This window comes from Crotalus tigris, unplaced genomic scaffold (assembly GCF_016545835.1).
Source record: "Crotalus tigris isolate CLP2741 ecotype Arizona unplaced genomic scaffold, ASM1654583v1 scf7180000020635.523822, whole genome shotgun sequence".
NCBI classification, from domain to species: Eukaryota; Metazoa; Chordata; class Lepidosauria; order Squamata; family Viperidae; genus Crotalus; species Crotalus tigris.
In genome coordinates, this window is record NW_024098114.1 from 230006 (window position 1) to 302094 (window position 72089).

Below are 72089 nucleotides of genomic sequence, written 5' to 3' on the forward strand. Positions count from 1 at the left end.
TTCTCCTGAAAAAAAAAGAAACAAGAATAAGGCCACTCCTATTACCATAGGCAAAAAAATGCTCTGTGGACAGTGAAATTATTTCCCTGACTTTCGTTCTTAGAATACAGCATGTTTCCTTGAACTTCATAATATTGATATAAACTAAATGAAAAGAAGACAACTTTGACATTGTTGAGAAAAAAGTGTACTGACTAAATATTTGAATAAAAACTGTCTCTTTTTACTCAACACTGATCTTCAGATGTACGAAATGTGATCCTCCAGATGTTGCTCCATTTACTCACTGAAACCTTAGTGAGTATGGGGAATAGGATGAGATGCTGGAAACTATGGTTCACAATACTGGAAGTCCATTTCTGTACTATACCATAGGTTCACAACATATAAACATATGTATCCATCAAGCCACTGAATCTTGGAAAAAATCAATAAATGTCAACTTTAACTTACAGCTTTACTATCTCTTGGGATCCCTTCCCTTTTTTCTTTTTTTACCATAATACAAAATGGTAAAGAACTGTTAGCTTAAAAGAGAATGGATTATTTTCCTTTATCTTCCATGATCTCTAGCCAATAATCACTACTTTAGCATTTGTCCTTTTCTTAAAATATTAAAGATTACTGCCTATATTTAGGCTAATTTTATGTTTGTTATCTATTAATATTCCACATGTTCCTATATAAAACAAAAAAGCATACAATTTCCACTTTCTTCAATGATATTCCATTGCTCAAAGAAATCTTCCATGGATCTATGTTATCATCATGCTAACATAATGCTTTAACAGCTGGGAAGCATGCCCAAGATTTGCAACCTGGTTTGGAAGACACTATACATAGCAGCTTAATTAGAAATGTATAAATTACAAAAATGGCATATTACCAAGTTCTATATAGCACATATAATATGTATGAAATTGAGATTCATGAATAATCCACTTTCCTCTAGGAGTTCCAGTTCTTACTCAACCATTGAGTGTTCTCACAAATTCAGTTCTTTACAACATATGACAAAAAATTTTAAAAATGAAATGCTCAGAGGATACCAAAACCCAAGTCTACCCTTATAAATCATTTGGGAAACCCAGAAGATTTGTACAAAGCTTCAGTTATGCAGTGTAATATAGATGAGGAACATGCAACAGTTTGAGCCAAATCTGAAACCATGACCTAAAATTGAGTGGACATATTCCATGGTTCCATTGGGTGAAGCGGGATCCTCTAAAGAAGGCAGAAGATTGTCTAGACTAGAGCATTGCAAAAGTGCTAGTGGAGAAACTCCCAGCTGCTTGATAGACAAAATTGGTCTGTGGCACTATCCCTGCTCTCATTTGTCATTCACCTTATTTGTTGAATAAAAGATAAAGGACTTAAGGTTATTTTGAACCCAGAAGCAAGGAAATTCTAAATAACTCTCCAGGGTGCCTCTAAGCAAGTTCCATCTGCCTTCTCTAAGGGTGAGCAAATGAAACCACTATGGCTTCTCTCAAACATTTCAGGCAAAACCCAACATTTGCCTAAACAGAAATAGAATTGTGGAAGGGAGGGATGTGCCCCCACAGTTTCATGCATTTAGCACAAAGGTTTCTATAGGCTCATTCAGAAAACACAAGTTCCTGAAATCAAGAAGGTTATCTTATCTGTTAAATGAATAAAGCTCTGTACACATTTCTCATCTGTTAATGGTCTTAACTTAGAATAAAAGATTAAACTCTGTACATATGGCAGGATCTCCCATGAAATTCAGCTGTTATCAAGAAGATTATGAATGAATGACAAATTTCCTAAGGATTAAATTCTCCCCCCTTTTCCCGACTTTCAATCCCTGCAGAATGATTGGATAGAAAATAGTGAATTCTCCAGTCAGTACGTTTGATCAGCTTTCTCTTTACCAGCAGAAGGAAATGGTCCATTAACACTTTTCAACAACCCAGGAAGAATGAAGTAAGAGGTGTGAACTGTGTGAGATTTCCTATTTACTCCTGGTAGACTGGCCCTATTAGGGGGGATCTTCGTGCCTAGTTACTTGGTAAATGTCTGAGAAATGACAGGATATTATGTGATGGGAAAGCACAGATACTGTGCCAGAAAACTTGATTTTTAATGACCCTAGAAAAACTCAGAGTGAAAGATCCTTAACCTAACTGCAGGGAGAGATAGAGAGATAAAAATAGAAATAGATAGAAAGATAGAAATAGAGATGGAATTGGAGATGGAGATGGAGATGGAGATGGAGATAGAGATGGAGATGGAGATGGAGATAGAGAGATAGCAATAGACAGAGAGATAGCGATAGACAGAGAAATAGATAAATAGGCAAAGAGACAGAGAGACGGCAGGGACAGAGATACTGCTTTTCAGTTTGGGCAGGGAGTATACTATGAAATCGCCAACTTGAATTTGAACCAATGTGTGAAAAGAACGTGGAAGCTACTAATGCTTTGTTATTCTTTGAAGTGAACATTATAAAATCCCTCAGTTTGTTTTAGTCAGTCTTCCAAGTAAACCAGACAGAAACACAACTAGATGAACTAAATCTATTTTATTGTAAGTTATCAGAATCTTGCAATTCTGAAGGTACATATTTTTCACCATTATTTTGAACTATTGGATCAATTAGGGTGGTTTTTCCTGAGTTTCTTTCACTGACCATTTAGCTACTGGGACTCTTGCTTCTCTTGTCTGATTGTCCCTAGGCGGCATTTCTTTCCTTTATCCCCCATGGTCCTCCACACATTCTTTTATAGTTTCCAGATTTCCAGTGGCATACTGGCATATTTGCCACTAGAGTGTATCAGGGGGATGGGCAGCAGCTGCAGCAGCTGGGCTGGCCCAACCCTACCATCAGCCTGCCTTGGTCAATCTTTGTCACTGTACCATACCAACAACCATCAAATCAGTGCACTGGCAGCAATGACTTGAATTCATAAAGTTCCAGACAGACTCCTAATCATCTTTGGCAGATAAGAGGTTCTGTCCTTTGTCCCCAAGTCACCAAAATGTAAACAAAAGTCAGTTTTAGTCAGTTGGATTTTTAAAATCTCTACAGACAATGTACCTGTAATGGTTTGTGGGAGTGATATAAGGAAGGACTGAAGACTAAACAGCCAACATGGAAAAGGTATCTCAGCCCACAGAAGCAAAACGCTTCAGAATGAACCATCCCTAGTTTTCTGGAAAGTGGAAATAAAAGGGGTGAAATGCTTACAGATTTGCCAGGTCTGTTATTATAACTTTACAATGAAGGTAGTGATGGTGCTCATGGTGTGTAGACTTTTGTCTGGACTACCTTGATGGGTTGTACTTTTTCTTGTCTATATCCAAAGGTGAGTTTCTCCCTCCCCCCCCCCCACACAGACACCCTTCCTTGATATACTACTGGGTGAATGTACAGAACCAGTTAAACCATTTTGAATGAATGGAAAAAGGAAGATGCTAAAAAAAAACTTTTCCCATTAGCCATCCTAACTGCCTTGAAGCATGCCTTCTTTCTCTCTCTTTTCCCCTTAGTACATTTTGATGTAATAATTTTTCACATAGGAAACACCACTATAGTTTTTATCCAAAATATTTTCTCTATAATCACTCCGAGGCAGATGACGATCATACTTCTAAGTCTAAAATACAGAACTGTGAGCTTATGCATGAAAGACAGGCTATGCAAAGTAAAATTAAAAAAAAATCCTGAAGTTTAAAACAAGGTTTTGCCAAACATAGAGCTTATTGCATTTATTAATATTAATTCTGTTTCTATTAATATCAATAGTAAGTGCCTACTAAGGAAAAAAAAAGATGTGTTTTAAAGTAATGAAATGCCAGAATGGAAGAGAGTGCAGACAATTTAGGCATTATAATATCTGCTTTAGAATGAACATTCTATATTTTCTAATGCCTGCATGAAGGAAATCTCTTGGTGGCCTATTTCACAGGTTCATCTTTTCTTGTAATGAAACCTACATGTTTAGAAAAAAATAAGTTATTGCCTTTGAAATGGAAAAAAAATGGAGGAAATCTGCTCAATCTATTGGAGGATAAGGATGTTTTTGCTTTCTCTGACATCAGGTTAGGACAAATATAAGATTATTTCCTAGCACTAGTAAATTAACTAATTAATTGCTGAATGAATGACTCTGTGGAAAATTACAGCTTGTGTTACAGTATACATGACTCATTTTCAGAGACAGCATCAGTAGCTAGCATATGGACATGTTTCTCAACTGCTGCCAAACTCCTGTGTAGAAATTGTAAGTGTTGTGCAAAATACTCTCACTAATGCTTATGCTTTTGCTATTCCCCTGTAGTTATAGCAATCTGCCATGCTGGGAAGGCTGGTGTTTTGGAATAGATCATACTGATTTGCAACTGTATTTGAGCAACATGGTCCAGGAATAAATATACTGCCATTTTCTGATTTTTTTTCCTATCATTTCATGAAAATGGCAGTTCAGTTTTTATCATAGAAGAAGGATGACTTCTGGCTCACAAAGGGAAGCTAATTTGCAAGTACTACTATACTAAACATTGCAGGGGTAAAAACCTATGGTGCACAAGTCACATATGCCATCAGCTCAATTTTTACAACCCTCAGAATACCCTCATGGTACTACTTCTGAATTTCAATAGCAAAACAACAGTTCCCAGAGGCATGGATTTTGCCCAGGTTTTTTTTCCCTCATATTAAATCCTATACTAGATACACATTGTGCTCTAGGAGATTTAATTGCCTCTATTTCCTGTAAATCTACTCCAAAGAACCCAAAATTAGAAATTGTTTTAAAATGTCAGAAATGGCTACTCAGATGTTCTCATGTTTCTTAAAACATGGCACCTATTCTTCCCAAAATGGCAAAAAAACATATTCCTCCATGGCCACACAGTTTAGTGGAGAAGAACACATACCAATTTGCAGATGGTATGTGTTGAGTCCTTCGCGAAAGGCAAGACACGAGAAACAGTTGTAGTTCTCAGGTTTTCTTTTATTCTGTGTTCAGGTTACAGATGAAGGCTTCAGCAACGCCCAAAAGCTCCCAGCCTCTTATATAGGCATCTCCCGGGTCAATGTGTTACTTTTCCCGCACCAGCACCCGCGCATGCGCACAGGCGCTGGCGACAGTCTGTCTGGTCCCGGGCAGCTTGCACCTGCCTGGGACTGCCTGCAAATGCCCCGAGCCCGTTTGCAAGGCTCGGGACATAACACCCCTTTCCCCCGGGCTAAAACTACTACCAACATACAATCATTCCTTAATGCAATGTTCTACTCCCCAGTGCTCCTACTGTTTACTGGCTTTTGTTTAGCCAGCAATGTTATGTAATCTTCTAAATACTTAGGCGATTTCCTTGCTCTCTGTGACCTTCTCAGCTCTGGGTTTCTGACAGGTGTTCCCCGACTGAGGGGTGACATGAGCCTGTTCTCCTTATCATGCCTTGGTGTCTTCCAAGGACTGTGCCCCAATGCCTGGCCTGCTTGCTTGCCCACCGGGCTCATCAGGCCAGGGCTTCTGTCACTTTGTGACCTGGTTGACCCGCCTAGCTGTAGGCCCTTGGGCCCCTTGAAGTGATAGCCACTGCTGGGCGTCTCTGTAGAACCTCCTAGGTCCATCCAAGACCTGTCAGGAGGCTGTCCATCCCCTAAACCCCGTTCTGTGTCCGTGCTCGTGTGGGTTTCTGTACCTTCCCAAAACTCAGTTACTCCCTGATTTGGGCTAGAGGTGTTGTGGTCGGGACTTGGTTCCTCGACCACCTCCCTGTATGTTTGACCCCCTGTAGGGCTTGGGGTAAGGTCAGGCCAACTCTGGGGATTATGTGCCAGCTCTCTTGCGGGGTATGATTTATTGGGATGCTCCCAGGTATCCTCCCTGACTGGAGTACTGTGCCGTGCAGGTGAATAGTGATTGTACCCCCGGGGTGACTCCCTGGCTGGAGTAGGCATGAATGCCTGGTGGTTGGATAGGCTCTTAGAATTCCTGTTTGGGGCACTCGCGGAATCTTGGAATGTGCCGTTTGTGGCTCCATCATTGGTGATGGGCAGCAGCTCGTGCCCTTCCCTTTGCTCAAGGGGGTCCCCCTCCCCCCCTGGAAAAGACCCAGGAGTCTCAGTAAGAAGGTCCCGCCTAGGGCGGAGTTGGTCAATGTGCCGACGCAGGACACGACCGTTGTCCAGGGAGATCTCGTAGGACAGAGGACCTGTGACCCTGGAAAGAGAAGCGGGGACCCATGTATGACCAGGCCCGTAATTGAGAGTCCAAACCGGGGCACCCACAAGTAGTTGTCTAGGTGCCCTAGGGTGTGAGGTAGATAAAGGTAGTCTGTCCGAATGCAACCGGTCAAGCTTTGTAGTCAGTTTGCGCCCCCAGCGAAGTTCAGCTGGGCTTCTCCCTGTAGAAGTGGACGGTGTGGTGCGATAAGAAAGGAGAAAGTCAGCCAACCTGTGATGTCAGTCCCCATAGGTGAGTTTCTTCAAGGCGTCCTTGGTGATGCGAACCATGCGTTCAGCCATACCGTTGATGGACGGGTGGAAGAGTGCAGAAGTGGCATGACGAATCATGTTGGCCTGCAAGAAAGCTTGGAATTCGGAGGAAGTAAATTGAGGGCTGTTGTCAGACACAATGACATCTGGGAACCCGTGTGCAGCAAAAATCCCCCTCAGTACCTGAATAGTCTTTGCAGTGGTGGTGGATGAGACAGGTACAACCTCAAGCCATTTTGAATGGCTGTCAATGAGGACCAAGAAGAATTGGCCCTGAAAGGGCCCAGCATAGTCAATGTGCACCCTAGACCATGGGGACTGTGTTTCCTCCCATCTATGCACAGGAGCTTGGGGCATCTTTGGGCGAGAGCATTGGCACAGGTGGCATGCATGCACCTTAGCCTCAATGTCCTTGTCTAGACCTGGCCACCACAAGTGGCTGCGCGCAAGGGCCTTCATTCGAACAATGCCAGGATGACCCTTGTGGAGGGAATCTAAGATCCTAGTCCTCATTGAGGTGGGAATGACAACTCTGTTTCCCCAAAGCAGACAACCCTGAGAGGTGGACAACTCGTTCCTTTTAGACCAGAAACTCTGAAACTCAGGACTAGGACAGTGCTCAGGCCAACCAGACAAAACCCAAGAAAGGACACGTGAAAGTGTGTGATCTGTGCCCGATTCAGCGGCTACATCCTTGGCGTTCAGAGGGGACTCTGGCAAGGCTTGGATGGATAGAATGTTAACAGCTGGCGCAGGGTCAGCTTCTATTACTGGCAGGGGTAATCTACTGAGGCCATCAGCATGGCCCATCTCTTTCCCAGGCTTGTGAAGTAAGGAAAAATTATATGCAGACAAAAAAATAGACCACCTGAGCATTCTAGGTGAAATGATTTGGGGAGTTTGCTTACATGTGGTAAACAGTCCCAGCAGAGGCTTATGGTCAGTGAAGACCGTGAAATGCCTGCCATATAAAAAATCATGGAATTTTTTAATTCCAGCAACAACAGCTAAAGTCTCCCTGTCTATCTGAGTGTAGTTGCGCTCAGCAGAAGACAATGTTCTGGAGTAATATGCAACAGGAACCTAGTTCCATCAGACCTGAGGTGGCTCAGGACAGCTCCGCCCCCGTAAGGGGAAGCATCACAAGCGATGCACACAGGAAGGGACTCATTGAAGTGTGCAAGTACACTGTTAGAAGTGAGCAAGGCCTTGACCTCATTGAAACTATTCTCATGTGTTTGTGACCACTGCCACACTGCTTGTTTGTCTAATAGCCTGTGAAGAGGCTCAGCTACACTAGCTTTATGTGGAAGAAAAGAATTGTAAAAATTCAGGAGGCCCAGGAAGGCCTGAAGTTCGGCCTTAGACTTTGGCCTAGGTGCTTCTAAAATGGCAGTTAGTTTGGATTCAGCAGGGTGAATCCCAGCAGCATCAATTTTGAATCCCAAAAATTCAGTAGAAGGCACCCCTATTTTGCATTTGTCCTTCTTAAGCTTGAGGCCTGTCTTCCTGAATCTTAATAAAACAGCCCTTAGCCTTTCAGCTAGAATGTGTGTGGAGTCTCCTGCAATTAAGACATCATCAAAGTAGGGGCAAACCCCCGGTATACCCCATAGTGTGTTTTCCATTACGCTTTGGAAAATCCCAGGAGCGACATTCACTCCAAACTGTAGCCTTTTTACCTTAAAGTCTCCTCTGTGGGTCACAATAGTCTGAGCTATAGCAGCATCATCATCAACATGCAGCTGTTGATACGCTTGAGCTAGGTCAAGCTTTGCAAAAACACACCCCCCCTTGAGAGAGGCCAGTATATGACTGACCACAGGAACAGGATAGGCATGTTGCTGTAATGCCGTAATCGGCACAAATGCGAATGTCCCCATTTGCCTTTAGAGGCGTGACAATGGGGGTCTCCCAAGGACTGGAGTCAACAGGTTCTAGAATTCCTTGTTGGATCAGTTTGTCCAACTCAGTGTCAATTTTACTCTTTAAAGCAAAAGGGATCCTTCTTGCTTTAATTCTAATGGGAGTGACAGTGGGGTCTAGTTTTAAGGACACGGGGGGTCCTTTGAATGTTCCCAGCTGGGGGCTGAAGACATCTGCAAATTCTTTGCAGACTTCCTGCAGGTCGAGTGTTTGTAAGCTGTTGAGCGCCGTGACGTATATCCCCAAGGCCTCAAACCAATCGAGTCCTATGAGACTCGTTCGTTCACCCCCTACTACTAATAGGTCTAGTGGACCTTCAAATTCTTGTACTGAACGTTAAGGGTGGCCTCCCCCTTAACACACACTCTCGAATTCTGAAAGTCTGTTAGCACAATGTCAGAAGACCTTAACTTGGCCTGAGTTCCACTGCCAGAACAAATCTTCCTAAATGTATGTAAGGAGATGATTGAAAGTGCAGACCCTGTGTCTAGTTCCATAGTTAATGGAACCCCTTGTAGCTTCACCTTGAGTGACAGCTTTTTCTTAATTGGCTTGTGTGTGCCTGTCCTAAAGATGCTCCTTCGCGAAGCGCAAAACCCCACCCTATTCTGGCTGGGGACCCTGGTACCTTTCAGGCGCAATTCTTCCTGAGGTTGTACCTTTCGTCGGCCCAGACACACAGCTGCAATATGTCCTTGTTTTCCGCACGCCCAGCAGATAGCGGAGCGGAACTTGCAGTCGGTTCTCCTGTGGCGACCTCCACAGCCGATGCACTTGAGGGGAGCTGAAGAGCTTCCTTTCTGGTTTCCTTCCTTCGTGGGGTGGAGTCGGTCAACTTCCTCATCCGGATCCTCCTCGGAGTTCCCTTGGACTTCTTCTTGGTGCACGGATGCAACATCTGGACTGTTCCTGATCGGCTGCATGTTCTTGATGGCGCCGCCTGCTGCTTCTTCTGCGGTGACTTCTCTCAAGGCATCTTGGAAGGACAAGTCCTCTTTGGCGAAAAGCCTCTGTTGTAACTCTCGATGCCATAGCCCGCACACGAATCAGTCCCTCAGTCGTTCTTCGAGGTCCTTGAACTCGCAGTGCTTGGCGGCCTTTCTTAATGTGGCGATGTATTCTTTGGCCGATTCTCCGGATCGTTGATCCCTCTGCTCGAAGGTGTGGCGCCATGCGATGACGGACATCTTAGGCTGGAAGTGCTCCTTCAGTAGCTTCTTTAGATCTGTGTAGCTGACAGACTCTAATGGGACAGGTGCTGCGAGGTTCTCCACGATTTCGAAGGCGTCTTGACCGCAGACACACAGCAGGGTGGCAGCCTTCAAGCTATCTTCCCTCACTTGGTTCACCTTGAGGTAGTTTTCCACCCTGGCTACGTAGGACTCCCACCTCTCTGGATGTGAGACGTCGAACTCCGAAAGCCTTCCAATTTTTGCCATCTTCAGGAGACGGGTCTATCAGCCAGCCTACCCCCGAATGCGCACTGGATTGGCGGGGAGCTGCAGAGTCAACGCCGTTCTGCCGCTCAGGACTCACTTGGGTAAGCTTACACCTTTTTCTTTTCCGTCGGTGCAAGGCATCCCACCCTCGTCGCCAGTGTTCAGTCCTTCGCGAAAGGCAAGACACGAGAAACAGTTGTAGTTCTCAGGTTTTCTTTTATTCTGTGTTCAGGTTACAGATGAAGGCTTCAGCAACGCCCAAAAGCTCCCAGCCTCTTATATAGGCATCTCCCGGGTCAATGTGTTACTTTTCCCGCACCAGCACCCGCGCATGCGCACAGGCGCTGGCGACAGCCTGTCTGGTCCCGGGCAGCTTGCACCTGCCCGGGACTGCCTGCAAACACCCCGAGCCCGTTTGCAAGGCTTGGGACATAACAGTATGTGATAAACCTGGGAGCTGAGAGTAGTTTCAACTAAAATGGGAAGGTAATAGGTTTTTTTTATTCTATAAAAATTATATTTGTCAAATTATTGATTATAAACATTCAATTATGCTTGTTGAATTAATTATTCATTTGAAAAAATTCATATCTCTTGTAGTCTTTGAAGAGATAAATAATAATAAAAAGTGTAGCCCTTCCCCCCAAAAAGGAAAAATGTGACATTTGGTCATCATTCTTATTTTATTTTTTTTCATATAAGAAGTAAGATTGTCTCTGTAGCATTCCTTACAGTGCCTGTCCTTTCCCCCTAACTGGTTCTGCTGCATAAGTACTTAAATGGTCAGGTATGTTTGGATTATCTTCTTCCAGCAGTCCAGCAAAATCTTATTGCTGGAATCAGTCTACGGAAGGAGTTATTAGCTATATTTCAAGAGTACAATTAATAAGTAAATCAGGCACAACTCATCTTTTAAGTGCTTTGATTCAAGGATCTTATGTATTTATTTATTTATGGCATTTGAATGTAACCCAATTAACTATGTCTTTTGGATGATTAACAACAAAGGTTTTACAAAAGTCAATCAGCAAAGCTCAAAAATTGTCATTCCCTCCTTATAAGGGATGGAAAAATCAGTCGGCTATGTTAGGTTCACATGTAATACATTAAGTTACAAAATCTCCTCCATTTAATATATACAAAAGTATGAAAGTTTACAATTGTTTTCATATGTATTTCTCCCTAATATTTTATAACATATACATTTTAGCAACTTTTCCTAAGCAATACATATATTTTGAATGCATCTTTCTTAAATACATACCTCTTTATTTTATCATCAAATTATTCATAGCATTCAAAGAAAAATAGAGTCTGAAAGATTACTGTGCTCCAGAGTACTTATTAATTTGGAAAGTCTGGATTAAATTAAATTGCTTAAAGAAGCTTAACTATATTAAATTAATTAAAAAGTAATGGAATTGTTCCCTTTTTCTAATTATGTCCATCAGTATTAGAGTGCAGATATGTATTTGACTAGAAATTAATGGCATATTGGGGGTTTTGCCTTAACGAAATAGGGCATATGCACAGTGTGCTGGATTGAATCCTGTTGTTCCTACTAGGGTTCTCTAAAACCCCAGAGGTAATTCAACTGCACTCTTAGTCAATGGGAGGAATCCCTTCAGTAATGCTGCCACCAGCCACTTTTAAGACCCAGATCACAATCTTCAATAAACATTAAATACCATCCTTCATCTAGCTTTCCACATTTCCTAGTTTGCTGTTTTGGTTTCTGATCTACATCCCATATTTCTCTGGGTTGGGACATACTTTGTGAACTGGCTTTCAGCAAGATCCAGAAAAAGGATTCTGTTAGAAAAAGAAAAGGTAGAAACAAAAATGAGGTCTTTCCTTCTCTTTTTAAAAGGCCACCTCAGACATGAACCTTCCTGCTGCTATTGGCGGCTCAAAATTTGATTTTACAGCCTTCAGGTGTTCCCTACTCATCTACCAGGTTTTTCTTTAACACCTTCTATATATGAAACTCTTGGAATAATAATCCCTCCTCCCCACATCACGGCATATTGAGTTGCAGAGGGACACTCACTAAAGTCTTATGATCTCCCTTCGATTAATAGTCACAATTGTAACCTAGTTCTGTGAAATGATTGGAAAAGGGAAGTGTCAGCTGACACTGAGGGATTTAGGAGTTCTAGCAGATTACACATCATATTTTCAAGATTTACCCATTATACATTTTGAATGTTACTGAAGTCAGTTCCCCCAGCTGTGCAGTTTGTAACAAGTTAGTCTCAGCTGCAACAGCCCATAGAAAGATCCTGTTACTTTATTACTAACTCACAACTAGATTAGTATGGACTATGCAGTCCTAATAGAGGATCCCTAACACTTCTCCAGGAGCAACTTCTGTGCTTCCATTTGTGTACTGTAGCTTTACTCTCTGACAAACAGTAAGTTGTCATCTGGTTTTGCTCCTAAGGTTCTCGGTAAAAAGAAAGAGAAATAATTGGTCAATTAAAAAGTTTTAACCAATGTGTACTTTGTACTGGATTTGCACTATTGGTCTCAAAGGTCTTATTGTAGGAAACAGCCCTTCACTAATTGAAGGGGATAGTGGGAAAGCCACACATTCTGCTTTATTGAGGAGAAACATGGGATTGAATCTGTTTTACAGCTACTGAATCTAAGAATGCAACTGCAATCACCTTTGGCATCTTTATTAGGACATTAATTTTAAATGGATATTCCACAACCTTAGATGTTAATTCTGTCATATCCATTTGAGAGTTGCTATTATTAAATTTGTTTGCTTTGGAATGCCTCTAGACTGTCATGGTTTACAACAACAAGATACAGTATACTGTACAACCGAATAATGTGTTTGTGATAGTAATTAACCCCAAATAATATCACAGTATTTATAAAAGTAAAATAAAATCCTATTAAATGCCACCTACAGCATACATATACCAGAAAATACTATGGTGAGCTGCCAATCTCCAAAATTCTCCTGGGAGTTAGCCTCTTCAAACAGGCTGATACCTAGGGCACAATCTAGCTTCCAGTGGGAGGCTGTTCTATAGTATTGTACCTTGATAGAAAATTAGTGCTTTCTGGCTTTGAAATGGAGCACCACCAACAACTTTTCCCAATGTAATATCCTTAAACATATTGAATCAGGTTGGAGCACACAATCCTGCAATTTCCTGGCTGCTAGGTTGTATAAGGTTTTATAAATCAAAAGTTGGCACTTTCAAGGCAGAATCCATTGAAAATGTATAATATGAACATGGAGATGAGTTCTAGATAACGGTCTACTGCATTTTGAACTAATTGTAATTTCTGAGTTTAAAAACAACCCCAAAACTCCAGAAGTCCAGCCCAGAGTTGAAAGTTCAATATAATGAGGAAGGACTATAGCTGATATTACCAGCTATAACAGGATAAAGACTTTTCTGACTAAGTCCCCTTCCTGTCCATCCTGAAATAGCTGTGAGCCCAGGAGAATCCCAAGCTTCAGACCTATTTAGAAATCTACAGCCACTTATCATATGATAATACTTTGCTGTCACCTCCAGCTGGGTATAAGATCAAAATATAGAGCTCAGTCTTGCCCAAAACTGTTGAATGATTTCTCCCAGTGGTTTAACATTGGTATTAAAGTCCACATGTGGAATGGGGTTAGGGGAAGACAAGTGAAGACTACTTCTTGTGGGTTAGGAAGAGGTCTCCCTCACCTACACTGATTGGAACCACCCACTGGGATGGAAATGACAGCACCTACCATTCTCAATCCCCATAAGCTATCCAAGAGGACACCACCATTGATAATATCAAAACCTGCTGAGATGTATTGCTAGATTAAAAAGATTCTAAATCCCATATCAAGATACCAATACTATGATAACTTTCCTCAAAAACAATGAGAGCTGTTAAGCAATCCTGGATCCAAGGAAGGCTTCTTAAGCAGGGGATACAACACATACTCTTTCAAGGCTGCTAGTAATCTCTTCCTAAATAGAAGGATCATCTCCCTGATCCAGGTCATCCTGACTTCCTCACTCTTCACGGGACAGGCATGGATCAAGACACAAGTGGCAAAATTTATAGTAGACAGAGTTCTAATCACTTCTTCAAAGTCTTCAAGTCAAAAAGAGTCCCAGACATAGTCACACATTGGTCCCTACCGATAAACTGATACCTTGACAAGTCTGAATGACTTTATTGACAAAATGCTGGGCAAAATGATAGAGTGACCAGGTAGGACAGTGTTTCCCAAACTTGACAATTTTAAGGCATGTGGACTTCAACTCCCAGAATTCCACAGCCAGCAATGCTGGCTGTGGAATTCTGGGAGTTGAAGTCCTCATGCCTTAAAATTGTCAAGTTTGGGAAACACTGAGGTAGGAAATGACCTACAAATACAGTACTTCATCTTATCACCATGTTTTATGTTTAACTTGAGACTGTACTCATTTTTCTCTACTATGACATACTACTACTATGTCATCTCTGATTCACCTCATCTTCAGTGAACCTAGGAGAACTTTGAGTCAGAACTTTGAATTAGCACACAGAAAGAAGGCCTCAGTGACAATCTTTTTGAGACCCTGGATTTCCTTCTGCTACCAGAGGCTAACAGGCAATCAATGGAACTGCCTTTCTGATCACTTAGAATCTCTTTAAGTGCACCTCTAGATCCATTAAGTGGCTGGGGTAGACACTCCTATTGGGTACAACACTCCTGCAGGAAGTTTCAAGTTGCAGTAAATCTTAGTTAGACCAGAAAGTTGTCTAATGATGGTAGTGGGTTAGATGTAAAGCCCTGAATATTCTGCTCACAGCTCAATTATAAGGTAAAAAGGAATCAAACATACAGTATATCAGAATTGGGGAAGACAGCTATTACTAGGACAAATCTATAGTATCCATGGAAGTCCGAAAATGGCATCCAGGAAAAGGGGGTTTAACTTATTCAATTTCTGAAGATGAGAACTAGTCCAGTTCAAGGAGCATGAAGAGAGATCTAACTGGGGAGCAGGACAACTAATATACCAAGGAACCAGCTTGTCCTTAAAACCTAACTTAACAAGCAGACAAAATTGTAAAGTTCATTGTGTTCCAAAATGTTATGTGTAAATATCTCAATATTATTTTTAATGATAAGGTGAAATGAAAAATTGAAAATAGATTGAACAATCCCAGAGATATGTGGGCATACAGTTCCTTGGGTGGAAGGGCATTGTCAGATTTTTCCATTGTTAGCAACAAATAAAATTTAAATAAATAAATATCTGAAACTGCATCAACAAAAGTACCAAAATCAATCACCAAAATGAAATACTTCAGTGTTCATCTCTAATCCTCTTTGTTCACATCATACATAGAATATGATGCCTAGTTCTGGACACTACATTTGAGGAAGGACATTAATAAACTGGAGCTTATCCAGACAAAAGTAACCAACCTAATAAGGAACCTGGAAAGAAAACCCATGATGAACAATTAGAGGCTTTGCAGAAAAGCAAATTGCAGAGAGACCTCTCATCTGTTTTTAAGTACCTGAATGCTGTCATGGAAAAGATGGTGTAGTATTGTCCAGAGTTGTCTGAGAAGATAAGAAAAGAAACAGTTGTTTAAATTACAAGGAAGCAGATTTTAAGTGGGCTTTGGAGACAAAATTCCAACAGTAAAAGCTGTTAAGTAATGAACTGCTCTAGGGGGTAGTGGGATTTCCTTCACTTTAGGATTTTAACAAGAGGCTTAATAACTTTCAGAGACATTGTAGTGATGGATTCCTAGCCTGAATAGAAGATGAACTAGATGTTCTTCAAGGTCCCTTCTAAATCTTAAGGTTTTATGACTCTGTTAAAATATAAATGTTATTTTCAAATTCAGATTGATAGTTGTATTCAAACTATGTTTAATTTTTTTGTTCCTTTTTGGGATGTATATTCACATTTATGTTGGGGTTTCTTGGCAGACAAGAGGAGGAGCTATTTCAGTAGCCTACACTTCTCTCTTTATATAACCATTTCCTGATTCAGTAAGAAAATAATTTGCTTTGAGACCCTATCCAGAACCTTTCTTGGTCCTCAACATGACTATACTGTTTCACTCTGCCTAATTATAGGACTATCTGTCTCCTACTGTGAAAAGTGAAGTTCAAGATTTCAGAAAGAGAAAGAAGAGAGAAAGAGTAAAGATAAAAGTAGTACTGTGGCTGGAGATGCTATCTAATGTTAATGTCTATTTCCAAACTAATTACAGGCTAAACTTCAGAAATAACTCTACTTTATCTGTTAAAGATAAAGTTATCTGTCATATTAGAAGCTTCATCTAATGAATTATTTATATAAACATGTCCAGAAAAAACAGTTCAGAATACAGAAGAAAATGGCAGGCCTCTTTAACATCTGATAATAGGAAACAATGGTCTTAAATGAAAATGTGAAAGAAAGAAGTGCTAAACAAGAAACCAAATTCCATGTGATTTCTTGGTTCATAGAACTTGTTAAGAAAGTGGCTGGCTTCCCATTGCTCACTGGACTACAAAATAGTCCAATTACAATTACAATTCCATTTAGTTAGTTTAGAATGCTATGACAACCCACACAGCTAGCTTTAAAGAATACATGTAGTACTGGTTGCTTTGCGAAAATAAGATCACATGGAGTATTCTGCATAGATGTAAAAGCTGTGATGATCCATGTTTTTCAACTCAGCCACAACTTAAGATGTCTTTCTTAAGTTGAGTTTTTTACTTTGAAATATGGCCATCATGAAACTGAACCCATCAATATAGTTGATTATTCAGTGCTATGCTATTTGTGGCTCTGTCTTTGCACTGAGGTAATATTCAGTACCATCCTAAGAATTTCCATGGCTTATATCTTCCATTGCCTCTCAAATCTGTGTCCATCTCCTGCTTTTAGGATCTACATATTTTTGGTGAGGCTAATCTATTGTTGGGCACCCCAATTGTTAATATTAGGAAAGACTCCTAACAAGGTTCATGATGCATAAAAAAATATTTAGTAATATTTACTGTTTAAACATAGCACATTTTAAGGGACTTGACAATTTATATACTAGGTGTTACCTATATTTATATGTATAAATAAACTATTCACTGGAACTATGAGGAAAAACAAGCTAAATATAAAGGCTAGCTGGGCAATAGCCAGATCCCTTGGTGTTTCTTCAAACATTTCACCCAAAGATTTATCAAAATCATTGCAGAGTTAAGTAAACTATAGCACCATTGACCAGCAATGAAAGAAGTAAATACAGAATGAGCTGCAGTGCACTTTAGTGCTGCTTGGTTAACTTTAATGATTTTGAATGATGCCGTGTAGAGTATAGTCAATGAAGTAGCAAGGTATTAATGGCACTGATAATAGCCTTGATGACTGCACAGTGGGCAATATACTTTATAGCAATAAAATAAGAAACAGTGGTGACATTTTATTATGGACTTGGAATCCTCAACAGCCAACCTGTCAGAGATATACAAAAGAAACAAAAAATTCTCATAAAGTGGCCATGTGTTTCCATGTTTAGCCACAATAATATTAGAATGATGACTGGCATGCCTGATATTTTTACACAAATGATGCAATTATGAGCTTGACACATGTTATCTGAAGAAAGTACATAAACGGTGCCATTTACAACATGACAACATGGCTCATAGATCATAATTCCCTCCCATCTTCCCTGTAGACACCCATGTTTGTGATCTACCAGGATGCTAGGTGCCATCATTTTGCATTGACCCTGACTTCTATCTGCATGCATTGTTTTATCATGCACCTGGGCTAAGCTAGCAAGATATGTAGCTCTAAAACAGTTCTTTCCTTCAGGTATTCAAAATTATCATCCAGGTTGGCAAACAGAAAAAACAAGATGTTTTTGCTGCTTATCAGTATAGAAATTTCATTTTCCATTAGAAGTGGAAAAGCTGATAGATGAGCTAATAAATACCAGTCTTTGTTTGCCTGGTAGGAATGGAGAAGCAGCTGTATTTGCATATCATTTTCACTAAGGCAGAAGTTCAAACTGGCAGCCATATACCAGATAGTAATTGGCTATATGAGACCTAAAATATTGCAACATTTCATAACTTGTAAAAGTGAGCTCAGGTTCATTCTGTGATATCTTGTTTTTAATGAACAATTGTTGACTCATTGGACAAGAAAGTAAGAGACACAAATTAATTATAGGTATAATGTAGGTGGCCTTTGCAATTTACAGCACTTTCATAGTCTTTACCTCTAACATCTCATTTCTCTTCTCCTGTGTTTTGCCTTCTTGCACACTCAAAAATTCTCATAGTGCAACCTTAATAATGTTTTAATCTGTAATAATTGTAGTTGTCTTTAATAAGATTTACCACTTGATAAAGTACTTGGGAATTATAGATAAGCAGCTTTAGTGGGGAGTTCTGCATTTAAATAGGAAAACAAATGAAAATGTGAATCTTGTGGACGTTTCTTAAAGCTCTTGTGTTCCAAAAAAAATCTTCCTTCAAGAATCAGGTAAGGTTGAAGTTGAATTGGAAGTAGATTGCTAGTTAATCTCAATCTTTATTTGTTTGCTTAATTGAAATTTATCCTGTTTACCCATAGTTATTGTCCTGCTAAGATGTCACAGAATTAAAACCTCAGAAATAAATGCATGGCTAATTATATCCGTACTTCATCTTCTGTTCCTTCTTGGGAAAGGGTGTGCTGTTATCTGCCATGATACAAAAGTTTGGGATTTGCCAGGGTACTCATGCCAAAACAACAACAAATATAAAAAATTGATTCCCAGTGACAGTTGCAGTATAAAAAAAAATAAAATGACCAGCTGCATTTGCTCTACTTATCCATCTTTGGACATCAGTTATAATGTATCTAAAAGAGAGATAGCCTGAATTTAAGATATTACCTTTCAAATTCAGCAAAATATATAGAGAATATGCATACATCAAACACCTGCATCTTATCAACTTAATTGAAGCCAAACCATGAAAATTTATTTTCCCAACAAATATAGGAGCATACAAGTAACACCTTTATATGACTCTTAAAGTAGTTTCTAGGATTGTGTTGCTCAGTGGAAACTTCTGGATGACAGCTGCATCCTTGAAAATGATAGATTTACTTTAATCAATTGTACCCAGGTGCTACATTCATGTTTGTGCATGGTTCACGTCATGTTTTCTGAATAAAATCTTAAGCACTGTTCAGCCCTAGTATAGGTATCTACCATAAGCCACACTCAGAAAAGAAGAAGGCCGGTGCCAGACACCTTTCTTCATTAACTGAATTAGTAACAACTACCGTAATAAAAAGTAATTGCCTATTAAGTAAAGTGTCCAATTTACAAAACTGATTGATTCTTATCTGCATACAATTGTCTCCCTGACATCTCTCTCTCTCTCTCTCTCTCTCTCTCTCTCTCTCTCTCTCTCTCTCTCTCTCTCTCTCTCTCTCTCACACACACACACACACACACACACATACACACACAGAAACACAAATGCACCATGAGTTCTCTTCTGTAAAAAACACAACAATAAAGAAAAAGAAAAATGGTGGGTATTATCTGAAGGAAAGGGAGAGTAATTACATTAGGAAGGGAAGAAATGGGATATTCAAACTTGCATGAGACAAGTGACTGGTCAAGAAAAGAGACAGAAGATTTATTTAAGCATTATAAAAAGAGTATTCATTAGGAAAACAACTATTCTTCAGAGATATCCTTGCTTTTCAGCAGGTTTATCTACTATCATCTTTATCTAATGGTAATGATTTTGCTTACTTCTTCTTATATTCTGATCAGCTGAAGGTAAAAGGATTCCACCAATTTAGAGCTAATTATTTCTGGGTAAAATCTTTTTTCCTTGTCAGTAAATATATACTATACAGTATATAGTAGCATTGTATATACAATGGCCCAATTGGAAGATTATAAAAAAGAAGTTTGTTATGTTCCAAGATCAGACTAAAAAAAAAAAAAAAAATGCAAGAATTCATTCTTAACATAGTGGTGAACATTGATCTAGAAATCGATAAAATTCATGTTCAGAAAATATTCTAAAGATGAAGAATTCTTTATTATTGTTAATTACTGGGAATTAATTAAATTTCTGGAAATCTTGGTTATGGCATTTTAAGGCCTTTGTGGAATGAGAATAAGGGAATAAGCATTTTTTTTTGCACCTCCAGAGTTGGAGCAAAGATTAAAATAAAAACCCAAAACTTGGAAATATCATGAAAAAATAAATAAAAGTTGTACATTGCTATCACAGGATGCTTTGTCCATAGCTCAGAATGTTATTTTGGTCATGAGGTACAAGACAACATTTATTTAATGAAACTAAAACATCAGAAAATAATAGATATAAATCATAATGGTTGGTATATGATTTATTTATTTGAGAATATAAGTTTAGAGAGAATAAACATGGTATTATCCATAAGAAGATAAAATTGCCTCTACTTGTTCAGTCCCTTCACCCTCAACTCATTATATATGAATTAATTCTCAGGTTTTTGTGTTTCAAGCATTGTAATCCATCTAAACACATTAAAAAGAAGACAATAAAGATGGAGTTTATATATACATACCAGCTTCAGTTCAATATAATGAAGGTGCAGGATACTTCATTGCAGTTCAATCAAATCCATTTAGAAATTGCTATATGATCCACCAGTCATTCTATCCAAATTTAATTGTGAAGTGTTTGGAATCTAATTGATTGTTTTCAGTCTTTGCTATTGATTGTAATGAACTTGCTTTATTCAACAATCTTTGCCTATACATAGAGACCTAGTGCAAAAGATCTGTTCATCTAAAAACCTTAGAACAGAAGTTGCCAAGGAGGTGAGAAAGTACCTTTTAAATGCAGGCAATTTTCTTTTCTTTTCTTTTTTTCTTTTTTCTTTTCTTTTCTTTTCCTTTTTGCTCTGTGTGCCAAGCAATTGTTTATTCTAAGTATTATATAAAAAGAACAAGATTCCCTAGGATGGCATATTACAAAATGTTTGAATACAATTTACTCAGTTCTTCATGATTCTGCAACTTTGGTGTAAAATGACAAAAACTTTGGCTAAACTTCTTTCTCTCAGTTTTGTCTTTGAAGCTGTTTTAGACAATAGACATGAATTCACTGTGGAATATATTCTTAATTTATTCCTGCTCCAGGTCATTGACAAATGAAATCTTGCTTAGAATAGGCATACGAATGGAAATCAGATTCATCCTTACGCCAGGCACCTCATTTCTGGCTTTTGGATAAATAGGCAGATCAGGTCTACTCAGTTCAAAGGAACAACAAATGGAGAGAACATTCTCCTTAACAGAGAGGTTTTTTTTCTCAGCATGATGGCTTATAGATAAGCTTGCTATATGGACACAATTTTTTGGATTCTAAATTTAATAGTCCTGTTGATATAATAAGTAATACTTCCCAATGTTAAATGAATATTTTTCCAATAAAATTTACTAACACTTAAGTTAGCTGAGCTAAAATTCAAGTTTCTTTCAAAATACAGTTTTATGTAGGAATTATACATTCTGTCTTGGAAAAAGATCAAATGTGAAGCTAAGCATTCTGCCAAGAAATTGATGTTTACTTTTAAAATTATAACATAGCAACATACATTTAGGCAATAAAAACCAAATGCACAGGTATAATATAGGTGGTACCTTGCTCAATAGTAGCAACTGTGAGAGGGATCTTGGAGTCCTAGTGAACAATCACTTAAATATGAGCCAGCAGTATGCTGCAGCTGCCAAAGAAGCCAACACAGTGCTAGGCTGCATTAACAGAGGGACAGAATCAAGATCATATGAAGTGTTAATACCACTTTAGAATGCCTTGTTAAGGCCATACTTGGAATACTGCATCCAGTTTTGGTCACCACAATGTAAAAAAGATGTTGAGACTGCAACAAAGATGATCAGGGGACTGGAGGCTAAAACATATAAGGAACGGTTGCTGGAATTGGGTATGTCTAGTCTAATGAAGAGAAGGATGAGGGGGGATATGATAACAGTGTTCCAATATCTCAAGGGCTACCACAAAGAAGAGGGAGTCAAGCTATTTTCCAAAGCACCTGAAGAAGCAATGTATGGAAACTTATCAAGAAGAGAAGCAACCTAGAACTAAGGAGAAATTTTCTGACAATTAGAACAATTAAACAGTGAAACAGCCTGCCTCCAGAAGCAGTGAATGCTCCAACACTGGAAGTTTTTAAGAAGAGACTGGACAGCCATTTGTCTGAAATAGTATAGAGTTTCCTGCCTAACCCTAACCCTAACCCAGAAATGTCAAACTCATGATGTCATGTGATGTATTGGGACTGTTTTGCCATTGTCAGCAATGGGTTGGCGTGGCTTCCTTGTGATGTATCCAGCCTGCAGTTTGACACTCCTGCCCTAACCCTCCAAGGTCTCTTCCAAAATTATTATTATTATTATTATTATTATTGTTGTTGTTGTTGTTGCTGCTGCTGTTGTTATGTCTCTATTTTCACCTCTTTCCACTAACACTCAGTAAGTACAAGATATGATATGACACACTCATCAAACACAGATACCTGCATAATGAATTCAATGAATGCATGCTTTCAGCAGAATATCTCTCAAACAGTCCTTACTGTATGTTGTGTGCACCTCATATAAGATAACTAGTGTGACATAGTGCTACTTGGACCCTTTATATATAACAATTATTTTTCTCTTCACATGCCTTCTGTTGTTTTTGTACAATAGGCAGACAATAATAGATTTGTCAGCAAAATGGCATTGCTCTCAAATAATAAAAGCCAACTTGCAAGTGACATTTAGGTGGAATTCAATTCAATTCCTGCTGTTTTCTACTCTTTTTGTTTTATGTACGATATCTTTCTCTCTTTGATTCTCATTCTAAGGTCAGCAGAGCAGAGGCAGTTGAGTCATTATTAAAAGAGAAAGTCTTATTTGGTTTGGAACAGACTCTTGGGCAATGGTGAGGATTTCTCATTCAGCAGCAAGGGCGCCAATCTCTTTTAAGATAAACTGGAAAAACTGTCCATCTTGCAGAGATTCAGTCAAGTTAAACTTAGGATTTATTTGACACTATGATGAAATATATCGTCAGGTTTCTATGAGATTTTCACACATTAGTCCCAACTGGCATTCTATCTTGTTCTTTGTCCCCTTAGTAATGAATATAATAATGTAGGAATTGTATTGTTAGTTCCATATAATCTATTATTCTTTCTGAAGTTGGCCATCTCATATAAAATGTGAGATGCAGATAATCTGCTCAGAATCAAACAATTCCATTCATAGGGTTCAACTTGACATCAATTTTAGCCATTTCAATCTAATGTCACAAATTCCCAAAGCACCCCACCAAATGTGTGTTATAGTAAAATTGCAACCTGTTATGTGATGGGATTTAGGATTAAGAAGATGGAATTGACAAATGAAAAACCTCTTCTATAATACAAATTTAAAATGATGTTTATATTCATTTGTTCAAAATTTTTGAAGATTCATATATTAACCTTCTCAACTATATGTTTTTCTGCTGTTCAAGTGTCCATTTAAAACAAATTGGGTTGAATTTTTAATATTCTGCATCTTCAGAATAATTGATCTTCAAGTTTAAATAGTGGACAATGATAGATGGTGGTGATGCTATACAGAAGTTTCTGGAGGAAACAAACTATTCTGATTCCTTGGGATTCCAATCTGGCCTGGGGACAGATTCAGCCAACATTGCTATAATAACCTGTTTGGTTTTTCTGCAATTTTTGATACTGTTAACCCTGATATCCATTTGAAGCATAACTGTAAATGGAGGTTTAGGAAGCTTTCTTACAGCAGTTTATTCCTACTACTGAGGGCATCTCAGACAACAGTATTGGGTGACTGTGTCTCAACACTTCAGCTGGTATGCTGTAAATCCCCAATGCTACCCATTTGAAGCCACTGAGGAGATGAAATCAGTAGTTTTAAAGCTATCATGTATGGATACACAGTAATGATGGGAAATATACAGAAACTAAGGTTAAATCCTCACAAGACAAATGTTTGTAATAAATGTTCTTGGGTATGGAAATCAAGGACTTGCCTGTCAAATGGGATTACACTTCCAGAACATGCATGTATTTTGGTAGTTGAAGTTGTCATTGGATTGCTCAGGAACAAGAAGAGACTTTGCCAGTTTTGATAGGTATACCAGTGACATATTTTCTTAGAAAGGGACGTACACCAATAACTTCTCCTTTTGATTCCTATAAGATACATTAGTGTCAAATTGTCTCACAACAGGACAGAATTTGGTGATCAAGTCATGCATAGAGAAGTTGTCTGTCAATTAACTTTCAAACTGGGTTCAAAGTTTTGTTGTTGCCATATACAGTAGAACCTTAAATAACTTGTGATATGATTCCTGACAAACATGTTTGCTGTTTCAGAGCAAATCAATTGCTAAGATGATTGGAGAAAATGTTCATTGCCAAGAACTTCCCAGTTCTAGCTGATTTTCTCAATTAATGGTACCCTTACTTTGGTATGCTCTCTCTCTTAAAGTTTGTGATAAACTCACAGTGGTTAGTGTGAACTTTTTTACCCTTTGTTTTTCTTCCCTTCTCAGCTAAATTAGTTGACTGAATCTATACCCTAACTTTGAATGAATAATTCCCCCTGCACTTACTGCAGTGGATATAACATTTGGGGGGGGGGATTGCATTTTATAAGCTGGATAGCAGGAAAAGATAGTACCAAACTTTTATTTTCCATAAGAGATGCTAAAGGCCCTTCAGCAGCTCTCAAGACTGAGGCAATTAATACTTGACTGAAAATATTAAAAGCACCAGCCAGTAATCAAGGCAGCTAAAGAATGGCTAAAAAATGGCTAGAAGTCAGGCTGAGGATTGGCCCCACAATCTACAGTGGAAACAGCTGCCAAGGACAGAATTAGCTAAGGCTGGTAAGGTGAGGCAATTGAATCCTGTCTATTAAAGGAAAAAGTGGAACAGCAATTATTGAAACTCACAAAAAACCATAAATAAGATTTTTTAAAATAATTAGATACATAGTAAATGTTGACACTGCAAATGCCTAGGTAAATTGTTGTAGAAAGAATGATAATACCGGTATTTAGAAATAAAATAATTCCCAAGCAATGTCCAAACATTGGTGAAAATAAAATTCTTTGCAGTTGTACAATCATTTTGCTGCAGTCAGCTGGTTCAAGGTTTGATTAAAATATCTCTGAGGAAGCAGAAAGAATCTAACAAAAATGACTGATAAAAGCTGGCAGGGACCTAAAGAGAGATGTGGATTCTGGATAAAGTTAATGAGTAGCAAATAGTTTTGTGACTAAGGAAAATATTTAGAATTTGATTCTAATAGCAACAAGTAAGAAGTTTTCCTTATCACCAATTTTAATCCATTCTCCAATTTTCAGTGATTGATCTTTCTCCATGTATTTTTATTTTATTCCAATAAAGATGAAAGGAAATCACTGACTGGGTAAAGGGTATTGAATGATCTTCTGTTAGAAGTTCTTATTCTTGCTTTCTTTGGAATAATGATTTAAAACAGTGTGTATAATTCAAAAGCCGAGGGCTGCATATGGCTCTTCCAGAGCCTTGATACCAAAATTACTATTTGGAATATTGAAGAAAGAATTTTTATTATATATAAAGGATCTAAGACACTGCTTCTCAACGTTTGTGTGACGGCGACCCCCGTCACACAAACGTTCTGCGCATGTGCGGTGCCGTGCGCATGGGGGCGGGGCCCCAATGCGCGGCATGCATGCACAGCGCCCCCATGTGCAACGCACATGTGCAACGCCCCCCATGCGCGACGCACGTGCACGGCGCTGCCCCCATGCATGACGCATGTGCGCGCCGCCGCCCCCGTGTGCGGCGGGCATGCGCGGCGGCGCCCCCGTGCACAGCGTGCGTGCGCGGCGGCACCCCCGTGCACAGCGCGCATGTGCAGCGGCACCCCCGTGCGCGGCGTGCATGTGCAGCGGCACCCCCGTGCACGGCGCGCATGCGCGGCGCCGTGAAAATGGCAGATCGCCACCTTTGGTGACCCCCGAAAAATGGTCGATCGACCCCAAATGGGTCGCGACCCATAGGTTGAGAACCGCTGATCTAAGATAATTTGTTATTTTTTTTAAAAAAATGCATTGTTAAATCAAATTGAATCATGTTTGTTGAGATCCCACTCATGTTTCTATTTAGTCCATCATGGAACCTGATTCTTCTTCTGACTGGAATGAAATAAAATGTTGATCTTTTGTTTAGAATGGTCAGCAGTCATGTTGACCAATAGCAGAGGAAATAATGAAATCTCTATAGAAGAGCTATAATATTTGGACTGAGACATGGCTTCATTTCATCTCCAGCTGAATCTTCTGAAGAATCTGTAAAAGGTATGTTGCAACTGCAGTCTGGTTGAGAAAGTGTGCTTCTGTTTTTCTCAAGCCATAACCCACTGCCAGTTCTCTTAATTAAAAATATCAATGCTGGGAAAATGTTTCTGAAAACTTCACCATTACATTTCTCTCTCTTTAAAATTGCTTTTTAATTGACACAATTTCTCTGTCTAAAGCAGTATCATTCCCCAATGCATGACTTGAACCATCACCCAACTTCCTTCTATATTTTCAATGTGCAAAATCCTTTATTATTTTGTATAGACCAACAGAGGTGTTATTGCTTACGGTAATTAGAAGAAGGGCCTATGAAAGAGAGGGAAGAAAGAAAACCCAGAACTACTGCCATGCTGAGTGAGGGTCACTGTCTCTCAGAGAATCACTTTCATATTTCCTAAATGAAAAGCAAACTACATTTTCTAGTTCATATTAGCTCTTTAGACATATCTGTTCAACACTGAGTAATGAAATCTGCAGGATTCCTCTTTATTTATCTAACTATAACATTTTAAAGTTATCCTTTATGGGTATCCGAATAATCTGCAAATATAGTTACATTAATATATAGTACAACCATCCTGTCATGCTAAAATACAAAGCAGACTGCAAAGTTAATAATGAAACAGATAAGGTCAATCAATTAAAAATGTAGAGAAACCAAAATATTTTTCAGATGGCACTGAAGGTATTTCAATATTAATGCCACACATAAAATGTCAATTAGCCCTAAATAGACTTAGTAGTTTAAGATTCATGTAATGCATCAAAACTCTAGTATTATGAGATGATATGGATATGGTTAGTCAGACTCACCATTGCTTCTTTACTTCTTATTTCTTTTATGATTATTGTACTGCATTTTCTATTCTATTGTATTCATCCATAGTCTGGATTTATTATTTCCTGAATTGAATACATTGAATAAAATTGAACTAATGATTATTTGAAATGCACTGAGGACAAAATTGTGTCTATTTGAAAAGGAATAGATTGTTATATCAACAGGCCACAGAAGCACCACATTGAGGAAGGTTGGTCTAGGTCCTCTGCAGCATTCTACCACTTGTTTTGTTTTCCATTAATCATCTGGTTTACATTCTCCTTTCTTGTTATTCTTGACTACTTTTCATCCCATCATAATCCTGATGCAGTTTATAGTAGTCCAAGTGTTAGATAAGTTCTCAGTATTCCATGAATCCCAGCCTTGTCATAGCTACACTGATGTTCTTGTTTCTCTAACAGAAAGAGTATTCATTTCTAAGGAATAACTTCACAAAATCTGGCTGTACCATCAGAAATAATAATAATAAAAACAAAGTTGGGCAAGACCATAGCAACAAGCCAGATTTTTCAGCTCTGGTGGAACACCAACATTCACAAAACAGTCTTTTGGTACTGATGAAGTACTGATCTTTAGGTGGAAGATGATTCTGAACAGATTGAAATAAAAGTTCTAGAGATTGTCACACCAACTGATACAATTGTGAAGCAGAATGACAATATTCTGCAATTCTATGCTGAACTGATAATTGCAGAGGCCTAATCTGAATTAAAAGAATTTAAAATTCTTTTGTAGCATCACCTAGGTAGCAGGCTTTCTTGTTTTCCTCATGCAACACTCAAATTATTCAGGAAAAAGTGGAGAGGGGCTACTAGAATTTATAATCCCCAGCCTGGAAGGAGCGGATAGCAAACCATTTCAGAAAAACCTTCCATGAAAACTGCAGGGAATGGTTCAGATAATTGCCAAGAGTCCACACTGACTTGAAGGGACAAAAAAAAAAAAAAAAAAAAGCCACCCCACTCTCCGAAGTCTTGAAAAACAGCAGCTTAGTGGTTTGTCCAAAACGTAAAGGCTTCTGAGCCATTCTGACTCTTATCATAATTACTTACATCAATTGTGCTGCTGTTTTAGCATTTGTCTCCAATTCCATCTACTTATTCATACTCTTTTACTTATTTATACTCTTTTTGTTATGTACACAAACATTTTATTAATTGACAACAACTTAACAAACTACAAAAGGAACAGTAGGCTCAAGCAAGAGTTTTGAATATTTTATATAGACTTAATTGAAATGCCGAGCTGAATCAGCCCAATAGGGAAAATCCCTACGAAGTGTGTTTATACCATGAAAGGCAAGCTTGTGAGGAAAACAAGAAAGAGAGACAAGAAGTGACTAGTCCACCCACTTAGTGGCACTATTAGTGACTTAGTTCAGGTTCCAAATAGAAAATTATTGTTGTTGGTGGTGTTAATTGTTACAAAGGCAGAGGTTAGTATGGAAGTAATCAGTTTTATTCAAAAAATGTTTCTGTATTACATATAAACAAGGAACAACATATCCATATGTTTTAACATTACTCTTGAAATCTGTTTTATTGATATTTTTTAATCTGTCCTAAAATCCTATAAGGGATTTCAAACGTTGTCAGAAAATCCAGTTATTGAACTATATCGTGAATAACTAAACAAGGAAATAGGAGAAGGTTAGTATATGACAGCATTGTAAAAAGGGAGCTGAGAAAATGCCTTTCTTCCTTGATAAACTCTGTTTTCTCTATCTCACCCCTGCATATGCACATAAACAATTTAAGAAAGGGTTATTGCTCATGGAAAGTATCCATGGCTAAAGATATTGCTATCCTCAGTTCTGAATACATAGTTTCCATATCTCAGCTTGCATAGTTTTGACATATAAATTCCACTAAGGAATCAAGAGATGGACCAGCAGGCACAAAAAGACCAGAGAAAGTGAGCTTGAAGGATCATTTTGGCCTGGTCTCATATTTAAAGGCAATTTCAAATATAGAGACTTTTATTTTGTTATTTTATTTTATACTGACTCATTTTGTGGATGTTCTTATTTTGTTGTATGGATCCTCATTTTTAAAATGTTGGCTAGGGATATTGAAAATGGCAAGTGGCCTGAGTTTATCTAAATATTTGAATGGACCTGTGCATGAGTAAGTATATTCCTATTCTTCTATAAATGTTGAAAAGGTGTTTATATTGCAAATGTAATATATTTACATAGTGAGCCTGTCTTCCTTTCCTAGGAATGTCTTATACACATATAAAAACAAGCAGACTAATAACGCATGTCCCTCTAGCAGCCCTACTGGCAGAATTAATAAAAGTAATACCATATTTTCCGGTGTATAAGACGACTTTCTAAACCATGCATATCTTATCCGAAGTCGGGGGTCGTCTTATACGCCAAGTTGTCTTATACGCTGGAAAATACCATATTTTCCAGCGTATAAGATGACTTTCTAACCATGCAAATCTTATCCGAAGTCGGAGGTCGTCTTATATGCCGAGTCATCTTATACACTGGAAAATACGGTATATTTCTCTTTAAATGAGGAAGCAGTTCCAGCTGTCTTGATGAAGTTGGTGGTGTGCCCATTGCTCAAGGAGATATTACTGAACCTAACAGTTCTGAACAATTTTTGTACAATCTCCTGTCATTCCTTTTAGATCACAATTTTCAGGAGAAAATGGATTAGTGAGATCATTTTCAGTCACATTTCAAGTTCAGGAAACAATATGGAGGCAGCACTGATTTTATTTGTTGATAACCACTGCTGGAACCAGGATGGTGGTGGTGTGATCCTCCTAGTTCTTGTCAACTTTTCAGAATTTGGCCATCAATTACAATGGTACATTTTTGATTCACTGGTGAGGTTTGGAGGTGGGAGGCATGAAGTTATGGTGTTTCTCATTTTTTTGTGGCCAGCTCCAGTTAGTGTAGACAGGAGGGGAGAGAGTTTGAACCTCAAAATCATGATTTGTAGAGCATCGTTGGGCTTGACTGTCATGTTTAATATCAACATGAAACTGCTGGGTGAGCTCATTTTTCCACACAGTGTCAGGTATTTCAGAATATCCAGGTCTGTATCTTGCCCCATTTTACCAAGTGATGGTGACAACACCATTCCCAGTACCTGTAAGATCATGGAGTTTAGATGATGAATAGGTTTAAACTCGGTCCTGACAAGACTGAATGGCTGTGGCTTTCTTTGTTTTAGTTCAGAATGGTGTTGCACTTCCCATTCCATAGCTTGGAGGTTGTCCTTCATTCCCATTTCCCACTTAAAGTGATAGTTGTGGTTGATCTTTTCTAAGGCTCAGCTGGCAAGTAAGTTGAGCCTTTCCTGGACTAGGACTTCCTTCTCACAATCATTCACACCTTAGTCATTTTGCATGTGACTTGTTGCATACTTACCACATCCTCCATCATGGATTCAATGAGTGTAGAAATTGTATTAATTACTGTCAGTGTCACAATACTGGCAATTAACATTCTATATTGGAAAATATTTGGATATAAATCATCTATATAAAATGGAACACACTTCTGAATAGCAAAGGAATCCAGCAACTTAATTTTGTTTTTTGTTATTTCTTTCTTACACTGATTCTTTACTATTCTTTCTGAGATAAGATCATATGTATGGATAAAGAGCCATCCAGGGGAAATCACTAGATATAGCAAATTCTGTATTCTTGTATGTTACTAAATAGCATTCCATATTCAACCACATGCTCTGATTGTCAGTAAGTAAGTAACTAGGTAGGTAGGTAGGTAGGTAAATAAGCAAGTAAACAAAGAATTTAATACTGGAAATTAATCACTCTTATTACATGCGACGGGCTGGCAAAAGAAAAAAAGGTTTTCATTTACTGGTGATACAAGTCAATTATCATACTATCACCAGATACCATGTGCTTCTGTCAAGGTCTTATGACAGGTCTTGGCATCTTGAATCCCATTCTAGTCAGTACTGAATGGCAGGTAGTACATTACTGGTGACAGTCTTGTCATGTCATTCCGCGATGAGCCTGTAATGAACTCTGGCTACCACTGATCCTTACAAATAAAGTTGCTTTATCCAAAATAACATTTTTTTGGTTTTGCTCATTAGCAAGGGATACTGTTCAACTATGTTTTTTATGTAAAGATGAAGGAAACAAAATCCAGTTGCCTTTTGAAAAAGGACCCTTGGGAAAATCATGACTTGAACAACTGAGAACCTCCTTAGACGTTCACAGTCATAGTGTTGAAAAGAGAATCTTCTGAACATTTCTCACATTTATGACCTTCACAGGTCTGCAAAGCAAAAGAAAGTTGAAGTAAGCACTGTCACAGTTTCACTCAGCAACTACTCTGCTTAACAATTAAGTTTCTGGTCCCAACTATGCTTGCTGAATGAGAATTACCTGTATAAATAATAATATCAAGCATATTATTTATAGATAATCTAGTAAAATTTTATACATAAAGTGGACTCTGATGCACTTAGAGCTACAGGCCCATATCTTGAGGTCAAAAGCTTCACTGGAGGTAGTTCTACTTCACACTTTTTGGCAAATTATATTTTTGTTACAACTCCTGAAGGACTAAAATCTGCATGCATTATTTGTGTTCCAAGCTTACCTCACATTTTGATGACTGAGTTAGCACTTTTCTAGTTTCGCATTGGTTTATCTAAAAATGCAGCAAAGCTAAACTAAAAAAAAGCTTCCAAAATTAGAGCTTTGGGATGTCTTTTTTCTTTGCTTGTTTTCTTTGCTCTTGCTTTACTAAGCCATCTTAGTTGTGAACAACCCTTTGTTCAATATATTTTGCCATATGTACAATAATACAGATGGTTGCTGGAACTGGGCATGTCTAGTTTAATGAAGAGAAGGATGAGGGGGGACATGATAGCAGTGTTCTAATATCTCAGGGGCTGCCACAAAGAAGAGGGAGTCAAGCTATTCTCCAAAGCACCTGAAGGCAAGACAAGAAGCAATGGATGGAAACTAATCAAGGAGAGAAGCAACCTAGAACTAAGGAGAAACTTTCTGACAGTTAGAACAATTATTCAATGGAACAATCTGCCTCCAGAAGCTATGAATGCTCCAACTCTGGAAGTTTTTAAGAAGAGACTGGATAGCCATTTGTCCAAAATGGTATAGGGTTTCCTGCTTGAGCAGGTGGTTGGACTAGATAACCTCCAAGGTCCCTTCCAATTTTATTATTATTATTATCTAATAGAAGCAACCTTATAAACAAATAATAGATAAATGATTTGACTCAATTATCAGTTTCCGATTGCTCAGCTTGATTTTTCTTGTTTATCTTACTTCATTTCAACATTCAACCTCTGGGCTTGGGTAAGTCATTACTCTCTATGTCTATCCCATGTACCACACAAAATGACTCTATGTGGCAATCTACTCTGCAACCATACCTAGAAATATTGCAAAATATTAGCTGCCATTCAATTTAGTTCTCACATGACCAATGGGGAAAAAGATATAAATGCAGCCAAATTGAAATAAGGAACAAATGGAAATTCTGTTTTACTCATAAGAGAATTGCTTTCCATTCTTTATTTAGAGCAGACAGAAGAATCTCAAGAAATTTGAACATTGTCTATATAAAAAAGAGTGTGTGTTAAATACATAGGAGTCATTGGATGGCTTCTTAGCTTTTCTATAATTAAACAATCTTCTCAGAAATTCCTTGATTCTTGTGTACATGTTTAATTGGCTCCAATCTAGCCTTCTGGGAGAAACCTAGCAGTCAGGGTTTTAACAGTAACAGAAGGAACTATGCATTCTCTTCACCTTACCTAGTAATAATAATGATTACTTTTTATTTAACAGTGTGTATTTTTCTTTTTCTTTTATACAGAATGGAGGTTTGGGAATTTTAATTACTGTAGCAGTTAAAATAACTTATATTGTTTGATCCTTATTTTTGAATGTTCCTGTTGCTCAGCTGTGGGAAGGATTGAGTAGTTCATGGAAGCCTTATCTGTTCTTCCCAACTCAAGGGCAACAGAAGTGAAGATGAGAGCCAATATTCAGGTGGGATTGTGTAGAATTAGAGAGTGAAAATGGCATGGAAAATTGCCACATGAAAGTTCTTTCAATATCCTAAAATAAAATAGCAAGTCCAAATGGTAATACAAAGGATTACATATGCTTATCATAGGGTTATTTAGATTTTTATGAAAGGCTATGAATCAATCATAACTGAAATGAAATAACTTATTTAAAAAAGATTTTACAGTTTGCAACTAATGATCTATATTTATTTTCAAATCCTATAATCTTAATAAAGTTTAAAGAAATCCAGGGTTTAAGTTTTCTTATTCCTCTAAAAATGTGATCTTTTTCAGAAGTTAGTCCTCCACATTCCTGAAACTTGTTATGAGTTTTCTTGTATCTTTCTTCATAAAAGATATTCATAACTACAAAAAACCCCCACTAATTTCTCCAATATAGAATGGATATCAATTAAGATTTTGTTGTTAGTTGTTGTTAGTTGTGAAGTCATGTCCAACCCATCGCGACCCCATGGACAACGTTCCTCCTTCCTGTCCTCTACCATCTTCTGGAGTCCATTTAAGTTCATGCCTACTGCTTCAGTGACTCCATCCAGCCACCTCATTCTCTGTCATCCCCTTCTTCTATTGCCCTCAATCTTTCCCAGCATTAGGCTTTTCTCCAGTGAATCCTTCCTTCTCATTAGGTTGTCAAAGTACTTCAGTTTCAACTTCAGGATCTGGCCTTCTAAAGAGCAGTCAGGGTTGATCTCCTCTAGGACTGACCAGATTGATCACCTTGCAGTCCAGGGGACTCACAGGAATCTTCTCCAGCACCATAGTTCAAAGGCCTCAGTTCTTTTGTGCTCAGCCTTTCTTATGGTCCAACTTTCAAAGCCATATATTGCAACTGAGAAAACCATGGCTTTGACTATACGTACTTTTATTATGCTGTCTAGATTTACCATAGCTTTCCTCCACAGGAATTAATTTAATCTAATTTAAATTTAAATTAATTTAAATTAAGATTTAAAAAACAATAAAGATATAAACAAGGAAAATTGATGTCATTTTTGCAAGCAAAAAGTCTTTGGGAACTTAAGTTCAAAAATTGGATGAGAATCCCTGAAAATTTAATCTTTTTTCTGATAATTAATTGGGAATCCAACCAAGTTTTCTGATTAGGTTCTTCTTTAATAGTTCCATTACAGGGAGGTACAGCAAAGTTTTCTCCATGCTGTAAATAGCTGTTGTATTGTTTGGCAGGCATATATGAGAGAAAATGTTTGCTGAGTCCTTTAGATCAATGAGCTTTTGAACATTTGCAAATTTCTTCATAGACGCAAGTTTACTGCAATACACTAATTTAGCAAATTCATTTCATAAATTGAGTCTAAAAATTAAACTGAATTTTAATAATCTCATGTACTCTGAATATTACCCCCAATATTCTAGTATAACACAATAAATTAACCATTTCTATTTACTTATCATTTTTTTCTATAAAATGCTTCTTGTGCTGAGAGCCACAAAGGTGTGTTCAGACACAAACTAAATTTGTATTTATTCCATATTTTCAGAATGGTACATTTAATATAATCATTTTTAAAATCTGCATTAACTTTAGCTTTATTGTACCACAAATATCTATGCTATTCAAATCTCAAATCCTATCCTTCTAAATTTAATAGTCTTCTGTTGTTCAGAAACACCCACTCCTTTATCCAAGCTAAACAACAACCAGTAAAGTATAGTTTCAAATCTAATCCTCCTCTTTCCTTTACACATTATATTCTTTTAACACATTATATTTAACTTGTGGATTTTTCCCCCTGTGATGTAAATATAGATATATCCTTCTACAATTGTTTAAATGTATTTTTTTTCCTGAACTCAAGTGCTTATTAGTTGAAAATAAAGGAGGCTAAAAGTATTTTGACAATCAACTAAACAATATACCAGTAGTAGGTTCTTGGTATGCGTAATACTTTTTTAAATCTTTAATTCTTTATTAAATCTATTTTATGGCTTCACTTTTTTATTATTCCTGAGAAAAATGGTACTGAGTATCATAAAGAGATTTCACTACACTCAATCTCTGTGCAATTCATGTAGGATGTCATGATGGTCAGCAATTTAGATAACTTCAAAGGGGAGATTATAAAACATAAAGGATAAAAAACATCTTTTATTTCTTATCAGATCTGCTGGGTGGTACTGTATTTCCAAGGGAATGTTTCTCAAAACTTGTTACTGGAGAAATTAACATGGAGATTCAGTGACATCTGTCATGAGATCAATATTTGCAAAATATGAGGGGCAGCATCACAATCCAAGCCCCAACTCTATCATACATGTTATTAACCTATTACACTTACCTACTATATAAAAGGAGCAGGGTTTGGATCAGGACAGGTACTTATCTTCTTTCAGACTTTGACCCTCACACCCCGGTTATTCCTTGTGGAGGGTACTGAAAGTGATGAAGTGTTGATTCCTACTGCAGTTAATTGGCAATGGTAGGATCATAGTGATGGACCTAGGTCCATCATACCTTTTCTTATGTTCATCTACATGCATCTAAAACCCTCATGTCTATAACCTTACAGGCTATCTTACAGAATACATCCAAAATTTAAGATTCATAACTCCTGTAGAAATGAAATTTGACAAGTTTATCATAAAACATTTCTAGTGGTCAATTCCTCATGATTAGCTGTGCCATGTGGTTCAACATGGGCTACTTTCAAGGCAGATACAGCTCTGAATATCTCCCTGAATTATAAAGAACTTATAAAGAATTTTATATTACTATATTAGAAGCTCTGCCATTATTGAAGGTATTGAAGAATCCCCAAGGAGTCACAGATTGTCTAGTTTGTTCTTAAATTTTAGAAAGAAGAATAAAACAGGTTTTCACACACAAACACATATTTTCTTTATTAATCAAATATCATTCCACTACTATAGAATCAGAATAGAAATGAAAAGTTTAGGCCAGAGCAGAACCACTTTTATCGTAACTTAGACAACAGGGAAGAAAAGTAATGAACCAGATTTCCATGGTCATCAGGAACAGTCAAAGAAAGTCCCCTCTAACCACTACAAAGAAAATTTAAGCAATAATTCATTGCTTTTTTTTAAAAGAGAAAGAAAATTGGAATTTTGAAAACCTGAAATGAAAATCCTCTTCAGGTAAATCCTGATGAGTGAAATCCTGATTACAGTCTCATCGTCTATCTGTCTACAGTCTTTCTCCCCCATTTCATTCAATAGTCTGTCATGCTTGTTACTGAGAAATGAATTCCCTTCACTCTGACATTTCATATACTTACTGATATGGCATATAATGAACATTCTACAAAACTGTCAGCTTCTAACAAAATTAACTTTTTTATTGCATTAATTTTTTTTTTTACAACAGCCCAGCCTTGGAGCTAAGTTTAGACCCATAGTAGGTGTTTAATACTGAACAACATGAACATTTTGGCTCACAAATCAACCCCATTCCCAAATGACCTTGCCTTTTTCTTTAGTCTTCTCAGAGCTATCATATAGTTTCTTAGTCGTCAAAAATCCTAGTTATTTTTCAACAACACTAAAATAAGGTGAAGACAAAAACTAATTAAATCTTACCTTTATTTTTTCAGCTTTTAAATGGATTTTTTTTAGTATAAGTGATCTCCTGATGAAGAGCTTTTTGCTCCAAACATAAAGGACTATTATTTTAAGAAGGAAAGAAGATGATATATAAACCTCCCTATTCTTAATTTATTAGCACTCATTAAACATTGTAGAAATTGTCTTAGCTTCGGTGCACCCAACCACCAATAAATCTGGCACAGGAATGAGTAATTTATAGATTATTAACAGTAAATTAAAATTCACTACCAAATAAGGTGGGAAACCTATGATTTTCCCAGTGTTGCTGAATCTCCTGTAGCCCTTGAATCACAATAGTTTTTTCAGTTCATCCTAAATTTTAAATTGTAATAAGACTTGTTTCTTGCCATATTTTTGATTATTTGCCACCTTGAAGTTTTTGGCTGGCTACCTGCCATCTGCTGGGATAAAAAGATTTATTTAGATTGAGATTCCATCCACTATCACTCCCAATAAATTGGGCACATTCATCCTTGGTAATCACATTAAGTGTCCCCTCTGTCCCAGAAAGTTAATGGTGGCAAGTTGATTCACCATTCCTTATTTACCTGTTGTGTTTTCAGCTTCAGCTGTCATCCATTATGAATGAAGAACTTGCATTCCTCCATATTTTGAACTAGAGCTCTGACTGGGGACTGAAAAAAAGTAATATGATGGCCAAACAAATCCCTAAATATTTATCTGTCCAACACTGATAGTAATCTTTCTTAGAACTTTGAATCTCTCTCTCTAAAAAGGAAAGGAAAAGAAAAGTTTAAATCTGTTGCAGGTTGAAGAAAAGCTGTTTTGCTTGTCCTGGTATATCAAATGAAAACTTAATCATATTTTATGATAAGATATCATGCATAAATATAAATGTTCCAGCACTGTTGTCACCTCATATGTTCCATATTATCAAATTAGAGGATTGAGCTACAAAAGATAAACCTGGCAACCAGTAGATTCAAACCATTTGAACTGCTACCATTTGCTCAAACAATTCCAATTGTAAAGCTGTTGTTTTAAAATGGTGACCAGAATTTAAATACATATGAACAACTACTAGCCTAACTGACTTTGGTCTCAACAGCTGTCATGGTAGACAACTCGACCATCCCCCAGCTCCTTCAGTAAAATCCTGGGCTTTTATGGCTCTCTGGGTTGCTCATTTTATTCAGACCTCTGTGGGGCCTGTTTCCATGGAAACTGGCAGGCAATCTGCAGCTATTGATAGGACAGGGTGGTTTTATTTTTAAGATGCTTGGACACATAACAGGTGCATTCTTACCCAGTAGGTAGCAAATAATATTAAAAATGTAGAACATAATGGGATAAGCATCTATAAGAAGCATCATTAGAGAATGAGCAAAGCACTTCAGCTATATGATCATGCTGGATATAAACTATACATTTCTATCATAACCTGCTGAAACTTCAAACATGGTACTCTCTTCACTTTCCTCCTAAAAACCCCCAATTAAAACATGTCAACGTTATCTTGCATTTGATGCCATTTTATAACAATTAATGAAATGATTACACATAACTAATTCAGTAAACTACAATTGGCTGAATTCATGTTTAATGAAGAGAAGGACAAGGGGGGACATAATAGCAGTATTCCAATATCTCAGGGGCTGCCACAAAGAAGAGAGAGTTAAGCTATTTTCCAAAGCGCCTGAAGGCAGGACAAGAAGCAACGGGTGGAAACTAATCAAGGAGAGAAGCAACCTAGAACTAAGGAGAAACTTCCTGACAGTGAGAACAATTAATCAGTGGAACAGCCTGCCTCCAGAAGCAGTAAATGCTCCAACACTGGAAGTTTTTAAGAAGAGACTGGACAGCCATTTGTCCGAAATGGTGTAGGGTTTCCTGCCTGATCAGGGGGTTGGACTAGATGACCTCCAAGGTCCCTTCCAACTTTACTATTATTATTATTATTATTATTATTATTATTATTATTATTATTATTATTATTATTATTATGTAATGTGATAAATCATAAACAAACAAACACCAATATGACTTAGCACATTGGAGAAACATAGGCCTATGAACATTTACATTTAAATGTTGATGGGAACTGTTTGCTTGGGGCAGATCTCATTGTAAATGACCTAATGTTGTCATTTGTCTTGTGCTTGACATTTGTTATAGTATGTCATCAGGAAAATATTAGAACTGCCAGAAGGCATCCCTCAATGAAAAGAAGCATGGAAGGTTCTATTAGTTCAATGGCTAATGTGAAGCTAGGAACTATGCTCACTGAAATATGTTATAGTTTCAACTGAATACAACAAATTGCAATTATGGTTTCGTTTCTTCAATAGCATCATCATTGCTTTACACATGTTACATGCATTTTAAATCATAGAATGACAGAACCATAGGGTTGGAACCATAAGGTCATCTTGTCCAACTTCCTGCTCAATACATCCATTGGATCATCTCTGACAAATAACCTGCCAGCTTCTGCTTGAAGATCCTGAAGATCTCTGAGAGAGATGAACAGTTCAAAAATGTGAATGAATGAATGAATGAATGAATAATCCTAATGAAGGATTTCATAATTAGCAATATACTACTGATATATTTTAAAGTTTTCTTTCCTGTAATTTTAATGCATTAATTATGGTCCTACTGTTTGGGACAGTAAAGAATAACACACTTTTTTGTGTGTGACAACCCCTCAGCTAATTCAGTGTCCAGCAGTCATTTCTCACTATTTGTTTTTGGTGCCCAAAATTGTACACCATACTCTATATACATTCAAGCTAAGGCAGAGTTAAGTAAAACTGTTTGTTTGTTTATATACATAGATTTTAAATGCCCAACCTCAAATCACTGTGAGCATTACTTCCTATGGTCTGCATTTAATGATCCTGTTAATTAACTTCAAAATAGCATTTGCTTTTTCAACAGCTGCATCACACTGCTAGCTCCTGTTTTACTTGTGGATTGCAAGGATACCCAGAATCCTTTCATAAGTATTTCTCTGAAACCATGTTTTCTTCATCTTACTCTTGTGTCTTATGATTTTCTGACTCAGATGCAGAAATTTAAATTTCTTCCTGTTGAATTATATCTTGTTCAATTTATCCTACTTCTCCAGCCTTTCTTAATTTTTTTAATCCTCTGACTTTCATCTAAAATGTTAGCCATCCCTCTCAGCTGTGTGTAATTCACAAATCTGATCACAATCATTCCAAGCTCCTCATCAAGTCATTGATAAAAAAGATTGAACAACAAAGGGCCAAGGAAGCCTGGTGGCACTTCACTTGATTCCAAAATAAAGCAGAGACATGAAGGAGCTACTTTGAAAGGAGTCATTCAACCAATGGGGAATATAAAAGCATCTTGCTTATATTTTACAGTTTTATTAAGGAAAATGTCATGAGGCACTCTGTCAAAGCTTTTGCTGAAATCCAGGTATGCCATGTCTAATGCATTCTCCTGACCTTCTAAGCTAGAATGCTATCAAAGAGGATATTAGTCTGGAAAATTTGTTGCAAAGTCACTTTGGCTCCTGTTTAGTGTAGCATGCCTCTCCAAGAGCTCACAAATATGCTGCTGGTAATCTTTTTGAGAGCCTAATGCAGTAAAGGGCTGAAGTTCACAGTTCATAGTTTCATGAATCATTTTTCTTTGTCTTTTTTAAAGAGTGGGATGCCTTTTTCTTTCCTTTAGTCTTGTGGGTTTTTTTATCTATTCTCCAGAATACTGCAAAGTGACTGTGAATTTTATAGAATTTCCCATCATCCTGGATGCTTTTCATTTTTAAGATTTCAAGTTATTAAATTCAACCTATCATCCCCCAGAGTTCATCAAAATCAGTTTTTGAAGTCTAATAAGTAGGTATGACTCTTAGTTGTTTTTCTGAATATCACAAATTGGAGAATAATTGTATTTTCTGCCAATCCAAATGTTTTATATAAAAAAAATCCTACAATAGTATCCTTCTTGTTTCTTTCTCTTCTTTTTATTCTTACCCCAAAAAATCATCAAGATTCCCATCATCTGACTCCTAAATATCTCAAGTATCATATAAGCTTGGGTGATACCTGTAAGATCATATTTGTATTCTGAGATTAAGATCTCTTGGTATTGGAATACAAATATCTAATATTTTGAGTACCCCTACTGTTGTTTCTGTCATAGGGTCTTGTGAAATAGTTCCTATTCTGGATTCCTGCCACATGAATTATGGTTTTTTCACATTAGTCCATGGTTGCACCTTCCTCCTTTTGTTCTAGTTTAATAATGATATTTGTCAGGTCTTCCCAAAACTTTCTTCCCATATTTTGTCAGATACGTTCTTTTTCCAAGAGTTGTTTATGAAGGTAGACATTGTCCTAGAATCCAAATCCTGGAAGTACTGCCAGATTCCTGCTTTTATACTTGCACCATAACATTCAAATGGAAAGGCTGATGAAAAACCTAACTTGATTCCCATTATTTTCCCCTTTTTATTCAAGAACTTGTAGTATTCAGAGATACTTTCAGACTCTCAACTGGCTTTGTAATTCATCTCCATATAAATAGGAGAGAAACATAGTTGTTGGTTTGTATTGTGTTGATAGCCTCTCTGTCATTATTTTTATAGCAGGTACTTAGAAGACAATATATTTTGCACAATATCATATCAGTTTTGTAAACTCAAATTTTCCGTATTAACTACAACAACATGCCTCTTCTTTCTCCAAGTGACTTTGAGGTTTCTTTCTTCTTCTTCACAGTGCTCCAAGTGTCTTCTACAATGTTCTGTGGTGCAATTTGCTTTGATAGCTGTTTATCATCCTCTAGAGCAGGAATGGGCAACCACAGCCCCTTTATGGCCCGTGGACTTCAATTCTCAGAATTCCTGCTCTAGAGGAAGGATATAGTACCAGTTACTAACTTCCATTAGTACAGAATTCTTCCTGATCCTTTTCAGCTTTTGGATCACATTCTGCCAAATGGATAGGGGCTTTGGCTTGGTTTCCCCCTTATCCTTCAGTGTTCTCTTCACTTTTCTGTCCCACTTGTCCAAGAAGCTCTTATTTTCCCCTAATGTATTTTGTCTTTCCTCTTTGAATCCTTTCACTGCAATAGTGAAGTATTGTCCCCCAATAAGGAAACAAGGTTATAGTGGAAGCAAGTGTGGTTTACTCCTCTTCATATAGGAAGACAAACTCTGCATACTGGACTTCCTTTCTTTTTTTCCTAAAATATGTTTTGTTTCTCATTAAGAAGCTTCTCCAGTTGCCTTTTGAAAAAACATCTTTGGGACAACCATGACCTGGATGGTGAGAATTTCCATAGACATTTCACAGTCATGCTTCCCTCACTGTCCATGTTGTTCAGAGTTTTCCCTGCCAATTTTCCCAATGAAACTTTCATATAAATCTTTCCTGTTTGCTTGTTTGGGAGCTCCAAGAAGTTGCAACTCTGGTGAGGACTAACATGGACTAAAGCAGTGGTTCTCAATCTTTTTAATGACGCGACCCCCAACTGGTCATAAGTTGAGGACTACTCAACCGGTCGTAAGTCGAGGACTACTCAACTGGTGCAACACCATTTGCAGAATGGGACTTTTGGCGGGCTCAGCAGGGCAGAGACAGCCTGGACAATTCCTATTGGCTTTTGAAAGCCAATAGAATTAGACTCTATTCAAGAGAGTCTATTCTATTGGCTTTCAAAAGCCAATAGAATAAAAGGGAGTAGCACAGCTAAGGAAAAGGGGAAAAAAAATGGCGGACTGCGTTGTTTGGCGACCCCCCGTGAAATGGTTCTCAGCCTGTGGGGTCCTGACCCACAGGCTGAGAACCACTGGACTAAAGGAAGTAGATGGGAAGGGGGGGGGCAGATTGACAGGCTCACTTGCTAAATTCCTGTTTGTTTTCAATAAAAAGTAATTATCTCCAAATATTTTAAATATTAAAATTTCTATTTTAGAAAGAATGCATATAGTTCTAAATAATAATAAAAAATATCCACAATATGTTTTGAAAAGATTAAATGAGTAATGAATACAATAAAAATGTTAAAAATTGTTACTTTGCCACTAAGAAAAAGAAAAAAAAATAGAGGTTTACTAGTCGTGCTTTAAAAAAGATTATCCCTCTTTTTTTGTCTGGTGGATAATTTATATAACAGTTTATATCCTGCACATATCTAATTGAAAAATGAATCCCATTGAATTCAGTGGGAATCAATAAAATTATTCTCAGAAAACAATTAGGGGACCATTATGTGGAACTGTACTTCCTCAAATTGCTGGGATATTTCATGAATAATTGTGTCAAGTTATTATTCTCTATAGACCCATTTCTAACATATATTTTCAGTCAGGGTATTCCAGAGATGTAAGAGACATGGAAATGGCCGTCAATACACACACAGAGAAAGACTTGTCAGTGTGATCTCTCTGCACGAGGAAGGCAGATGGCTTCAGATGTTGCAAATCTTTATCATAATTCTCTTATCAGACAGTGATAGAGATTAGAGAAAGAGTAGTGTCCATTCCCCATGAGTTACAGGCTCAGTGATTGAACCTTTTCTGAAGAAGATTAAAAAATATTCATGGTTTAGGAGATGAATTCCTTTTTGCTCCTATTATTATTCAGCTCAGCTCCAGTTAAACCAATTTAAGCTGCACAACATAGAAGTTATTAAAAAAAGTGGAAAAAACTATGCCTATCAACTTTTCATTACATTACTGTTCAGCTTTCACCTTGTGAAAAAGGAGATTTTAAAATTAAACTGTGTTCAAGTATACACAAGACATGGAATGAGGGAACTTAAGAAGCAAGTATTATAAGAGAGTCCACCATACCATCCTCCTTTACATCTGCAAATGCCAAAAGGCAAAGCAGGGAAAGCAATCCAGCTGAAATACATTTTTGTTTACTTTGATGTCCATGTAGCTACTGAAGAAACTAATTTCTTTCTAAATGTTTATTTTTCCTCATCTCCTCCTACCCAGTAGGGATAAATTATATCAACAAGCAAATTACTGATTGCTATGAGCAATTATCTAGTAAAGAAGATCGTTTACATAAGAGAAAAATAAATAAGAGTTCCCTCAATTTTCCATTTTTATTTGAAACTTATCCATTTTCTTCATTTTTCTACTTTTTGTAAAGCAGTACCAGTGTGAATGGCCAAGCTGGTTTTTTTAGAAATAATTATAAATACGAGCCAGAAGCATAACAAATGTTTAGTAATATATGTATCTTTAGAATGTTATGGTAAAATTTCATCTTGTAGCTTGCTATGAGGTCATTTTATTTACCTTTAATGGACCTATCAATTTTGATATAATAGCAAACAAAAGATAACAATATTCTTAAAAGCACAGGTCAGAAGAAACTGTCATATATAGTATTATATATCTCCCAGATATTCAAAGAAAATTCTATCATAGTAGATTGCAATCCCCAAAGGGCACGCTTTTAATATATGAATATAATTTAATATATGAATATAATTTATGAATATAAAATTGGAAAAATGAGAAACTGATATCAACTTATTGATCCATCCCTTTAATATTATACACCTTCTGTCAACCTTCAAACAAATTTGGCCACAGCCCTACCACTCAAGAGCACGGTAAAAGGTTGAATTCCCACTGATCTTGCCACAGGGTTTCCGTTCACCTGTGATGAAGGCAAAATGACCAGCCACTTGGGATGAGTCAGGGCAATGGAAGTACCTGACTGCTATCCACAGCCACTCAGTCGAAGTCCCAGTCCCATAGTGGTGGCACGGCTGCCTCACTGCTGCCGAAGCCAGGCCTAACACCGAGTCCAGTGCACTGACAGAGCCCTAACTACTACCGATGCCACACTAGTCCAGATCGACCCCAGCAACAGATCAGTCCCAAGTATTAGTGGCATTCTGCCAGTCCCAACTGAAAAAGCTGTACTGGAATGGCAATCCCCAGGGACCCGTAAGCAACTCCAGAATTTTTTTGGATTTGCTAACTTCTACTGGCAATTCATCCCCTTCTTTGCCGAGATTGCTTTGCCAATTACTGAACTGTTAAAAACAAGTGAAATGGGGGGAAGCCATGACCCTGCCAACCACTGCCTTGGTGCATAGAATGCCAAACTACTTTTGAAAACTTAAAGAGACTGTTTGCAGCAGAACCCATTCTCAAACATCCCAATCCTGAGAAACAATTCATCATCCAAGCCGATGCCAGCAATGTGGCTGTGGGGGCCATTCTTTTGCAGAGAAATGAGAAGGGGGACTTGCAGCCCTGCGCCTACACCTCCAAAAAGTTAACAGACACCAGATGAAGGTGGGTGATTTGGGAGAAAGAGGTTTTCATAGCCCAGTGGGCTCTACTCATCTGGCATCATTTCCTTGAAGGGGGCGACTTGCCTTTTGAATTATGGACTGATCACAAAAATCTAGAGGCACTGAAAAAAACCCGTAAGTTATCTCCTAAACAAGTCTGATGGGTGCAGTATTTTAATCGTTTCAATTTCATGCTAAAATAAATCCTGGGAAGAAAAAAAATCCTAGCTGACATCCTGTCCAGGCTGCCCCACTACAAAAGCCGTCAAGAGGAGATTGTGAAGTCCATCATTCACAACTAGAGTCAATCTCTCAAGTAATTACAGGGGGGGGGGCAATCATGGGCTGAACCTGATAGCCCATTGATGAAAAGGCTGAAGGAAGAATTAAAAACAGATTCCTGGTTCCTGGAAAACAAAACCACAGTGACTTGTTGGGATGGGTTGGCTTGGAAGGGTTTGAAACTGTATCTACCAGAGACCCTTAGAGTTCAGGCTCTCCAAAGCAGCCATGATAGTAAACAAGCAGGGCACTTTGAATATCTGAAGACGTTATATTTAATTTGATGGCAATTTTGGTGGCCAGGGCTAAAGAAAGATGTTGAGAATTATGTGAAAAGCCATGCAACTTGTGCAACAATGAAAAAACATCCAGGTAAACCCCTTGGATTATTGCAGCAAGTTGCAGATCCTTTCCAACCCTGGGAGGAGATTGACATGGACTTCATTGTGGAATTAGCAGAAAGTAGAGGGAATATGGTAATATGGACTGTGATTGACGTTTTTCAAAGCAAGCTCATTTCATTGCCTACTCCGATCTTCCCTCCATAAAGAAACTACCAAGAATGTTTCTCAAACATATCTACTGACTCCACGGAGCTCCAAAATGGATTATTTCAGATAGAGGAGTACAATTTACTGCGAGATTTTGTAGGAACTTTCTTAAACTAATTGGGTCCACACAGGGACTGTCGTCAGCTTTTCATCCACTGAAAAAGCTAACGCAATGGTGGAGCAATACATTAGATGTTATGATGACTATCAGCAAACAACATAGGCTGACCTCCTCCCCTTTGCTGAGATGGCTTATAATAACACAATGTATAGCAGCACTGGACTCACTCCTTTTAAAATATCTACTGATAGGGAATTCATTCCCCTGCCTGAACTCCCTCAAGACCCTCCCATTTCTCAAACTTTAGATCAATGGGTGACTTCTTGGAAAGCTGTTTGGGACAATGCAAAAACAGCTCTAAAAAAAGCCTCAAAAATTTACAAAGAGCAGGCAGAGAAGGGCCCCCAAAGACCATTTCATGTGGGTGAAAAGGTTTATCTCTCTACAAAGTATCTAAGACTCAAGTTGCCTAGTAAAAAAAATTGGACCAAAATTCCTTGAACCTTTTCCCATAGTGCGGATTATAAACCCAGTCACCGTGGAGTTAAAGCTCCCTCGCCTTTTAGGGAAAGTTCACCCTGTATTCCACTGCAACCTATTGAAGCCATACAGAGAGTCCTCATTGAGAACTCCTCCAAGACAGGCACCTGGTCCCCTTGTCATGGAGGAAGAGACTCATTATGAAATAAAACAAATCCTTGATTCAAGATTGTACAAGGGAAAATTACAGTATCTGGTGCAGTGGAAAGGATACCTACTATCAGAGGCCATCTGGGTAAAAAGTACTGATGTAAAGGCTGATAGATTGGTATGTAAATTTTATGATAAACATCTGAATAAGCCTAGAGGTGATTCTTAACTCTAACTCCTTTTCTGCCTATAGGATTTCTCTCTTCTCTAAAGGATCAGATTGTCAACTTTCAAATGAATTTGGCTGCAGCCATCTTCACTTTGTTTTCAGTTGCCACAATAATGGGAGAGGGAGAAGTATTCTCTTAGTTTAGACATAACAATAACTGTTCTGTGGGAACCAAGGTCAAGCTACATACGTTTTGATGGGCTGAAGCTTCCGTTAGAAAGCCCGTCAAAGTAGTTAATTGGGGATTGTGATTTATGACATACTGCAGGAGTGGGGAGTTCAACGATACTTTGTAACCGGGGGGGGGGGACTTTCAGTCTTGGTTTCATCTTTGTTCATGCCGATACTATGTAGCCATTACATGTGTTATTTGAGGAAAGCAATTGCCTCCGAGTTCTTATTTCTACTGGTCTCATCTATTGGAACCATGATACCTTCATTTTCCCATGTTGTAGTTGGCACAATGCCTAAAAAAATTGTGTTTAGAAGCTACAACCTGAGCAATATAAAAAGACCACAAAATTGTTTCAGCTATCAGTGCTGTCTGATATTTAATACTAAAGTACATGTTGAATGATGCAACATTGCTTCTTCAGTCAGTTTCCTTTATTATTTATATTATTAATATTATTATTATTTAAGAAAAAAATCTATATGCACAAGTTAGGGAACCTGTTAACTATTCTCTAACAAGACAGGGTTCATTTTATGTCTGGTGTCACTTGGGTAGAAAAATCAGCTCCTAGGTGATAGCAGAGAATACTTATTACAGAAAACACGTATTTGTGACTCCAACAAAAATATAGCTTGCTTGCAGGAAATTACCCTGCCTGTAAGGGGATAGATAAGTCAGCACCCTACAGAATGATGGAGGAAAATAAAGATTGTGAAGAAAAAGATTTTGAGCAAATCAGATCACTACTTCAATGGCAAAAAATTCCAGGCCAGCAATAGTGACAGCAGGTAGCCTGTTTTTCTGTAATTGTTTCCGTGAAAAGCCAGAGCAGCAGCACTACCTTCTTAAAACAGCCATAAAAGATTTTCAGATTTTGATAGTAAAATCTATGTAATGCTGGACACTTTCAAACACTCAGTGTAGTCATATGCTACTGTTAGGTTGCTCGTGCAGCAATATTATATTTCAAAAGTAAAAAATGAAAATAAAATATTTGGCAGTGGTTGTAAAGCTATGTAGTTGGTATTTCTGCAGCACCTATTCATACAAGCAGGCTTCATTCACCTGAAAATATGTGTGGTTTCAGGAGAGGATCCTGACCAGGTAATAAAGACAATCGGCTGTAAAAAGAGTATTGCAAGATAATGAAGATCTCAGTCTTAGAAAACAGAGTTTTAGGGAATGTGTTCTCTTAAATTTGTTTTGTTGCTTCCTTTCCCTTTTCCTCTTTATGTTAGTTTATTTTTTAATGTCTGACTTATAAGAAAGAAAAGAAAAGATCTAGGAAAAAAAGATAAAAGTTCTTCTAAAACGGGTGGGGAATGATGGCCCTTTTATGACTTGTGGACTTTAACTCCCAGAATTCCTAAGCCAGCCATCAGGACATCAGTTCCCCATTATTTTCCTAAATTTCCTCTGAGGTCCACCCAGTAATCTAGTCTGCTAAGCTAAGTGTAATGTGGGAAACTGTCCCATCATCAACCACGCAATCTGAAGTAGCTTTCATTTGTTAAATCTGTCAGTATGTGGAATACAGTAAGGAACGGGGTTATGTATTTTTTTTCTTTGCCTTAGGTAGAAAAAATTATTGAGTCAGGTTTGTACAGTCACAAACATTTATGCTACATCACTAGAAAAATTATGAGAGATAGTCCTGGACTAACAGCCAGCAATGGAATCTACATACAGCTGGTATGTTCTGCTTAAGTGGGTGTCCTAAGCAACTGCAAAGTTTGCTCATATGTATAGACCATGACTGCCTATGAGCAAGGCTTCAGTTCTCAGGATTTCATTTAAAATTATCCTAATACTTCTCATAAGCAATGTAATGTTGTGGGACCAAAACTCAATAGCAAAGCACATGCTGTCTTAGCACTATTTAAAAGAACTGAATTAATGAAATTGGAAAATTCTGCCTTAACCATGGATAGGTAATTGCCAATAGTCAATGTTGAATTGGATAGATTGTCTAATGCTTCTCAAGGTAACTTACCCTCTGGGAGGAGATTTTGAAGTATTTCTAGCAGGACTATCAGATTCTGTAACAGCTTTGCTCCCTATGCCATCCGCCTAGTAAACTCGGAAGATTCGTTTTTCTCGTCATGTATGTGTATACATCCAAACCAGTCTGTGTTGTTTTTCTGGGCCATATATGTGTGGGTATGTGGGTATTTACATATTTTATTTTATTTTTATTTATATTTTATTTTATATATTTTATTTTTTTGTCATGTATATGAAGTGTATATTGGAAGTGGTTACCCTTTAAGAGCTGTATGCAATGAAATCTCATTTTAATATATGCTGATTAGTGTACATTTAAAGTGACAAAGTTATTCTGTTCTGTTCTGCTCTGCTCTGTTCTGTTCTACTGTTCTTCAGTAGCTGCATTCTGGTTTGTTATTATCTGGTTAAAAATAATGACTTTCAAAACAATATTAAAAGACTTAGTAAGATTGAAAGATGGAGTAAGGTTCCTCAAATAATATTCTATTGCTGTTTCAACTGCATCTCCAATAGGAAGACCTATTTTATGTATTTATAGTATCATTGTAGGTCAGCAATAAGGATCTAATATATTGGAATGAGTCATTCAGCTTAGTGACAGCCACTAAAACTCCAGCATTTAATTTTCAGCTTTCTTCATTAGCTTCTGTAAATCTGACTCAAAGTAAGAATACCCCAAAGCCACTAATGCTATTTTATCACTTATGACTAATAGTAAAAAGGTCAGTATTAAATACCTGACCCAAATCAAACCTCTCTTGTAACTTTCTGCCTCATTGAGTTGCCATCTCTTTTCATTTAAAGATATACTTTTTTTCCTTTTCCCACAGTCATTAATTTCTTTTCTCATATTATTATTTATGCTTAAATTCCATGAAACCTGAGATATCAGTTGCCATGAAAAGTACTCAGAATTAAGGTGACCAACTTTTTTACAATGAAAAGGAGGACACAAATAAATTGAGGAAAAAATATTGTAAATAAAATTGCGCTCAGCAATAATTCCTATTGGCTTTCGAAAGCCAATAGTGGGTGTAGCACAGCTCATGCAAAAGTTGAAAAAAAACCATTAAAAAAAAGGTGCTGGAACGCCGTTCTGAGCATTCTGTGAGAAAAAAAAAAGCCCTGAAGATTAGTCTTCAAATATTGAAAAGGAGGACATGTAGGAGGACACTTTTTGAGGGAGGACAGAACTTACAAAAGGAGGACTGTCCTCCCTAAAGGAGGATGGTTGGTCACCTTATCAGAATGAAATATTAATTTAGTTAGATTACAAGGCCCATTACCTTACTTTCCCAGTACCTTTCATCAAACATACTTTCTTTTTGTCTTTTCATATCTCAGTGTTCTTTAGACTATTTTGTGAATTAGTTTATTAAAATAAAAAATGGATGACTCCATTGATAACCAGTCCTGGTCATGTAAACACAAGCAAATTCTTAATATCTATGTTTGCCAAGTGCAGAATTATATCTTAATGTATTAAATTATGTTGGAAATGCCTCAAGGAACAATTCAATTCTCTATGATTTTACATTGCTACTGTTACATGCTTGCTTTGAAGACCAACCTGAATATTTCAGCTGATGCCATACAGACCAAGTAGATTTTCTTTCCTACTGCCACAGCAACGAAAGCTGTGCAAGGAAATCTTCAGACCACATGCAGCAATTAATCCAGTTCCAGGCCTTGATGTCATTCAGCTCTTTAGCTATTTTGTTTTGTTTGTTTGTTTTTTGAACTCTGGACCACATTTCTATGGATAACTTCTTTTTGAGCTGTCTGTATTTGCAACAGAAAGAAATAATATATATATAGGGAGAAAGAACCATGGAATACTGCCGGATAGTAGATCCTGCGATACTTGGCTTTGGGTTTTATTTTAACCATTAGTGATTATGATTTTCTTTATCATTTCTTGCAGCCTCCATTTTGTTTTGTTTTTTGTTAATGAATGCACTTCACTGAAGAAAAATATCCCTACTCATGATCTAAAAAATACCTCTTTTTTGAAAGAATACTTGGATTTAGCTCCTCCTTACCAATAAATTGGAACAGGCATGCGTACCTGCGTGTGGAGGAAGAGGAAGGAATGGTAAACCATGCATGATAATGTCATCACTAACAGCCATAACTCATATACTTATGTCAGATTTTTGGACAAAAGTGGCATAACCATGACTTCTAGGAGATGACATCATTGACAAATATATTGCCATAGAAGTTTGCTTTTTGGTGCCACTGAGAACACAGGAATTTTCCTTTGAGGAAAATACCACAAATTGAGTTGTAAAGTTATCTGCTAAGTTTGGGATAGTTTGTTTGGCTGATTATATGAGGTTCTGCATGTCTGTTGAGCACACAATCTGAATACTTTGTATGAAGACAAGAAGCTTACAGATGCAGTTGGTTAACTAAAAAAGTGACCAGCTGGTAAATGGTGTCACATTGCTCTCAGTCTCAGCCACACTTTTAAGAAGGAAGAGAGACAGCTGGGAACTCATGGCCACAGCAGAGAACAGATATATAGGAGTTTTGTGAGTTGAGCAAGGGACAAAGTAAACTGACTTCCTTTGTGCATAATAAATAATCAAGGGAAGTTCAGAGATTGTGTAAGGAAGCCAGGGTTCCAAAATTTGTGAAACATAGAGAATAGCTTTTATCAGTACAGTTCCTAAATGAGAAAACCAACTTATCAGCAATAAGATAGAAATCAGCAGAGAGTAGAATATTTTATAGTTTGTTGAGCAGAGTATTAAGTTTATGACTTAATACTTAATATAATAAGCTTCTGGCATTCAGATAGCAAGTTTATTCCCTTAAAACAATGGTGATTGAACTGGAAACATCTTGAGAGTCAACAAGGTATGTAGACAAGACTTTCCAGGATGTGATATCTTTATCCCACTCTTAGGGGTGAAAATTTCTTTGCTGTCAGGATTATATTATATTAAGCCCTGAAGAATATTTTGAGTCAAGAGAAATAATCTCCACTTGAATTCCAATGGAACAAAAACTCTATTGTATATTAAACCTTAAAAAAACGTTTTTAAATTTATATTTGGCAGAAAGCAGATACCAAGTAGCATTTGATCTGAAAATATATAGATGTTGCATAAAATACTATAGTAGGTTGGTGAGAGGACTAGGAAACAAAAAGACTAAAAAATGCAAGTATTTGAAAAATATGTAAGTGATTGTCAATGCTAGAAAATCTCTGAACCAAAATGTGGAAAGACTTACTGTAATAGAAGCATGGTACAATAGAGAGAATCAGTGGAATAAAGTTATCTCTGGATACAAACTTTATAAAAAATCAGAGAAGGATGGGTTGCAGATGTTTGTTGATATAAAAAGAACATGAAAACTGCCATAGAGGAAGATATTAGAAGACAAGGTTTATTTTCTAAATTGTCATATATCTGACAATAAACATACGTTAGATGTAGAGATCTTCTTGCCTGATCAAAATACCAAGTTAATTTTTAGATAGTGTAAGATGAAACAGTGCTGTAATAGCATAATATTCAATTACTTGAATCACATTCTTGTAATGTTATGTACTGGCCTCAACAACCCTCATCAGAGAAGGAAGAGCACCAAGAAAAGGTGGTCTTTGAATCAGAAACTTGTGTGTCAAACCAATAAATAACCCTACTGTTCTGGGTTGACTGGGGAGACTGAAAACCTGTTTTACGCAGTATTCAAGAATGCCAGTATCTGAAGTCAGAACATGGAAAGAGTAAGAGACTGCTGGCATAGAGGGAGCAATCTGGGTTCATTAAGAAACAAAAATATTGGAACAGCAACAGTTTATGAAGATTTCTGTGAATTCCTATCTTAGAACTGCTGGCTGCAATTTTTTTTCCTTAGAATCTAATTCTGTTTTGGCTGCTTCTTTGATGTTGCATGTTTTGTACTTTTTCTTGCATAGAGAAACCTGAATGGAATTTACTATTTCTAGATGAGTCTGTTGAATAATTAATTGAGTTTTAAAAGTGTTACGTAAGAAGAACAAAATTTACTGGACAAGACTGAGATTAATTTGAAAATGGATTTAAAAGTGCATGGCTACAAGAATGATATGGGAAAAGATATTACACTGGATATGCAAATAGAACCAGCTGTCTTAATAATTAAAAGGGATATACAAATAACAAATCAAAAGAGTGACTTAGATAATTTTCCAGTATTGAATTTACAAAGGAGACTTATTAAAGTTTTGAAGAATTCTGTGACAAAAAGTAAAAAAGAAAAGAAAAGAAACCAGGTTTTAGGACATTATTTCAAGAGACTAAATATCAAGATTGTTAAAAGTGAAAGGAAGAAAATAATGCTTGTTTATTTAATCAAGGTTAAAATAGATATGCTGTTACCTTTGGTAACTCTTAATAGATATTTGCTAACATCAGGACTGAGAAGATAAGATGTTATAGAATTGCTTATAAGAGATGAGATATGGATAAGTTGCCTTTTGAAAAAGCACCCTATGATTAGAAAGAGTAGAATATGGAAAAAAAATAAATTTTGATGTAGTCTTAGAGAAAACGTAAAATATAAATGTACTTATAGCTGCTCTTGAGAAGATTAGAATCCACTTCTTTATTACTTTTCTCATTATTCTTTATTTTTCCCTTTCTCTCTTTTTTTTAATGAAAGTTTTTTATTTTTTCCATATAAACATTATAAAAAAAAGTATACAATACAATTTTAGGATAAAATAAACATTATTACGACCTGCGCACTCCCCCCAGGCCGCGTCCACCCTCTCTTAAGACATTCCCTACTTCCCTCCTCTTTCTCACCTCCCATCCTACTCTCTTCCCCTCCCCTTCTCCTCTCACTACCCTACTTCCTCTCTACACTTGCCCACCTCTCATCCCTATCAAACCCATGAACGCAGCATAAGGGGAGTGCCCAGGCCGCACCCCTATAAGCAACCATTATCTATATTACACTTACCCCACATTTCCTCCCTCCCACCCCCAACCCCCCTCCCTTCACTTCCCAGAGCAGAATACAGGGTTAATAATTAAAAGGATTTATAATAATAAGAAAAAAGAAAAGAAAAAGAAAAGAAAAAGAAAAAAAAGAAAAAATAATAATAAAAAAGGAAAAAAATATCATACTTAACCCTTAACTCCAATAGCCTATAAGACAATTCTCTGTAATATTTACTATAATATTCATTCATAAAATAAGTGAAACTTTTTAGTTCCATACTTTTTCTGAATATAATCTATCCATCTTCTCCATACAGTGATATATCTTTCTTGTGTATGATCCTTTAAATAGGCAGAAATTTTTGCCATCTCTGCAAAACTAGATACTTTAAATACCCATTCTTCTAAAGTAGGCAAAGAATCTTTCTTCCAATATAAACCTATTAATAACCTTGCGGCAGTTAATAAATTCAACATCAAAATAGTTTCTTTATCATTTAAATCCACAAAGATACCCAATAAAAATAGTTGAGGAGTAAACTTTATCTTCCTTCTAAAAATCTTTTGAATGTTCCACCAAATCATAATCCAAAATGCCTTTACCTTTTTACAATTCCACCAAATATGGAAATATGTCGCATCTTTATTGCCACATCTCCAACATTTGGGCTGTATGTTAGGATACATACAAGATAATTTTTTAGGATCTAAATGCCATCTGTAAAACATTTTATAAAAATTTTCTCTCAAATTTTGAGCTTGTGTAAATTTAACATTTCTAGTCCAAATTGTCTCCCATAAATCCAATGAAATTGGTTCCTGTATATTTTGAGCCCAAATCGCTTGATTCGGTTGTTCCAAAATTAAGACCAAATCATCCGCAAAAGCCCGCAATTTATACTCATTCTTCCTTATCTTTACGACCTTAACTACCTTTGATTCTCGAATCTGAATCAATAAAATTTCCAACGTTAAAACAAATAACAATGGGGATAATGGGCATCCTTGTCTTGTCCCTTTTTCAATATTAAAATTTTCAGTCAATCCCCCATTTACAATGATCTGTGCGGATTGTTTCTGATATATAGCTTTAAGTGCATGTAAAAAATTATCCCCAAAATTCATTTTCTCTACCAATGAAAATAGAAATTTCCAATCTAATTGATCAAAGGCTTTTTCAGCATCCAAAAAGATAAAAGCCACAGGAATCTGATTATTCTTATCCAAGTATTCAATTAAATTTATAATTTGTCTAACATTATATTTCATATATCGCCCTGTTATAAATCCTGCTTGGTCATTATGAATCAAGTCCTTCATAACCTGCATTAATCTGTTTGCCAAAATTTTTGTAAAAATCTTATAATCAACATTTAATAATGAAATTGGCCTATAATTCTTAGGCTCTGTAAGATCCTGATCTTCCTTTGGAATCAGTGATATAAAGGCTCTTTTCCAAGAAGGAGGCACTTGTGTACCCAACATAATACTATTAAAAAGTTCCTTTAGAGGCTCCATCATTTCTTCAGATAAAGTCTTATAATACCTTGAAGTCAATCCATCTGTTCCCGGAGATTTTCCAACCTTTAACTGCTTAATAGCTAAACCAATTTCCTCCACAGTAATTAATCTATTCATCCCATTTTGTTGTTCCTCTGAAAGTTTAGGGAAATGCACAGATTGTAAGTATTTGTCTATATCCACACCCTTTATGTTATCACTTGAATATAATTTTGTATAAAAATCTAAAAAACTCTTTTGGATCAAATTTTGCTGAAAAACCTCAGTACCTTTATATTTTACTTTCTCTATAATTCTAGCTTTCTGTTTCTTTCGTAACTGATAAGCCAACCACCTCCCAGGCTTATTCGCGTTACAGAAAGTATTATGTCTCATATATGACAGATTAGTAGCCATCTGATCTGCCATCAACATATTAAATTGTTCCTTAAGCATCTTTATAGATACCTTTAAATTATTGTCAGTTGGATTAAGAACAAATTCTTGTTCTTTTAATTTAATCTCTTCTTCTATTTCTCTATGTCTTTTTAACCCTTTTTCCCTAAAAACCTTATTCAATTGAATCATATATGCCTTACTGGCATCCCAAACCATGGACATCGATGTTCCCTTATTCATGTTTATAGCAAAAAAGTCCTTTAAATGCTCTTTACATTTTTGTACAAACTCTTCCCGAGTAAACAAATTCTCATTCAATCTCCAGGGTCTTCTATTCCCATCTTCCAAATGTAATTCCATCCACACCGGACTGTGATCTGACAAAGTTCTGGGAAAAATTTTCACCTTCCTCACTCTAGAAAGAAGGTCACTAGTAATCAAGAAAAAGTCAATTCTTGAAAATGATTGATGTCTATCTGAATAAAAAGTGAAATCTCTATCACTTATATTCCTTTCTCGCCAAATATCAATAAGCTCCAATTCTTCTTTCAAATCAAAAAAAGTTTTAGGTAACCTAGTTTGGGTAAAAGTTTTAGAAGAGCTCCTTTTATCTATAGTTGAATCTAAACCCCATTCCAGTCACCATCAAGATTACAGATTTATAATCCAACTGGGATATCTTCCCATGCAAAAACTTATAAAATTGTTTCTGTTGCTGATTAGGAGCATATAATCCAACAATAAGAACTTTTTTACCTTGTAATGATAATTCCACAAAAAGATATCTTCCTTCAGAGTCAGTCTCAATTAATTTAGATGGAAAAATTTTCTTCACGTAAATTACCACTCCCCCTTTTTTCCCTGGAGCTGGAGCAATGAAATGTGAACCCAAATGAGGATTCATCAAAAGTTTGGAGTCCTTTAAAGTTATATGAGTCTCTTGCAGACATATCAAATCATTGTTGTGTTGTTTCAAATAATGGAAAATCTTTCTTCGTTTCTGTGGCACATTTAAGCCATTAACATTCCAGGTCAGGAGCCTGGCCATCTCCACCGGCCTGGAGCCTCTGGAGAATGGCCTGCAGATCCACTGTCAAAGATCTTTTGGGTCTTGCCCCTCCCACAGGCTCTGTAATAACCATGCCTTCAACTTTATCCCCACTCTTCTGCTGCTGCTCTTTTTCTTTACGTTTATGGGCAGCTCGTGTCATCCTTTGTTCTTTTATCTCAAAATTCTGTACAGCTTGTTCCATAACCATCATTGATGAGGCTCCTGCCATAACAGGCTCTTCCATTATCCTTGTTTGTGGGGGTGAAGACGATCTTGCCTTTAAAATAGAATGATAAAAATCTCTTGCCTTCAGAACTGTAGTTAATCTATGACGTATCCCCTCATAATTCACTATTATTCCTCTTGGAATCTCCCATCTAAACTGGATTTGACGATGCTTTAACTCATCAGACAGAAAAGCAAAGTCTTTTCTGCCTCTTAAAATTTTGGGAGGTATTTCTTTTAAAATTATCACATCTTGATCTGCAATTTGAAACTTTTGTTTGTAAAAAGCCTGTATAATTTCATTACGAATAAATCTTCTAGAAAAGTAGATGACCACATCTCTTGGTAAGTTTCTCTGTCTAGCAACCCGTGAGTTGATTCTAAAAAAATTTTCTATCTCATTCCCGATTATTTCAGGCCTCCAGCCCAGATTAAGAGCGATATCTTTCACAATAAGCATCTTTAAGTCCTCCTGAGGATTCTCTCTCAGCCCCCTGATACGCAATACATACTCCATCTCTCTATATTGTGACATGATTTGTTCATCCTGTGTGATTTCTATCTTATTCTCCACCTCCTCCATCCTGGATTCCATTCTTGTTGCATTTTCATTAATCTCCTCGATCCTGTCGTCAATCCTTTCTATGTGCAGAGCAAGGCCCTGAAAGGCAAAAAGTATGTCCTCCCTTATTTGCTTATTTTTAGCCTCCAATAGTTCTTCTGTAACTGCCCTCTCTGCAATTATAAGATCTTTTACTTCCTCCTTAATATCCAAAGCATGCTTTTTTAAAGCTTCTTGTAAATCTTTAAGAGAAATTGCAGGAGGAGGAGAGGGTTGAGTTTTTCTCATTATTATTTATTTTTCCCTTTCTCTATCTTTTTCTTTATTTCTTTTTCACTTTTTATTGCTTTCCTCTATTTCCCTTATTTTTAACTTAATATTTGTATTATTTTTACTTTCTAGAAAAACTTATTTAACTTATAACAACTTATATATGAAAATATATTGGCATTATAAATAGATACATCAATGAAAATGTTGGATCAATGTATGGCAACTGTGAAACAAAGCAAATTCATAGAAACATGGAATTATGGAATTGGAAGGGGTCATCTAGGCCAGAGCTTTTCAACCAGTGGTATGGGTACCACCTGTGGTACATTGGCACCTGGCAGGTGGTATGTGACCATCCTAGAAAAGTGGTAGTGGGGGAGATGAATGAGCTGAACCGGTGGCAGCAACACACAAGTCTGAGCGAGAGATGGCTGGAGCTGCAGGGCTCTCAGGGCTTAGCGGAAGCGCCAGGATCAGCACTTCTTCAGAGCTGTCAAGGCTCCACGGAAGCACCAGGATCAGCGCCAGGCTCCAGCTGAGCCCTGAAGAAGCACCAATCAGCTGGAAAGCATCACTGACCCTGGTGCTTCTGCTGAGCCCAGAAGAAGCACCGATCAGCTGGAATGTTGCAGCATCTCCAGGGTCTTGTGATTTACATTCAGATGCTTGGCAACTGATTCATATTTATGATGGTCATAGTGTGCCAGGGTCATGTGAAGTGACCAAAATCTGCTGTAACCACCCAGCAAATGGGGGGAATAAAAACCAAACACCCCCCACCCCACCCCCGCTGCCAATCCTCAACAGAAATGCTCACAACAATGAAAACCTTGTTCATGAGAAAGAGTGCCGCCGGGTGGGCAAGCAGATGTCTTGCTCGGCTGTGGCTTGGGGGGCACAGTGCCATTGTAACTTTGAACAGTCACTAAGCAAACTGTTGTAAGTCGAGGACTACCTGTACTTCATCACTTTTTTTCCTTTTTTTGTCATCAAGTTTTTGACACCTTGCTAGGCGACTGGTGGTACTCAGATATTGCCATATCCTAAAAGTGGTACAATGGGTGAAAAGGTTGAAAAGCCCTGATCTAGGCCATCAGCTCCAACTCTGCTCAGAGTAAGAATCCAAATGAAAATAAATGACTGTCTAAACTTCTTTGAGCACATCACCTGAAGAAGAGCACATCAGTTTTGGGGGTAATTTGTTCCACTATTAAATGGCTCTTGGTGTTGGAAATGATAGAACTGGGCATGATGTAAAATCATGGATAGCATGGAGAAAGTGGACAGAAAGATATTTTTTACCCTTCTCAAAACTTTCAGTAAGGCTCATAAGAAGAAAAATTAAAATGGAAAAAGAAAGTATTTCTTCCCAGGCTATATTTCATTGCCACAAGCTGAGATGAAGGCTACTGATTTGGATAACATTAAAAGGGGATTAGATAAATTCTTAATGGACTCAGCCATTATTTCACACTGGGGCTTTATGCTGCCACATTTCAGTTTCCAATGGACATGTTGCTGGGAAAGGGTTGTTTGTTCAATTGATGCTGCATGTACCTCAGAATATCTGGTTGGCCATTATGATGTATCTAATGGATTAGCTTAGCCTGGTCTAACAATTTTTTTCTTATGCTTTTAAAGATTGGATCATTGAACCATTCAGAGACCTACTAGAAATTACACTGTGAGAGATAAATTCTGATATTTATAGATAGGAGGGAGAGTTATAAACACAAAGGCTAACATTTCAGATTCAGGCATTTGAATTTTGAACTGAAAATTTTACATTCAATATTTGAAAAAAAATCAATGAATTCTAAAATTTACCAGTATTTTCCCTCTACTATTCAGAAGGAAAATAATATTTAATAATCAATAGAGAAGCTTGATAGTTTGTGGAACCAACTAAGCTACAGGTGCTGACAGAGCTTCTACTGTAGGTATGATGGTTAAGAGGTCCCATCTTAAGTACTGCTCAGTATTTGAGATTGTTAGGTGATAAGTAGATTTTATGCAAGATATTGAAACTAATCAGTTATCTTTTAATATTCACATATTTCCATTTATTGGATCTTGATTTCAAAGGTAAACAAATGGAGAAAACAATTACCTTGACAAGAGATGCAGTCAAAGGGTAGCTCTAATGAAAACTCTATTTCTAGCTACTCATTGGCTTTAAAACAGGGGTGTCAAACTGCCAGCCCATAGGCTGGATGCATCATAGTGAAACTGCACCCACCCCATTGCCGGCAATTGCAAAAAAAGTCACGATATGTCATGACACATCACATGACGTTGCGAGTTTGACACTCCTGCTTTAAAAGAAAAATCTAGTATGCAAGTTACAGCCAAACAAATAAACTAAGGGGAAAAAAGTATACCATAGTGGTGAATATTTGTAAAGTATGTAATTAAAGTATGGCTTCTGAAATTTTCTCCAATCCCTGTTTCAAGAGTGGCTTTGTGTCACTATGGGATATTTGGGATATTTAGCAGATAGATAGAAAGTCCATACGGAGATTGGTAAGGATAGCTGAGAAGATCATAGAAAGCTTGTTTCCTGGTTTTCAGGATGCTTCTTATAAGCGCTATGTGCTTTGAGTTCAAGCATTGTTAGAGACCCCACATACCCACTTTACGGTCTGTTTCTGTTGCTCCCCTCTGGGAGGAGGTTTTGAAGTATTTCTAGCAGGACTACCCGATTCTATAATAGCTTTGTTCCCTGTGCTATCTGTCTGGTAAACTCGCAAGATTCATTTTTCTTGCAATGCACACGTACAGTATACATAACCCGAACTAGACTATAGTTTCTCTTGTCAGATAATATATGTGGGTATATGCATAATTCTGTATTTATTTATTTTTGTCATATTTATGTGGTGTATATTTGAGAGCTATATGCAATGGAATTTCATTTTAATATATGCCTACTGTACATTCAAAGTGATAATAAAGTTATTATTCTATAGATAGAGTCCCAACCTCTTTTTCTTATAAAGAATAAACATCTGTCTAGATAGATTAGATTAGATGATTGATAGATAGATAGATAGATAGATAGATAGATAGATAGATAGATAGATAGATAGATAGATTCTACAAAATATTTCTTGCTAATCTTGTAAATAGTGACCTCAAGCAGGACTTTGAAAATGAACTTTGGAGAAAACCATATTGACAGAATTGCCTTTCCTTAGCTTCAAATCGTCCTGTAAGACTTTGATAGTGAAAACAGAGATAAAGATGCACAAATTCTCCCTTTAGATATCAAACAATTATCTTAAATCACTCATCTTTGAATCATAATTTCTTCAGGTTAACTCTACCCTGAGCACCTTGGATATCAAAAGAAAAATTTCCTCATTGTTTTGATTTCATTAAAGTCTCTAATACAAGCAGAAAATTAAAAATGCCATTTTTATTGCCATGGCATGATTTCACAACATAAACCATGTGATCTACTTATTTGCATCAAAAGACCAGGGTTTGTATCATCATGATACAGCAAATATTTTATCATTGCTTCGTTATCGAGATTTGTTCCAGACACTTATGTTGACTTTTTAAGCATTTCTTTTAAAATATTAAAACAGTTGTTTTCTACAATGTTGTTCAGTAGTTTCACAGATAATGAGTCAATTTTATAGGTCATGTCACTATTTCTTTTTTAGTTGGTACCCAAATTTGCAAAATTAGAAGAATCAACAGATGCTTTTTCAGACTAGAAGAAGCAATTTAAACTTGATAGGAAAAGACTACAAAAACAACTGAATTACATATCTGCCCATTACTGTTTTAGACTCTAAATAAAAGTAGACAATAAGTGGTAATTTTATTATCACTGGAGATAATACAACCAATAAATGTACTTTCAGTTGAATGTACTGAGGATGCAATTCCACTGAGTAGTTAAGAGCCAGCAAAAGTGCTAAGCTGCAATTAGTGAGCCCCAGGAAAGATGTACTGTGGTAGATCTAAGGATTAGAGCCTTCATTTATGGGCATTTTGGGAGGAAATGTGGCATGTTTCATGTTAATTCGAAAGCATATTTCCCCCGTTTATCATTTATTCTTTTTGAGCATGTATAATTTTGCCCCTTTCCTGGGGCTTCATCCCCATTTACATTTCCAGAATTGGTAACATTTTTCTCTTTTTCATAATAAAAGCTGTCAGCTGAAAAGAAAAGAAGTATATCATAAATATAATACAAGTGGTTGCATGTTGCATGGTCAGAGCAAATATTGTACAGTGTAGCTTACCTGAAACATAAGACTTTATGATAGATTCTGATATATTTTTATATTTTTCATTCAAATGAAATTAGAGGAACTATATCTAATTGTAATACATGTGATTGCATGTTGCATGAAATTTAGCATGAAGACTGTTATTCACATCTATTAATACAGAAATGAAATGGTCAAAACAAATACTGTACAGTATAGCTTTCCTAAGACATGAGCCTTTATGATAGATTTTGATCGATTTTTATTTTTTTCATATAATTAAATAAAATAAATTTATTGCTTTTAATTTATTCTCAAAACAAAGTTCTGTAAAATTATTAGGGATAAGATGGAAGGTTCTTGTGCTTGCCTTGGTTTTTGCACATAATCCCTTCAACTGTCTGGCGTTAGTATACAGTACTTTAGGAAATCCCAAAGAAAGACTTCATAAGCAAATTTGTCCCTGGCATATTTTTTTTTAGACCAGAAATAGGTGCAAACAGGATACTTCCAAAAGATAATGTTGTTTTGCCACATTGAAAAAATAACAGAAGCTCACAAATATCAAAGAAAATTCTAAGTAAATTCAAATGTACTCTGAAAATGAATAGAGCAACTGAATTCTATTTCCCGGCGGGCAAAAAACATGAATTTTTAAGACAGCTATTGGAACAGCATTTTTTCTACAGTGTTCATCCATTCACTACTGAAGTGAGAAATTTCTATAGTGTGAGTGGTATTGCAGATCCTATAGTTTCAGAATTGGATTAACAAGAAAGCAATATTATAGTTTGCAAAAATACACTGAGGGGCCATATTATCTCTGCAAGGTGAAGAATGTGTTTGAAAACAAATCCTGATAACTTAAACAAGTTGTGGAGCATAACAATTAGAAGAAAGCAGGAAGCTTTGACAATATAACTTTAAAGGTAGAAATATCTTGAATTCTGACTTAGGAATCAAATAAAAAAAGTATAGCTATTTCTGGATATTCCCGTGGGGAAAATGTATGCTATGTCTTCTGTCATAAATAAGTTATGCAATCTATATTCATTTGTGTTGATCCCCCTGAGACTTCAAAGGAAAAGGAGAGAAAACTCAAAATATTAGAAATTAAAATTGTTTCTTGCTTCCAATAGATTATTTATACCCTTCTTCTCTAACTTTGTACTTTCCAGATGCTGGGCTGTACCCTTTATCATTTCTAACCAGCATGGTTGAGAGAAATCAGCATTGTAATAATCATCAATATCATCTTCACATTATTCTTAAGATCTTCATATGCTGAAGAAAGGATAAAATAATTGTAGATAGTCCTCAATTAACAGTAATTGGGAGCAGAAAGTTCATCTCTAAGTCTGTGGTCATAAAGCACAACATCATGTGGCCACTAACTTTACAATGACAGTTGTAGTAGTTTCAGTTGTGATCATTAGGTAAATTCAACACAGTCATTAGGTGCAATGTCATGTGATTGCCATTTGTTACCTCTTGCCAACTTCCCCATTGACTTTGCTTGTCAGAAGCCAGCAGTGAAAATCACAAATGGTGACAACATGACCCTTGAACATGGCAAAGTTCATAATTGTGAGTCAGTTACCAAATGCCCAAATCACAATAATGTGACTTCAGGGACATTGCAACAGCTTTATTTTGAAGGACCAGCTGCAAGTCTCCTCATTCAGGCCATTGTATTTTCAAATGGTCATTGAACAAGCCATTGATCAAGGAGTACCAGTATAAAACCTGTGAAAGTTGTTAGTCAAGTTGGCTCAAGGAATAGTTCTGGATGTCAGAATGGTGGATGAGTAATAAATCATGAATAGAATGGAGTAAGGTGTCCATAACTGTTCCCTATCTATTTCTTTTGTTTGAAAAAAAGTAATGGCTAAAGGATTTGTTTTTAATGTTTAAGGATTGAAACATCATTATAAAAGGGTAGGTAGTACTTATATATTTGATTACTTGTAAAAATAAAAATATCAAGTCCAGTGGAAGCTCCAATGAACTATTAACCTGGTTCTACCAAATATATTGGGACCAGAACAACCTATCAAAATAATACCAGTAGTGGGAGACAAGGGAGGTAGACCGACATTACCATGAAGTAAGCCCAAATTATTTTCACACTTTTGAAAATACTCCCAAACGACCAGGAATTTGTAGTGTAATGCCACAACATTGCTTTTATCATTCTGATGAAAATAGTGAAAATCCTACAAATGCCATTGGCAGATCCCCTGAGAGCAGTGAGAGAAAGAAACTGAAGATCTGTTTATTGATATGCTGTAGTTACATGTTGCTTACATGCTTTCTGGCTGTAAAAGTCAAACTCTCAGAGAAATAGTTTTTCTATCTTGCAATGTCAATGTCACATATAATACGGACCACAAGCCAGGTGGTTTTGTCAGTCCAAACCCAAGAATTCTGCCTATGACTCTGCTATGTCTGTCTGTCTAGCAATCTATCTATGGAATAGCTAAATAAGGAAATCATCAACCACATCAAAACATTATCCCTGGATGATTCAGTGAAATTTACATACAGCAACAGCCATAAAGATATTGAGAAGTTCTAGAATACTGAGCATAAGAGTTTTTCAGATTTTATGAAGAGAAGGACTTTGACAAGTAGCAAAACTATATTTGCTGACAACAATGTAGTGAGAGCTGGAGGCCAAGATAACAAGCTGGGAGCAAATCACATGTTAATTAAATTATAGTTGAAGGACAATTGGGAAATGCATCAATAGCTGAGAAAAGTGAGCACAGTTTGTTTTTTCTTTTTTTAATTAAAGGGAAGGAGACAAAGGAGAGAGCAGGATTTAAGATTGGCATATAGATCTGAATGTAATAGATAAACAATAATGATTTAAGACTTGTGGATAGGGAAGAGTAAGCTAAAGAATAAATATATATTTGGTTAGTTTAAAAAGCAAACCAATTTATATTGACATAAAGTTGTGGGAATTATTGAGGAATAAGAAGGAATAAATGATACCTGCAGATAGAAGTTCACATTGCATTATAGAAATGCAAGCATGTGTATGTCAACTAATTTAAGTGTATGATAACACATAAAGAAGATCATAAAGAGATGAAATGAACATATATTTGCCACTGAATTCAAGCTGTTAATTTTAATCTATAAAGTCCTATGAAGGTCTGTAAGGTTTTTTAGATTGGGGCACAGTAGCTTTAGGATTTGCAGTCATTTGAAAGGTAAATTGGTGCACTCCTTGAGGTCATTCCATGACACTCCATGGTACATGAAGACACGGTATTTCCATCAGGGTTTTCATTAAATGTTATGCCTATATAAATCAAAATGTTTCAAGGTTTTTTAAAATAACTAAATGAAATAAAAACATTGGCCTTTCAGTATGTATTTTATCATTAAAAATACATTTAAAGTTCTGATGATTGTAGGATTTTTTTTTATAATGAAAGGCAGAGAAAAGAAAGGCTCTTACCACAAATTTCTAGACCTTGAACAAAAAAATATTTTCTTAGCCTGAGCAATTTTGAATGGAATTGGTTATTTAAATTCAGTCTAATCTGGCTTCCAGTTCAGTTTGGGAGAGAAACTGCCGTGGTTGATTACTTGAATTGGGAAATGTCATTTCTGTCTTTTATATATATAAAGAATCAAAAGAAGCTCCCATAATCACTGATCTTCTAATGCAGGGGTTTTCAAACTTGGCCCTTTTATGATTTGTGGACTTCAGCTCCTAGAATTCTTTAGCCAGGCACACTGGCTGAGGAATTCTGGGAGTTGAAATCCACAAGTCATAAAAGGGACAAGTTTGAAGACCCTTGTTCTAATCCCTCAAGAGTCATTCTTGTTCCCCATAGACTCCAGTATCTGCATGGAAATATTCAGCAAAGCTGTCCGTTCAGAAATTGGGCTGAGGATCACCAGTAAAGGATGCTAAAAATAAGGACATGCTAAACTTCATGCTTATGGATAATCTTACCAAGTGTTTGCTTTAAGCTTAACATCAAGCAATTATAAAACAGCTGTCTCTGAAGTTTCTGTTTTCCTTTATCTTCTAGTATGAAAATATTAATTTTGCATTTAATTATCTTTATTAAGAGAGGTCATGTTTTATCACTATGCAAGAATCATTGATGTAGCACAATACCTATTATTGTGCTAAATTAGAAAATTTAGGCACTTTAGAACTAGATTATCATGTATTTAATGTTTATCTCTAAAGAGATTGTTAGAATAAACTGATAACAGTTTTTTAATTTGCCCTGCAAAGTGCTAATTAAGCCTGTGAAAAGGACAAAAAGAATCCTTCAATTAAAAAGATAAATGTGATAAAGCTGGCATTTAAGCCATTTAGAACCTAAGATGATTTAAAATCCTGCTTTGGCCACAATTTATTGTATTTCTGTAGAAGATTCATAAACAGTATGAATTATGTCTGGTAAGACCAAAGTAAAATTCAGCTATACCAAGGACCATTGCATACTGACACTTTTAAGCATTAGTTTTGTTTTTCATAATTAATATATAGACGTGATGGATTTCTGTAATGGTTCAATGCTATTTATCCCACTTTATATCTTTGTACTTCCCTAAAAGTGTTCAGGTATGAATTATATGTTTTACCTAGTCCTTCCCCTTGATGACTGTAAGTTAGACATGGATATCTTAGCTGAAAGAAATCCAAAGGATTCTATATAAGCTGATATCCTAATATACAGTTCCACCTCCCATAGAATGTTATAACAGCAATAAGCATTTAGACCAGAGGTTTCAAACTCACAACATCACATGACATGTCGCGATGTATTGCAACTTTTTCCTTATTGCAGGAGCTGGGGCAGTTTTGGCATGACACATCCAGCCCGCAGACCGGCAGTTTGACACCCCTGACATAGACTTATCTACTGCTTCACAGTGCTTTACAGCCCTCTCTAAGTGATTTACTGTGTTAGCATATTGCCCCCAACAATCTGGGTCCTCATTTTACTGATTTTTGAAGGATGGAAAGCTGAGTCAACCTTGAGCCTGTGAGACTCGAACTGCTGGCAATTGATAGTCAGCAGAATTAGCCTGCAATACTGCATTCTCCAGCATGATTGGATGGAGACTCCACTAGTGGGTTGTCTTAATCTTGCTGCTCCAATAAGACTAAGTCAGAGATAAAGTCACGTCTCTACTGTGTCCCCATGTCCCAGTTTTAGACTTAGTCTTTTGCTCCTAAGACACATTTCTTTTCGTAGCTCAGACTATTTCTGATAAACTTCTATCTATTGGAGAGAGAACTATTCCTTTTTTTCCCAATTAGCCTATTCTGATAAAATTCTTATCTATTCGAGAGAGAACTATTCCTTTCTTTCCCACTTAGCCTCTGCCCTACAGTTAAATCTTAACGGGGCTGAATTGGGCTCCTCGTGAGCAAGGAGGCCTCGGCCTCTTAGGCCTGGGAAAACAGAGCATCGAGCTCATCCAGAGACCAGCGCAGCAACAGCTTCGAGGAACATAGAGATATTCAGGTCAGATTCCAATTGCCATTTAAAGGAGCCCAGATGCTTCCTGCTGGAGCAGGGCTCGTTTCTAAAGGCCTCATCTGAGCTGTGTTTCACAGTTTGAGGCAGTTTGGCCTGGAGAAGTTTTGGCCTCATCTGAGCTGTGTTTCACAGTTTGAGGCAGTTTGGCCTGGAGTAGTTTTGGCCTCATCTGAGCTGTGTTTCACAGTTTGAGGCAGTTTGGCCTGGAGAAGTTTTGGCCTCATCTGAGCTGTGTTTCACAGTTTGAGGCAGTTTGGCCTGGAGAAGTTTTGGCACGATTCTTACAGCCGCCATTTTGTTTGCAGCATCCATTTTGTATTCGGGCCTAGTCATCGGCTGCAGTCCAGCCTGGGGAGGGCAAGCTCATCCCTGCAGGGACTCATGCCTTATTTGACCCCCCTCACCCCCCCTCACCTGGGTGCAACATTCATCGGATCGGATCTTCAGTGGCTCATTACAATGCTCGAGGGGGGGCACTTCACCACTGAATTGATCTACCTGAGGCCTGTTACTTCAGTTATTAATCTTAACAGCAGATAGGCCCAGGACTATGGTGGACAATTCTTATCCCTCATCCTCACAAGATAATGCAGAGCCCCCTTCCAAGAGGAGACAAAAGCCTCTACTGAGGCAACAGGATGGAACACATCCAAACCCAGGGCAAAGTCCTCCAGGAAGCCCAAGAGCAGTAGCAGAGAGAATCCTGCCCCTCGGCAATCTTTGGAACAGGATTCATCTAGGTCTAGGCCAACTATTTCTGGGGCCGTGGACACCATCCCTTCTGGGTCCATTTTTGAACCTCTGTCAGCTCACTGTAATTCTGCCCCAGGGGCCTGGTCTCCTCCTAGAGAAACAGTGCAGTCTGATCCTGACAGGGAAGCATTGGAATTAATGATGCAGGGATCTGCTAGCCAGTGCAGGGTGGGGCCTTCAGCCACCTTTACGCCCACAGCAGCAGGACTCCACTCCACGGAGGTTCAACCTTTAGAGCGGAAAAGATTCAGGCCATGATCACTCAGGCTCTGACTCAGTTCATGGCCACTTCTGTCCCACACCATCTGCCTCAAGCACCAGCCTCACAGCCTCCGCTTCGCCCAGGCTCACCAGACCTCATAGAGGACACCTCATCAGAGTCAGGATCAGAGGACTACAACTCCTCTCGTCTGATCCTATCGGATGATGAGGTCACTCTGGCACTGGATCCAGTACCACCTACCGGACTCTTCAATCACTCCCTCTTCAATTCCTTGCTTCTCAAGGCTTGCACCACAGCCAACCTTACACCAGAACAGGGGGCCACAGCCCCTTCCACCTCAAAGGGCCCAAATGCCATATATGCTGAACCAGTGGTGCCACAGAACCATGTACCATGTCCCCCCTTCTTCCTCAACGCAGTGCAGAAGCAATGGGATAATTTGGGTTCACTTCCCAGTCCGGGATCCATTGAGAAGAGCATGTTCAATGTAGCCCCTGCCCTCGCCTCCTTGCTGGAGGTCCCGCAGGTGGATGAGCCTCTGATGTCACTGTTCCCCAACATCAACATACCAGGGGACATACCCGAGGCACTTAAGGCTGAGGATAAAAGGATTGAAACGGCATTACGCAGATCACATCAGGTGACGGCCTGGGCGATTACAGCCTCAACATCCATGGCCTTCTTCGCCAGAGCTTTGGTTCTATGGCTGCGCGAACTTCAGGGCTTGGTTCCACCTGACATCCATCAGAACTTGGGCAAGCTAGTTGCCACTTCTCAGTACTTGGCTGATGCCTCATTAAATTCCGCCAGGTACTCCACACGTGCCATTGCAGCGGATGTTTCAGCCCGCAGACTCCTGTGGCTTAAAAACTGGCGGGCAGACCTCAAAGCCACGTGGCGTCTCACCACTAAGCTTTATGTGGGGGGTCATCTCTTTGGTGCGGCCCTAGAACCATACCTGATTGAAGGTAAGGATAAGCACAAGTCTCTAGTTAATACTAATAAGAAGGGAGACAAGCGCACAGGGGCCGGTTCGATCCAGGTCTTCCATTGCAGACAGTCCTTTCGGTCCAACCCTAGCTGGGACTGGCCTCAGTCCAATCACTCCTTCTATCAGAGGTCGGAGTGACATCAAGATCGTCCCATGTCTAGAACCCGACCACAATTCCAGGGCAAGCGGCCATTTCGAGGCCAGGGAGCTCGCCCCCTCAGAAGAGGCAAGTGATCCCACAAGCATACCTCCCATAGGAGGCCGGCTGTCCCTTTACTATAACGCATGGGCAGCCACAACTACAGATTCTTGGGTTCTCACAAGGTTTAATGTTAGAGTTTCGGGCACATCCTCTGGACCATTTCTGGAGTTGCCTTGCCCCCATTAGTAGGAGTAGAGCAGCCCTCATGTCGGAGGCCATTTCCCACCTGTTACAAATACGGGCCATAGAACCGGTCCCACAAGACCAGGCAGGGCAGGAGTTCTACTCAACACTGTTTGTTGTTCCTAAGTCTTCAGGGGGCTGGAGGGCAATCCTTGATTTAAAGAAATTAAATCGTTACTTGATTTACAGAAAGTTCAAAATGCAATCATTTCAGTCAATTTTGGCCAGCATCAGGCAGGGAGACTTCCTAACATCAATAGACTTAACTGAAGCCTATCTCCATATTCCTATTCTCCCTGGGCATCGCAAATTCCTCAGATTTTGCTACAATCACCAGCACTACCAGTATAGAGCCTTACCATTCGGCCTATCCACAGCTCCTAGAGTTTTTACAAAGGTACTGGCAGTGCTGGCAGTTCACCTCAGACAGATCCCGGTCCGTGTCCAATGTTATTTAGATGACATTTTAATACAGTCCTCCTCCTTCCAGAGGGCCCAGTCTGACCTCGCCCTTGCTATTAGGACCTTTCAGGAGCACGGGTTTTCTGTAAATTTCCAGAAAAGCCATACTATACCTTCAACCCGGCTCCTTCATTTAGGGGCAGTAATAGACACCAGCAACTGCATGGTCTATTTGTCCCAGGACCGACAGGACAGCAGCAGGGCCCTTGTGCAGAGAATTCGCCAGGACAAGGTAGTCACCTTAGCCTTATTATCCCAGCTGTTAGGGAAAATGGTATCCTATGTGCACATTGTACTGTGGGCCCATCTTCATGCCTGGGAACTGCAGTGGGTCCTTCTTCCCTTTCAGAAACTACACATCAGCGCTTCCAGACAGAAGGTTCGAGTTCCACAGTCGGTGTTGAACTCCCTTCGATGGTGGGCTTCTCTGGCACTGGCATGGGGCACAGAGCTCAAGGAACCAGCCAGAATTGTCCTCACCACAGATGCCAGCCCATTCGGCTGGGGAGCACACCTCCAGTCACAATGGGCTCAGGGTCAGTGGTCCCAACAGGACCTATTAAACAATATCAACTGGCTGGAACTCAGGGCCATTCATCTGGCACTACAACATTTCAAAAATGTGATAGCGGGTCAGCACGTATTAGTGCTTATGGACAACATAGCTGCCAAGGCCCACGTAAACAGACAGGGGGGGACAAGGTCCAGACCCCTTGTGCAGGAGGCCAGACGATTGGGGTCTTGGGCAGAGCTGAACCTTGCTTCCATCAAGGCGGAGCACATATCCAGGCGGACTCGCTAAGCAGAGCCACGGTGGACCATAACGAATGGCGTCTGGACCCGGGAGTGTTCAGGGAGATCGTGGACAGGTTTGGTGCCCCAACCTTAGACCTTTTTGCCTCCCCAACCAACTCACAACTACCAAGGTTCCTTTCCAGGTTCCCATCTCCATCATCACACATGCCCTCCGCAGTCCCTGGCCCAGGGAACAGCTGTATGCCTTCCCTCCCTTTCCGCTCCTTCCAGCCATGATCGGCAAGATTTTACACGAGCGGGAGGAAATTCTCCTGGTCGCTCCTCATTGGCCACGATGACCGTGGTTCGCGGACCTGGTGGAGCTATCCGTCTCACCCCCATGGAGGATTCCGGCAGGTCATATCACCCTCACACAAGGAGATATCCAGCACCCGGACCCGAAGTGGCTCAATCTAACTATTTGCCACTTGAGAGGCAGGCCTTGAGCCATGACTCATATTTGAAGAGGGTGATAGCTGTGATTCAAAAATCCAGGCACGCCTCAACAAATAGAATATATGATGCCACTTGGAAGAGTTCCTGCAATTGGTGCGCAGGACATAAGGTGGAACTCTCGGGTGTCTCGGTTCCTATTGTGCTGGAATTCCTGATGGATGGGTTAGATAAAGGGCTATCCCCGAGCACAATCCGTAGACAGGTTGCTGCTCTCACTACTGTCCTCATGTGCAAAAATGCCACCCCTCTGACTCACCATCCTTTGGTTCATTCCTTCTTGAAGGGAGCTAACAATGCCAAGCCACCTCCAGTTCACCGATACCCCTCGTGGGACCTACAACAGGTCTTACAAGCTCTGAACCTATGGAGACATGCTCACTTGATTTGTTATCA